Below are 72,089 nucleotides of genomic sequence, written 5' to 3'. Positions count from 1 at the left end.
ATATGAAAACAAACGGTAATTAAATGGGAACTCCACTGGGAACGATTTTCGCTCAGTAGTCAGCTAAGTTTTCGTATTGTATCTCTGCTATCATAAAACTAATCGCTGCGAAAAATTCGCTGGAACCTTTCACGAACTAAAACGAGCGAAACTAAACTACGAGTCGAATCTTCGTTTATATATTTTCATTTGATTCGGTCAAGTAGCCGCTGACGCATTAAAAAGTATGGAAGCTGATTTTTACAAATCTTATCTTCGCTTAGTTTAGTTTCGCTCGCAGTGGCCGCCCGCCTTAAATAATTCTAAATAGAATACAATATGTTTGTGACATATATAATAATATATAAATAAAATTATATAAGAGTTTCTTGCCTTGAACTGCTAATATAGAAATTAATTCCACGCTGTGTTCGTCATAATCGATAGTAATGTGTGTTCGTCATAATAGATAGTTCGTCATAATCGATAGTAAATAAAGGCTTTTTCGGTTAGTCCAAAATAGATAATGGAAAATAAATTTCTTGCAGTTTTTAGGTATATAATAAAATTATATAAGAGTTTCTTGCCTTGAACTGCTAATATAGAAATTAATTCCACGCTGTGTTCGTCATAATGTGGATCAACCTGCTCTCACTACCGGTTTCGGGGCCCTACCCCATCATCAGGTGAGCTTGGGTATTTCCACAAAACGACGAGCACAGCGCAGAGTATATACATACGACTTGTCGTAAAGTAGCGGTAAGATATTAAGTCCCGCATCTCGAGATAGCGATAACCAACCAAAACTAAGTTGACGCACATCATGAATCATGCATACAAGATCAAGACATTGTCGCATTTTTCAATAGTCAATAGTCAGTTGATTTAAACTACCAATGAAAACACACCCAAGCGCCAAATAACTCGCTTCAACCCTGCAATAGAGATGATCTTAAATCGTCGCTTATAATAGGTAGGCAATTCGAACTTTCCAAGCTAGAATAATTATTTCGCCTCTGTCAAGTAGAGTTCTTTTTGGGCTGGGTTTACGCGGCTTATGTTGCACCTGGTCCTGGATGTGATATAATATTTGATAAAATGATTTTTTGTGTTGTAGAATTGTTATAAGGTACACTGGGATTTAATAAAAAGCTAGATAAAAAAATAAATCGTTTCCTTTATTTTAAAGATGGGGCGCGGCCTCAGAGACCTACCCAAACGGGCCGCCACTGATTGAACTAATTACGCCAGCATTAATTTATTTGAAATTTTAATAAATGAGTAAAAATTGTACTCGTCTACAGAGTACAATATAATAGTCGTGTAACATTTAATATAACAATTTATCTTCAGTCTATTTAGTAAATATGTATATCGTGGTGAAATGTGATAAACGGCTAACTCGATCCATTATTCCTAATTTTAGAGAAGAGAAAATAAACGGCACAAAAAAAATATTTACACATGTAGCAAGTATATTCATGCGTTATGATAAACAGATAAGAATAATATTTGTTGAGGAACAATATAAAAATCGTAAAAATGATGTATTAAAAGTTTTAAAAAAGAAGAATGAAGTTATTGGGCAAACCTACAGTAAGATTAGCAATGAAACATGGCTAAAATACGACTACCAGACACTTAGTGTTTCTGCCTTCCGGCTTCATCAATACGGGAGGAATCAGCAACGATGAACTAGCGATCCTGAAAAAAGAAAAAGAGGAAGCAAACGAGGCACTAGGCACCATTTGCAACCTGGTTAAGCAGTAGCTCACCATTCGCAAGCGTTACTACCAAAAAGCCGCTGCGGAGGTACTTCAATATACCTCGCCGCTATCACCTTGGCACAGAGAAAACAATAAACAAAAGATGTTATCGTGGGGACTATAATAAAAAAGAAGAATGAAATTACTGTGCAAACCCACAATAAGTTTAAAAAACCAAACAAAGCCAGGTTGCAAATGGTGCCTAGTGCCTCGTTTACTTCCCCTTTTTCTTTTTTCAGGATCGCTAGTTCATCGTTGCTGATTCCTCCCGTATTGATGAAGCCGGAAGGCAGAAACACTAAGTGTCTACGGGTAGTCGTATTTTAGCCATGTTTCATGGCTAATCTTACTGTAGGTTTGCCCAATAATTTCTCATTCTTCTTTTTCATTATAATCTCCACGATAACATCGTTTGTTTAAAAGTTTTATTTACTTAAAATCAAAAATGGAGTTAGCAGGTTATCACGTTTCATTGATGATATTATAATCATTGACGATGAATAAAAAATCAATTCTTATTTATATACAGTTTGTCCCACAAAGCCACAAATGCTATACAAGGTGAGTTTCCTACGATGTTCTCTATGGGTATCTCGGAAACTACTGGAGATAGAGAGTCGGTTAAATGGGGAAAGAATTGCAGTTTTGTAGGGTCATAAACATGCGCCTTTCAGATTTTTGAAAAAGTTTATGGCTTACCGGATATTTCGAAAAAAACAAATTTTTTTCATCTGTTGACAGTTATTCACCAAAATTTCAGCCATTTTGGATGCGCAGTTGTTATGTAACAGCCGTTTGAGTGAGTTGATGTGAGTGTTTTTGCGAAAATGGACAAAATCGAGTATCGAGCTGTCACTAAATATCTGGTTTTGAAAGGCAATACGCCTACACAAATTAAACATGAGTTGGATTCTGTGTATGGGGTCTCTGCACCATCATTTACCACAGTGAAATTTTAGGCAGCTGAATTTAAACGTGGCCGTAAGAGTTTGGGAGACGATGAACGTTCGGGACGTCCAAAAACTGTAACTACCGACGATAATAACGGCAAAGATCACCAAATGGTGCTAGACGACCGCCGAATTAAAGTGAGAGATTATGAACATATCAAACCCATATAATACAACACAATCCTATAGATATCTTGAGGATATCCACCAAGGATATAGTAAATATCTTAGGGATATCCAAAAACCAGAGGAGGATATTTATGGGATATCCAAGTGGGACAAAAAAAGTCATCTTCAAGACATCCCTAGGCAAGCCTTTTAGGATTATTTGGGATATTTCTAGGATAATACAAGGATGATGTTGGGAGTATTATAGAATATTTTTAGGACATTATATGAGGACTGTTATTAGACAATACTTACTTCATCCTTAGTTTATAGTAAAAACGTTCGCGATTTAGTTTTATTTAGCCACATTTTGACTTTATTCATTGGATATTTTTATTAACAGCTCTAAAATATACCTACATATTATGTCCATGAATTTTTCGTCAAAATTTAGAAGTTTATTTGTATGAGTTAAGAGCTTTTATACTCTACCATCGAAAAAAAACGGCGTTCAATTGGCTTGAAAATTACGATCGATGACATTCCCCATATAATTTTACGTACAAAATAACAGCAATCTTCATTTCCAAGCCACATCTGTCGCCGTTTTTTTCGATCGTATGGTATTATACCAGATTATACTACCCTTTATGGAGTCTAGCAGTTTATCGGTTTACATCAAAGTTAGCAAACAGTTTACATCAAAGTTAGCACACAGGATACAGGTATAATTTGTAACACCACACATTCCAGAAATTCACAATTTAAACCCAAAAATAGGATTTCTGTTTGAATAGATCAAACACGAAAATGGGTTAAGGGATAAAGAACAAGCGATTTTTAACAAATTTTCACCTATAATTTTGTCACAAATTCTTCATTGTGAGACCTGTGGTGAGACACTGAGTTGTTCGTCGTTTTTCAACATTAGTTGAGGTTAGGATAGAATGTCTGTTAGAACAAGGCTAGAACTATGAATATAAGAAAAAACTAAGTCAAACTCAACCAGTTTTGTTAGTTTCAGTCATTTTTAAGCCCATCCAATATCGACAAACGACCGAATTCACCTCGAATTTCACTAACTCAAAGAACTGAATAATACCATATACATATAACTTTATATACTCAGCCTAATCTCTAAAAAGTGAAGCCCAAACAGTGAAAGAGAAATATGGAATTCTGCATAAGTCTATTTCACCCGGATAGTCACTTAATTGCGCATGCCTTACCTGAAGAAGTTTTCATTGGTCCGTGTTTTTAAAGGGAAGTGGTTGACTGACATTTCACCTAACCTTCAATTTTATTTATATTTTTATTATTTATAACACATTATCATGGAGTTGGAAAAATATCAAAAAATAGTTGGAAACAATAAACTAAACAAAATCACTCTTTTACACGCACAAATAAAAAGTAATCCAAACAGAACTAAAACAACAATCAATCGGAGTTTGGCGCAATCGCAGTTCAATCCATATCCGGGTGAAATAGACTTATGCAGCATTAATATGGAGCTGAGATATGTTGTCTTTTTCTTACGGCACGGAAACAGCACACGGGGTTAAATAGGGAACACTGAGTATATATAGTTATATGTATATGAATAATACAGGATGCAAAAACCATCAAAAATAAACAACTGTCGAGATGGATTGTGGGAAATTTTTTGCGCGGGCGTTTTAAATTCTCTATATTACTGGGAGTGGCCAAGCTCATAAATATCCAGATTATCCAGAAGATACCAACAGGATATTTTGTTGCCTTGACGTAATATATATCTATCTGTATGGTTTATTGCATTTTATGTAATATAAAAAGTAGTACATTATTTATTTTTCCTAAATATCTAGACGATATTGTTAGGATATTTTATTATCATGAGCATGTTTGGATATCTCAGCTGGATGTACATTAGATATACGACAGAGATATCCATAGGATATTTTATTCTGAGACATCTACAGGATTTCAGGATGTCTGGAGGATATCCTATAGATGTCTTTATAAGATGATCTTATAATGGGACATTCCGACATTCTATGAATATCCTGCGGATATTGTGTGTTATATGGGAAAGAACGTGTTTGTCATATATTAAATCAAGATTTAGGCATGAGAAAGCTGTCCGCGCGTTGTGTGTCGCGTTTGATCACGTTAGACCAAAAGCGTGTTCGAATGAACATTTCCAACGTTATGTTGGCGCAGTTTAGGCGCAATAAATCCGTGTTTTGGCGTCGATTTATTACTGTAGATGAAACTTGGATACACCACTACTCACCAGAAACAAAAATACAGTCCAAACAGTGGACGGCAAAGGGAGAACCGGCTCAAAAAAAAGCAAAAACTGTTATTTCGGCTGGGAAAGTGATGGCGACTGTTTTTTGAAATAGTCATGGAGTTATTTTAATTGATTATCTTCAAAAAGGAAAAACCATCACAGGAGGATACTACGCATCATTACTTGACAAGCTAAAAGCAGAACTTGCGGAAACGGCCACATTTACAGAAAAAGAAAACCTGTTTCATCAAGATAACGCACCGTCTCACACCTCAGCGGTTGCCATGGCGATAATCCACGAATTACGGTTTGAACTGCTTGACCATCCGCCTTACGCACCAGATCTAGCCCCTAGCGATTTCTTTTTGTTCCCTCATTTAAAAATTGCGCTCGGAGTACAGATATTTTCGTCAAATGAAGAGGCAATCACCTTCGTGAACCACTATTTTGCAGAGAAAAACGCCGAGTACTATTTGGACGGGATACAGAGATGGGAGCGTCGCTGGGAAAAGTGTGTAGAGTTACAAGGGGACTATGTTGAAAAATAAAAAAAAAATATTCAGAAAAAATGTCTTGTATCTTTATTAGGTCGGAAACTTTTCAGATCACCCTCGTAATCTATTTTAGACAAAAAGTTTTCATATAAAAGTTATAGATAATCACATCCTTAATGAGATTGTGTCCTCCTTTTTTATCTCAACCCTGTCATTTTTGCCATATGACACAAACATCTGTTTTTTTAAATGGAAACCATGGTTGGCAATGACTTCATAAAAAGCGCCATTTCTTAACCTTTTTAGCGATATAAGCTATAATATGTTTCTTTCGAAAAATTACTGAGGTATAGCCAATTCCTATAATTTTCAAACAGTTTCACTTAGTTAGCCATGGAAACAAGTTCAATCGTCGTTGCTCTTAGTAATGTGAAACTGTCACATCCAAACTTTGAAAAATTAAACAAAAATTGTAAATATGAATTTTTCAAATGAAGGATTATTGGTTCAACTTTTCTTGGTCATACATTTATGAGGATACGTTGACCAGTGAACGTTACTTACGTTTTTTAGAAAAGTTAAATTTAGATACCGCGCATCAATAGAGTGGTTTCAACATGATTTTCATTATGGCACCCCCCCCCCCCATAATGAAAAAAATGTTAAAAATTATTTATATCATAATTATGCAAACTCAGGAATAGGAAGAAGTGAACCAAATGCATGGGCCTCCTGGATCACCTGACCTATCCATTTTAGATTTTTTTTATGCGGTATGGTTAGCAACAAGGTTTACAAAAGAACTTATGAATTAAGAGAGGCACTCGAAGAGGCGATACGGGAGAAGTTTATTAAAGTTGACCGGCCGTTCTGTGGAAAAAGCTTGTAATTCAGTTTAAAAAAGATGCATTTTATGTACACAAAACAATGGCGGCTTTTTTGAACATTTGCTAAAATAATTTGAAGTGTATGTAGTGATATTAGTTTTTTTTTTAGTTTTAGTTTGCGTACTGTAAATTGTAAAGAATTTTAATAAAATATTCTGTATATATAGGGAACTTAAAATAACTTTCGTTGCACATCATAATACGACCACCAGCGAACTCCATAAGACGAAGCATGGTGTCATTGATGACGTGCAACGAAAGTTGTTCCAATTTCTCTATAAGTTATAATCATAACAGAATAAAAATACCATACCAACTAAGTGAAATTAGTCAAGAAAGATAAGAATTGGCTATAACTTAGTAATTTTTTGAAAAAAACATATTATAGCTTATATCGCTGAAAAGCTTAAAAAATGGCGCTTTTTATGAAGTCATGGCCAACTATGGCCATATATATGTCAAAAATGACAGGCTTTAGAAAAAATCGAAGAACACAAACTCATTAGGGATGTGATTACCTACAACTTTTATCTGAAAACTTTTTGTATAAAATAGATTATAATGGAATTATGGACAATTTTCAAAATAGCCGAAATTTGTTTTTTTCGAAATATCTAGTAAGCCATGAACATTTTCAAATATCTGAAAGGTGCATTTATGACCCCACAAAACTGCAAGTCTTTCCCCATTTAACCGACTCTCTATCTCCAGTAATTTCCGAGATAGGTACCCATAGAGAACATCGTAGGAAACTCTCCCAGAAATAAGTGCAAGTATTTTAAGGGGTGGTAGATCTCGATTAAAGAAACATATTTTCTCTTGGTCGTTTTTCAAATAAGTTCAAAATAACGGAGTTATTATATATTTATAAGTTGTACTTAAGATATGATGTAAAGCAGTACGATGATCTAACAAAGGAATTGGATAAATTCGATATAAAGTATACTCTTCAGGTTCAACTAAAGGTATATTTAGAACAAATACTATTTTAGAATCTAATTGATAAGCTTTCAATTCGATAATATCTAGATACTGAGATATCGATGTGGCAGAAATTGGTAATGGAAGATTATTTCTCTTTAATGACAAGAGATATATGCTTTAGCGAGTCAACCAAGTCATTTGGAGTAATTATAGAACTATGCAATATTTTTAATCTTGCAAAAGTTATTGAGTTTATAATATCATCAATTTGATTTTCTAAAAAGGTATAGCTTTCCATAAGAGATTCACAAATATTTAAAATATCAATTTGTGATTGGAAATAATTTAATTGATCTGAAATGTCCATTATTGATTTTCTTATTTCTTTTATATCATTATTAAAAGTCTCTTCATCGATTTGTAATTTTTGAATTGTAGAATTAAAACTTTTAATTACAGATGTCGTTACAGATATTTGATTTTTTAATAATTTTTCTATTTGATATTCATCTTTAGTTATTTTATTTATACAATCATTATAATATTCACCATCTGAAGCATCTAAATTACCCGTTATCGATTTCCATACTGTCCCAATGCCATTAAATATACCACGCTTTTCTCTATAAATATACTTATTCGTATCGCGTATTATTTCATTATATTTTGTATTAATTGATCTTGATATTTGTAATAAAAGACTTATATGCGTTTTAACTTCTGATTTAAAAGCTATCATTCGTGGTGCATCTTCTTCTAAAGTGTTTAAAATATTATCTAATATTTTATCATTATTTAAAATAGTATTTTTGATTAATTCTAAATCTTTATAAACTAATAGTGTCCATTTATCATTGGATACTTTTATTTGTCCGTCTTCATGTAGGTACACTCCGACTGTATTGTTGATTGGTGTAATAACATACTATCCATACTAAAGTATACTATGGATAGTAGTAATCCAATAAATATGAAAATAAATTATTCGTGATATGGTTTTAATCTATCAAAATTGATTTTAGATGTTTGTTGAGTTTCAGGGTTTAATACAATAGCAGAATTTTGAAAAATTTCTTGAATTTCAAAAGGTCGGTTAAAGATATTTTGATTTTTACTCGTAATTTGTGATTCTTTAACATAGACTTTATCTCCAATATTAAATTCTTGTAACCTTTCAGGTACATTTCTGTCAAAACTGAATTTTTGCTTTCTCTTTATTTAATATAGTTTTTTGTCTAGCTGTTCTATAATAAAACCGCATTCTATTATTTAAGTCTCTAATATATTTAGATATTAATTTCTCTTCATTATATAAAGTTTCAGGTGGTCTTGAAGATGTACGTCCGAAGATTAATTCATATGGAGTAAATCCATGAGTTTTACTTTGAGTATTATTATAACATATAACTGTATAAGGTAAAATATTAAAAGGATGTTCTTGAGGATTCTCTGTTAAATGAGCTCTGATCATTTCACTTAGAGTGGCATGAAATCTTTCTAATGAGCCATTAGATTGAGGATGTCCTACACTTGAAAATGTTAATTTAATGTCATATAATTCACAAAGGTCTTTAATAAGTGTGTTATTAAATTCACGGCCTTGATCACAGTGAATTCTTAAGGGAGTACCATAGTGTTGGAAGAAAACTCGTAAAGTATTTACTATTGTTCTAGCTTGTTTATCACTTATAGGATAAGCTTGTGTAAATTTTGTAAGTTCATCATTAATAGTTAAGGCATAATTTCTAGTGGGATATTCGAATATGTCAATGTTAATACGTTTAAAAGGAGTTTTAGGTGTTTCGGTAATTACTAAAGGTCTGCTTAAATTTTTTCGAGATATTTTAACTTTTTGACAAGTTTCACATTTTTTTAATAAAGTTTTCAACATCTTTAGATAATCCTTGCCAATTATATTTTTGTTTAATACGACGAATAGTTTCATTAATTCCTCGGTGAAAATTACTCTTGCCATTATGACAATGATCTAGTATTTGAGGTTTTTCATCATCTACTGGAATTCTAACAATATTTTGACTAATTGTTAATTTAATTTCTTTATCTGCGAAAATATAAGAAAATATTTCTAATATTGGAAGTTCTATTTGATTTTCAACGTAGTAGGTTTCTGCTAAATTAAATTCATTTTGTTCTTTATATAAAATATAAAATAAAAGAGAAACTACTGTAGTTGGATCAAAATCGAGAGGGATTATATAGTATTTCCTGTTTTTAACAGTTTTACTATTAAAAATATTTATTCTTTTTAAATGAAAGTCTGGATTTTCTTCTAATATGTCGTCAATTATTTTATGATGAAATTCTTGTATTTTATTTTGCCAAAAGAATGTAATTATATTTTTATGTTGTTTATCTAATAATTGATTATTGGTAATATTTATTTTTGAATAATCAATCAATGATTGAGAGTCATATAAAGTGACAAATTTATTATATTCATTTTTAATTCTATCATCGATATCAATATCATTATCAGAATCTTCATTTTCAATTTCTTCATTTTCATTTTCATGTTCACTATCAGGTGTATTTTCGTTTGAGGCAAAAATAGGAAAATTTGTTTTTGAAATAAATTGTGCGCATTTTTTGAAATGATTGATTTTAATTCTAGATAAAGCATCTGCATTTTTATTTGCTTTTCCAGATTTATGAATAATTTTGTAATCATATTCTTCGAGTTTTAAACGCCAACGAGCTAATCTGCTGCCAGGGTCTTTAATAGAAAATAACCATGTTAAAGGGCGATGATCTGTTATTAAAGTAAATTTACGACCAAAAAGATATGGACGAAAATGTTTAACTGCCCATACGATTGCCAAAAGTTCACGCTCTATAGTGGAATATTTTGTTTCAGCGCCGCAAAGGGTTCTAGAAGCAAAAGCAATAGGTAAATCTTTTCCTATGTGTCCTTGTGAAAGAACGGCTCCTATAGCAAAAGCACTAGCATCTGTTGTTAATAGGAAAGGTTCTTCAAAATTTGGATATATCAGAATAGGATTTGAAGTCAAAGAATTCTTTAATTCTTCAAAAGAATCTAGACAATCCTGATTAAAAATAAATGGAACATCTTTTTGCAAAAGTCTTGTTAAAGGCTTTGATAATTTTGCAAAGTTTGAGATAAATCGACGGTAATATCCAGCTAAGCCTAAGAAAGATTTTATTTCTTTCGGATTTTTGGGTTGTGGAAAATTTTGAATACATGAAACTTTTTCTGGATTGGGTTTAACACCTTCTGGAGTTATTAAATGTCCTAAGTATGCAACTTCTTTTTTAAGAAATTCACATTTATCTGGTTGTATTTTAAGATTTGCCTTTTGTAATCTTTGAAAAACTTCTTTAAGTCTGGAAATGTGTTCATGAATAGTTGGAGAATAAATTATTATATCATCCATGTAAACTAAACATCTTTCATTTTGAATTCCTAATAAAATATTGTCCATGACTCGTTGAAAAGTCGAAGGGGCATTTTTAAGTCCGAATGGCATTCTGACAAACTCGTAATGACCATTTTCTACAGAAAAAGCCGTTTTGGAAATATCTGAAGGATTGATTTCAATTTGATGAAATCCTGAAGCAAGGTCAAGTGTTGAGAAATATTCACATTTACCTAACTGATCTAAAATATCGGAAATATTAGGTAAGGGGTACTTATCATCGATTGTAAGTTCATTTAACTTCCTATAATCAATAACAATACGCCATTTCTGTTTTTTAGAAGCATCTAATTTTTTTGGAACAATCCAAACTGGAGAGGACCAAGGAGAAATTGAAGGACGAATAATACGTTGCTTTAACATGTTACTGATTTGTGTTCTAACTTCTTCTTTGTGTATTTGTGGGTATCTGTAAGATTTAGTGTATATTGGTTTAGCATTGTTTGTATCAATTGAGTGTTTAATTTCATTTGTAAAAGTTAAGACATCATTTTCTAAATAGAAAATATCTTGAAATTCGAGACATAAATTAGTTATAAGTTCTTTTTCTTCATCATTTAAATGATCAGTCCTAAGTTGTGATTTTATTGTTTGAATTCTATCAGTTTGATTTGAATTTGGAAAATAATTATTTGTTTGATAATTATTATTTGTTTGATAATTTAAAATTGTTTGTGAAATGTAAGGTTCAATTTGAATATCGGAAAAATTAATTGATTTTGGAATAGCATTACAATTAATTATTGATGTCAAAAATTCTCCATGTTCATTAACATGAACTAACGCATTTGGAATATAAACTTTTTCTTTGTCTTGTTTAGATAAAATTGCATCAGTATTTTGTAAATTACATTTTAATTTAAAAATTTGTTCTGTTCTTCCATTAATATTTATTTCATTTTTAATTTGTTCAGAATTTAAATTTTGTTCTCTCAGTGTATCTTCAATTTTAAATAAAGGCACCGTTTTAAAATTTGTTATCAATTTTCTATTTTTTAAATCAACTGTGCATTGATAATGTTCAAGGAAATCTGATCCTAAGATTCCGTCAAAGTCTATATCTAAGTTGTAAATAAAAACTTTGTGAGGATCATTTGTTTTAAAAGGAATTAAAGTAGACTGAGTTATTAATAATTTCTCGTTAGTAATTCCTTGAATTGAAATATTTTCTGGTATTCTTTGTGGATATTTTTTAACTGTGTTTTCTTTAAAAATTGAAATTCCTGCACCTGTATCAATTAATATTTTGTATGTGTTTGTTATGTCATTAATGTAGTATAAACTTTTAATGTCTACAGTGAAAAAAGGTTTTAAGTAAATTTCTGTTCTTGGGATTGATTCGTATGGTTTAAATTCAAAGTTTGAAAATTCGTTTGAATTTCGTTTGTGTCCGTTTTCTGTGTATCCGGAGGATGGTTTTGGTCGGAACGCAAATGAAAATTTTGCTGTTGAGCATTATCGTAGTTTTGATAGTCATCATATTCTTGCTCAGAGTAATAATTTGAATAATCTTGAGAATTTGGAGAATTATCATAAAAGTAATCATTTGAAAAATTATCAGAATAATTTTCAGAATAATTATTTGAGTAATTATCAGAATAATTGTTTGAATATTCATTTGAATAATCATAAGTTGAATAATCTTGATTTATAAAATGTGCTCTGTGATTATTATTATTAAAATTAGGATTTCTTTGAATTACTGAAGGGCGTTGTTGAATTACTGAAGGGCGTTGTTGATTGTTTGAATTATTTTGTTGAAAATATGGTCTTTGATTAACATTTTGACTTTGTGTAAAATGTTGAGGTTGTCTTTGAAAATTGTTGGTATTTTGTGGGTTAAAATGAGTATAATTATTATTATTCATTTGTCTTGCACGACATAAATCGTCTCTGGATAAATGTCCTAAACGTCCGGAAGATGTACACTTTGGTGGTGGCAAATTTGGTCTTTTAATAGGTCGATTTTGTGGAAATCTAACTGTATTCAATTTATTTTGTTTCTGATTTTCAAAATAAGAAAGTTGTAACTCTCTTCGAATACGAATTTGAGCTTCGATAATGTCTTTTGGATTACTAGCACGAATATGTCCTAAACGTGGGTCTAATCCTGTTAATAATGTATTTAATGCCATAGATTCGAGTAAACAAATTTGTTTACTCGAATCGCTTGTTTTTCATTATTTGTTAAACTGGATTTTTGAATATTTGCATGCATTTTTGCATTAAGAACTTGCACTCTGTTTAAAAATATTAAAGGCGATTCATTTGGTAGTTGTTTAACTCTTTGGAGGTCTTGAATTAATGAAGATAAATCTCTAGTATCACCAAAATGAGAATTTAAAAGTTGTTTAATTTCAAAATACGAAGATGGGTTTCTTGAATTTATTAATTGGGCTGCTCTACCTCTTAGTTTATTTTTAATGTGAATAACTAATAATAGTTTTTGGTTACCGGTTGACATACCAAAAGCACAATCACATGCATTTAGAAATGTTTGTAAAAAGATTTGATCTCCGTCAAACTCTGGTATTATTGAAAATATTTCAGATAGTTTATATGGTTCTATTTCTGGTTCATTATTCATTTCTGATTCAGACATTTTTAATTTTTATTTTTAGTAAATATATATTAATTTTTTTTTTATTTTATTTTATTTTAAATTAAGTAATCGATTAGCAGAATAATCGATTTATTAAAACTTGATTAACTTAGTTAACAGAAAACTAGGTTAAATTAAAATTAAATTAAAATAACCCTTGTTAAATAATCGTATAAGAAAATATCTTATTTTTTTATTTATCGTTTATAAACGTTTAAATAAATTCTTTTTCAAAATAATATTTATTTAATTTTTTTTTAAATAAAAAAAATAACACTAACATAAAACGTAATGATTCGTTGTGTACTTACATTAGTTTTCCAAAAACCATGCTTTTGTCTTGTTCTCACAGGAGTGTTCTACCAGGGGTTTCACTAGGTGTTCCTAATCCGTAGATCTGCCTATGAGTGACGACGCCAGATGTGTTTTTGTCTTCTTTCTTGATTTTTCTTAATTTTCTTGATTTTTCTTAATTTTCTTTCTTGATTTTTCGTAAGTTCTTTCGCTTGAAGGATTGGAATCCACCGTTGGTAGTTAGAATACTCGTGTTCTACCGACGTTTTGTGAATATCCTACCAACTGCGCCAATTGTTAGATTTTATCTTTCACTTTTATTATTTGAAAAAACATTTTTTTTTTACTTAAAAAAACTTTTATTAAGTTTAATAAAGATACAAAATTATTATATGAACTTCGATACGACACGGATACGAGCTGCGTTCGAGAGTTGTTCGAGTTGTGCGTTCGAGTTGTTCGTTGGAGTTGTTCCTCCTGGGAAAGAGATCGGCTTAAATATTCTTAAAGTTGCTGAGTCTTCGCTTCCCATCATGGAACTGCGACTTGTTTACTGAAAAGACCATGGGAACATCGTAGTTGGAAAGATTCTCAGGAAACATAATATGATTGTTTATGAGTTACATTAGAACGAACTTATACGTTTAACTTTGAAATAAACAATGAATAACAATAAATAAGTATAAAGAGTAAATAAGGTCATTTGAAGCAGTTTGAAGGTTAAATATGGATATATAGTCTGTGAAACGAATAACTTTGAATTTGACAGTTCCAGCGGGCTTTTCTAGTGTTAATTTTATTAGGTTAGCAACTTGCGGCCATGCCTTTGAATAAGAAGACTAAGGAAGGAGCATAATGCTATCCATGTACTCATGCATGGTGGGCGGAAAACAGAGATATGGAAGTGGGAGAATGAGCTTCGACGAGTGCGCATCCAAATTTTTGTCGACGGCAAGATGGCAGACATCTTCCAGGTCTCGCTGTCACTTCCCCTCTTTAATTGACATCTGTTTGTTTTTTTTTTCGTTTGTGTTGTTATCTAGTTAAAATTTATTATTATCTCAATTATTCTAAACACTAATTCAAAAAGGCTTGTTGTATATTGTCATAGTTATTCTAAGAAAGCTAATACGCCGGGAAAAATGATTAGTTTTCATGTGTAAGTTTATACAACATAATCGTGTTTACAGATGATCCAAAACTGTTTATTTTTAGTTTTCCTAAAGGCGATTTGTAAAAATCGTGATTGTAATTGGGAATGGTCAAAAATAAGTGTATGATGTGGCCATTAAAGAGGATGTTTTTATTACGTGTGGAGGAAGAAGATACTTGGAATCAATGTTCGTGCTTCTGTAAAACAGTGCACTCTTATAGTGTCCATGAAAGCACAAGTTCAAGTGTACCAGAAATATGTCAAATAAGATTGATCCTTACTTGACAAGAAGATTATTTGGAGGAAAAGAAAACATAAGATAGGGTATTTTGTATAATCGAACAGCGAAAATTTAACATTTTTATTGTAAAGTTTGTTGTAGGTAGTTGTAGTTTTGTGCTAAATATTTCTAACATTAGCTGCAGCAGTGTTCAGAGTGTCAAGAGGAGGAGAATTCAGTTAATTAGATTTATGCACAGTTACAGGTATGAAGGCTTTTTCAAACATAGTATCAAGTTCTATAGTCAACATTTTTAGTATTCCTACAACTGTAAAAACAAAGAACATTGGACTGAAAAAATGGCAAAATTTATATAGGAAGAAAGGGTATATGCCAATAAGAAAATTAAATCTGTAGGCAGAAGTTTCTTATTTAAAAACTGTTATGGGGCATATATTAATTTGTATCTGTGCCACAAATCACTGAGAAAAATCATATAATATTCATAATTGTTAACGAGATGATATTTAAAGAGTGTTAAAAATGAGACTATTAGTCATGAAGCTTACAGTGTTACTTTGTTTCAATATTACACTTTTATTCTTGTAAAATCTATGATGAAGTTCAAAAGCATTTTGCAATGGCCTTAAATTGTGAGTTGTGAGCCAGGATTTATAGTAAAGGTATTTGATGCAATGAAACTTAATCGGTACCTTCCAGTATGTATTTTAGTAAGGGGATTGTCAATCCCATGTTTTTAAATAGATAAAATACAGGCCAAAGTTGACAATATTACAGTTGAGAAGAAACTATTTTATCTTAAAAAAAAATTTCTTAAAATTCTGAGATCATATAATCTAATTTTCTTAATAATAAATTAGGTATATGTACATACAGAATTTTGTTATGGACAAATAAGGATCGACAAGCTTCTTTTGTGCAAAAAATAAATGATTTTTTCTAGTATTACGACAAACCATAATGTGTTTTACAAACTTACCGGTAACAGTTTTTGTTTATAATAAAATATTTAGGAATAATTTGGGTTGTTTATCAATATATTAATGACTTGAATTTTGACAAATCGAATTTGTATCAAAATAATTTTACGAAATATAAAATTGATGTTCTATTACAAGATTGAGTTTTTATTGTCGACAAAAACCAGGATAAATACTAATAATAATACCCTTAATAAAATCAATGATGTTTATGTATTATGAAAATATTTGTTAGAGGACATGTTATGTAACAGTTTTTGAAACATAATTTGAAGGGACGAATAAAAAAAATAAAACAAAAACATATTTTTTCTAGGTTTATATTAAAAATACAAGGTAGGTAATCATCAAAAATAATTATGAACCAAATGTTTTTTATGAATATACAACTTGAACAAAAAGTTGTTTAGAACAATTTTTACCAAATTTGCAAAAATTTTAAATTGAAACGCGTAATTCAGTACAAGTAAACATGAAATATTGTAAATACTTATTTAATATCATTTCGAGTGTTTTACGACGAAAAGGTCATCTGTCCGTAGCGTCTTTTGTCAGAATATTCGTATATTTAGTGTATTATATACCAATATTGTACGCAGTTTTGAAACTGATAATTAAATAAATCATATTAATGTTAACTAACCATAATAAATGATAGAATTTCACTAAATTTAAATTGCCCCCCGTATGGTTGAAAACAGCAAATTGATATTTGATTACTTATAGATTACCACCTATATACAAAATGACACGAAGACCTGGAATATGGCGCCCAACTTGATTAGACCTTCTGCGCATGTTGTGGCGGAAAAGCCACCATAAAAGCTCTCTAGGGTGATCCCCACCCTTGACAGTTCTGTTTGACGATTCATTTGACACATTTGAATTTGATTTGAAATTTTGTAGATTTGTCAGTCTTTACGGAGCTTATTTTATGTTATTTATTATTTATTCTACTACTGATAGTTGTATAAAGGTAGTAAATCTAGATGGAAATTGTGGCAGAACTTAAATTAACAGTGACACTATCGCGATTTATCGAAAAAGACTCTAAAATAGTTGGTTGTGTAGCGTGCGGTAGATCTCGGCAAAAATTGAGTGAAATAATGGAACAACTTTTCGCTAGTAAGTGACTATATAATATACATACGTGTAGTAAACCGATCATTTATGAAATTCACTTAAATTAACTAAATTATATATTTTTCTTGCATTTTAGCTTTTATTTATTACTTGTCAAAGATTAGATGTCAAAGAATTTAGATACGTTAATTTGACTTACCTGCTTCAGTAGCGTATCGGATGTTTGTGTTAATAAATACTTATTATAACTTATCTATTTTTATTAGAATTATATATTTTTATAACAATTTTAATAACTACCAACATTTATTCACAACGTAAAAAAAACAACAAATTATTGAGTCTACCCCACGTCTACCCTACATCATAGTTTTACATTTTTTAAATAAAATTAGAACGACACTGATAAACCGGAATTTAAGTCGGCCATATTTGAGGCCCATCGCGGTGTACCTAAGATTTTTGATATGCTCCTTCCTTAGTCTTCTTATTCAAATGGCCATGATGTCGCAATGCTGTCTCTAATAGAACAGCCTCGTAGAGAGATTTATGACGTCACGCTAGTTAGATACTACGGATTAATAAATATGTATTAATTAATATATGTTACTGTAAATGTCCGAAATGCGGCAAAAAACCTAGGATAAACGCGCTAAACCTAGGATTTACCAAAAGCATTAACTAATTAGGTTAGCCTGGTTATTTGGAGGGTGTTAATGCATTGGTTAGCCTGGTTATTTGGAGGGTCTTAATGCATTGCTTAGCCTGGTTATTTGGGGGGTGTTAATGCATTGGTTAGGTGGTTATTTGGTGGGGTTGGTTGGTTTTTACTACCACTTGCTTTTGGTAAATCTTAGGTTTTACCGCATTTCGGAGATTTACAGTAACATATATATTTAGTATATTTTATATGTAATTTTTTGAATTATATTCGACACTATTTTTTTCATATGACACAACACTGATGAAGGCTATAATGTTAGCCGAAACCAAATGAAAGAAAAATGAAAACCCAAATGAAAACTTAATCAGCGTTTTTCCCGAACCTAAATCCCAAGAAAATCAAAAATTTTAGAATAGTTTTACATATAAAATAACAGCGATCTTTATTTCATAGCCATCGCTGACGTCTTTTTTTCTATGATATTGTATTATTTGCAAATATAATTTTTCGAACATTGATACTTGTAAAATATGCATATAAATTTTGTGAATGTAAATAATAATACATCACTATTAGTAGATATTGAATATTTTTGTTAAATTAGATCGATTTTCAAACCCCCAAATTTAAAATCTATTTTACATTTTACTCATTATCTTATGTACCTATTCATTATTTGTATATTGTAAAACATTTGCTGCATATGTATGGTTCATAGTTTATTTGCCAAAGTATTTAAGGACGCATGGTGTCATTGATGACATGCAACGAAAGTTGTTTTAGTTCCCTTTATATTGTATCTATTAACTGTATATTCTGTATATTTCATGTAAACTATATCGTTTTTAAAATACAAACCAAAAATACGAGAAATAATTGTTTTCCATGTATTCTACAACATATTTATTAATCCGTAGTATCTAAGTAGCGTGACGTCATAAATCTCGCTCCAAGGCTGTTCTATTAGAGACGGCATTGGTCTGATATTTAGAAATGTCAAAAGCTGATAAAGGTGCGTATTCGCATTCATTATCGGAACGAACGAACGAACGAACGAACGAACGAACGAACGAACGAACGAACGAATGAAAGTGCGGTATATTTAGACGGGGACCGAACGCATGCGGCCGTTCGTTCGTTCGTTCGCTCGACCATCCGTTTCGAGTCGGTCAATCAAAGGCGTTCGCCAACAAATGCCTCCGGTCTTCTCGTGCGGTCCTATCGTGCGGTCCCCGTCCATACCACTAGCGAACATTCGTTCGTTCGTTCGTTCGGATAATGAATACGCACCTTAACATTTTACAAGAATTTTACTTTTGACAATTATGTCATTTCGTGTTGATTTTTGCAAGAAGAGGAAGAACTGTCACTTGTTTTACTATTTTCCTTTTCTATTTCACGAAAGTAAAAAGAGTTACCTATCTAATTCGTTCAGGCACTCAATTTAAAGAATATTAGTAACTTTTTTGATAGAGGGGTTTTATATTTGCCATGTTGGTGAAAAATAACGGTCAAAATTCAAAGTTATTCATTTTATAGACTACTTATAGACTATAACATATATTATATAAACTCCACATGATAATTCACAATAAAATTGTTCAAGTCCATACGTCAAAAAACATAAAAGTATATGTAAATAAAACATAATAATGGACTTCGTCTTGGTCACATTCTCTCTTGCATACCAACGATATATTAAATATATTTTGGCTCTGGATCGCTGTCGCTGTCGCATTTATATGTAAAATATTAATTATATAAGGAATGTCACCGATCGTAATTTCCAAACCATTTGGACGCCGTTTTTTTTTTCGATCATACGGTATAATGATTGAACAACATTGAATAATGAAGTATAAAAGTGAAAATATAATTTCAATATGCGATTTTGTTTAACAATATTCGCTGTCGTTCGTAATTTGCTTCTATATATTTTGACCATCAATTTTGACTGGTAACTTTTAGTTTATGTAATTCATGGGAATAAATTAAGTACACAGAACGAGTAATAATAATCCTTTAATAATCATATTCAATACATTTCAATTTTGAATAACTGCCGCGTCATAATCCACCATTTTTTGCATTTATCTTTTTATCGCAACAGGCAACTTAACATTACCTGACATTACTAATCCAGAGTAAACTCTGTTTGGACGTGTATTTACCGTTTCTCTGTTTTAGACCCAAGGTGTATTACGTTTTGCAAGAACATAAAAAACGACATTGCAAATTACAAAACAAAAAATAAGCATGTTTTTTTACACGTAAAAAACTTATTCATAATAAATTAATATGAAATTAATGTTTTTATATGTTCATCCCTGAAAAAAAGTAAGCTGTGGTCGGTTGAGAAGTCGTAAACTATAAGGTGCCGTGCTATACAATCGGCACGCCAACTCTACTCAGATTCCATTGTTTAAAATTTCTATAAAATTTGACCTTGTCGGCGCCATTATGGTTTCCTAGTCAGGGCCGGATTAAAACGTATTAAAAAATTTCTCAGAAAATACGACAGGGTCGTATTAAAAAAATAGGTACTGTAATTGACTGAAACTGAATTTTATTTACAATACTTTTGTCCAAACAAATGAATCGTTAACCGCGCATACTTCTCGAAAAGTAAAAATGAAAAAATCAATTAAATATTTCACTGTAGAGAATAGACAATTAAAATTAAAAAACATGCAACTAACAAAAACATACCAGGAGTTACAAACAAGAATTAAAAAAATACCAATAAAATATTTATTGAACAATATAAAGAGGCTACGTACAAATTATGCCCATCAATGGGCGTAGCAAATTTTATTAATATTCAAATTTCACAAATTAATAAATCCACAATTTTTTTTGAGAAACTTCTATTTTTTTCATGGCAGGAAACAAAGTAGGTACCGCATTGTATTTTATACGGTTACAAAGTGAATTGGTAAACATTTTAAATTCAAAGTGAACAGAACACAACCTGTACTTGTGGGCCTTATTTATATCTTCAATCAAGTCTTCTCCGTTAGCTGCAATTGCCCATGTTCTTGCCCTAAAAATGTATTGTTAACTTATTTTCGATATACTCATTTTATTTATTTTTATAATTATATTTAAATGTCTAGATATAATTATATATTATAATGTCTAGATTCTAGATAAACATTAAATTTTATTTTACTAAATATTTAACATTAAATCTTACTAATATTAAAGTTTGTTAAGATTTTTAATTAGATCTTCCTATTTAGCTGAATGTCCTAATATGTATACTACTGTTGTTTTAACTAAAATATGTTAAAATAATTAATCACATATGTATATACATACCTAATCGGATCTCTAGGAAACAGAAAGAAACTTTTATTGCAGTTTAGTCCTCTACTCGGGCAGTTTTTTGCTGCACAACTTCGCCCAGGCATTTTAAAAACACGTAAAAATTAACGATTTAAAAATGTTCAGAAAAACAAAAATAAATTATATAACACAAGAAACGAAAATAAACTAGAAAAACCAAATATATAACACAATAAACAAAAATAAAACAACTACTATAAAATATAACTCAAGAAATAAACAAAATAAATTAATCCGTACGCTACTGACTCGAATCAGCCGAAAGTGTGCGCAGTCGATGAAAGAAACTACGACCACAGCTACGACACTGGTTACTTTCTGTTGACGGAAACTATGGAGTGTAGAGGTATGAATCAAACCAAATCAAACCAAATCAAACCAAATCAAACCAAACCAAACCAAATCAAACCTCTACACTCCATAACGGAAACCCTAATGGCGGCGTGCGCGACGGTATGCGCGTAGCGTTCCCGCCAAAGAGAGTTAGCCTGCCGTGTGATTTATATGCCGTGCTATAACTATTCTGTGGCTTTATTAAACACCAAACAAGGATGGGCGTGTAAAACAGAGAAATAGAAGGGATAGAGAATGAGCGTCAACATGCGCAGAAGGTCTAATCAAGTTGGGCGCCATATTCCAGGTCTTCCTGTCATTTTGTATATAGGTGGTAATCTATAAGTAATCAAATATCAATTTGCTGTTTTCAACCATACGGGGGGCAATTTAAATTTAGTGAAATTCTATCATTTATTATGGTTAGTTAACATGGTTAACATTAATATGATTTATTTAATTATCAGTTTCAAAACTGCGTACAATATTGGTATATAATACACTAAATATACGAATATTCTGACAAAAGACGCTACGGACAGATGACCTTTTCGTCGTTAAACACTCGAAATGATATTAAATAAGTATTTACAATATTTCATGTTTACTTGTACTGAATTACGCGTTTCAATTTAAAATTTTTGCAAATTTGGTAAAAATTGTTCTAAACACCTTTTGTTCAAGTTGTATATTCATAAAAACATTTGGTTCATAATTATTTTTGATGATTACCTACCTTGTATTTTTAATATAAACCTAGAAAAATATGTTTTGTTTTATTTTTTTTATTCGTCCCTTCAAATTGTGTTTCAAAAACTGTTACATAATATGTCCTCTGACAAATATTTTCATAATACATAAACATCATTGATTTTATTAAGGGTATTATTATTAGTATTTATCCTGGTTTTTGTCGACAATAAAAACTCAATCTTGTAATAGAACATCAATTTTATATTTCGTAAAATTATTTTGATACAAATTCAATTTGTCAAAATTCAAGTCATTAATATATTGATAAACAACACAAATTATTCCTAAATATTTTATTATAAAAAAAACTGTTACCGGTAAGTTTGTAAACACATTATGGTTTGTCATCAATAAAATTAGATTATATGATCTCAGAATTTTAAGAAATTTTTTTTAAGATAAAATAGTTTCTTCTCAACTGTAATATTGTCAACTTTGGCCTGTATTTTATCTATTTAAAAACATGGGATTGACAATCCCCTTACTAAAATACATACTGGAAGGTACCAATTAAGTTTCATTGCATCAAATACCTTTGCTATAAATCCTGGCTCACAATTTAAGGCCATTGCAAAATGCTTTTGAACTTCATCATAGATTTTACAAGAATAAAAGTGTAATATTGAAACAAAGTAACATTGTAAGCTTCATGACTAATAGTCTCATTTTTAACACTCTTTAAATATCATCTCGTTAACAATTATGAATATTATATGATTTTTCTCAGTGATTTGTGGCAGAGATACAAATTAATATATGCCCCATAACAGTTTTTAAATAAGAAACTTCTGCCTACAGATTTAATTTTCTTATTGGCATAATACCCTTTCTTTCTATATAAATCTTGCCATTTTTCCAGTCCAATGTTCCTTGTTTTTACAGTTGTAGGAATACTAAAAATGTTGACTATAGAACTCGATACTATGTTTGAAAAAGCCTTCATACCTGTAACTGTGCATAAATCTAATTAACTGAATTCTCCTCCTCTTGACACTCTGAACACAGCCGCTGCTAATGTTAGAAATATTTAGCACAAAACTACAACTACCTACAACAAACTTTACAATAAAAATGTTAAATTTTCGCTGTTCGATTAAAATACCCTATCTTATGTTTTCTTTTCCTCCAAATAATCTTCTTGTCAAGTAAGGACCAATCTTATTTGATATATTTCTGGTCACTTGAACTTGTGCTTTCATGGACACTATAAGAGTGCACTGTTTTACAGAACCACGAACATTGATTCCAAGTATCTTCTTCCTCCACACGTAATAAAAACATCCTCTTTAAATGGCCACATCATACACTTATTTTTGACCATTCCCAATTACAATCACGATTTTTACAAATCGCCTTTAGGAAAGTTAAAAATAAACAGTTTTGAATCATCTGTAAACACGATTATGTTGTATAAACTTACACATGAAAACTAATCATTTTTCCCGGCGTATTAGCTTTCTTAGAATGACTATGACAATATACAATAAGACTTTTTGAATTAGTGTTTAGAATAATTGAGACTCTGATTGAATAGATAATAATAAATTTTAACTAGATAACAACACGAACGAAAAAAAAAAACAAAACAAACAGATGTCAATTAAAGAGGGGAAGTGACAGCGAGACCTGGAAGATGTCTGCCATAGAATAACTAACTGAAAGAAATGAAAACTCCTATGTTAAAGCCTGGAAACACGCGCTCGACGCGATCCAAGCGGGCTACTGGCAGAACTAAAAGTTCGCGCCATATTTTTAAATGGACCTTTACTGCCAGTTCATAAGTTTTTTACTTATATTTGGTAATTTCAATCTAGATTATGAATTTATTTGTAACAAAACATTTTACAAAATAAAAGTAATGTATTTTGATACAAATAAATTAATAATCTAGGTTGAAATTATCCCTGAAATTAGAATAAAACACGAAAAATCTGTAACTTTATTATTTTATTATAACATTGTTAAAATTACATAATAACACATTCAACACTATACAAGTATATATAAAAGTTATCAGAATTTTACAATCAGTTATAAGTAATTATAAAAAAGGTTATAAATTATAAATAAATAATTCATTATATAAAAGACATATAGTTACCGTGAATATAATTTGGTATAACTTTAATCTCAACTTTAATGACCTATTCAAATAGAAACATCTTACAATTCACATTATATAATACACAAAGCCAAGGGACAAAATTGTTATTAAATCTATTCTCGATGACTCGAAGCATTTTTTTTTCAAATAAAACAGGACATATAGGGCTTATAAATAATACAAGGGTATAGAAAATATATAAATAAGTAAATACAAATATATTTTCAACCTAATGATTAATGATTATACTCGTTTAAATAAATAAATGATCTTTTTAAAATTACTTGTTTGTCTTTGCAAATTTGTATATTTAATATTTATCTAAAAGCGTACACTTACATAAATTACTGCACAACCTTTAAAATTAAGCTTTTAATATGTTATACAAATTCTTGATTCGATATAAATACACTTAAATAAAACTTTAAAATTAATGATCTTCCAAATTTCTGAGACAGCCATTTTGTTGAAAGAATTTGTTTTGATTATGAGAAATTTCATAAAAATTATCACAGGGATTAATTAATCTTATATATTAAACTACTTGGCTTTTAAATTTCACAATCCTATCGTCCAAAATACTCTAAATTCGCAAAAATCCGTAAAATATTCCCATAAAAACAAATCACAATTCACTTCCACTTCACAGAAACTGACAGACATTGCCAAATATGGAATGACGTTTATTTTTCAATTTATTTTACTGATCTAACTGATCCGGGTCACTTAGAAATTAATTTTTATTAAATTATTTAATTATAATTGTTTCTGGCGAAAGCAACTTCATATCAATGTTTATTCATAGGGTAACAAAGCACATCACTGTTAAATTATCAACATTTTATATAAATATTTATATTTTTCAACTACTCCAACTACTCCAATTACTCCACAGAGAATCAAACGAATTGTTAATTAAACTATACTCTGTGGATGACTTGATAAAATCATGATGAAATTAAAGTCCCTAGATGAATATCTAGGGACTTTAGATGAAATTTCTACGCAGCGCCATCTATCCCTCTACTGGCAGAAACTCCGCCGTGTTTCCAAAATTCAAATGGCAGTTTTATGGAGTCTAAAAGGTTTGAAAACACATAATGTATTTAAGAAAACAGAAGAAATATGGCTTTAAATATAATATTTACATCATATTATCTCTATTTCATCTCATACAAGGGAAAATTATTCAGAATATCAATACATAGTTTATTAATGTAGTTTTCATGTAGATAATGAACGGGAAAAGCCGTCGTTTTTGAAGAAAAACTACACGTAGTTAATCAGGTAAATTACGTCTTAATTAACTACTTCCGAACCCTGGTCGAAGCTCATTCTCCCACTTCCATATCTCTGGTGTAAAAATAGTTTTATACGAGAAATTAACATAAATATTAAAGTTTTTGAATAGAGTCACGTAAGGAACCTTAAAACGTTCGATTTTATAAATTTCGTTTAACATCTAAGCTTGAAACGCTGTAAAATGCAAAAAGAACTTTTTGTTCTAAAATACGGTATAAAACTGTAAACTCAAAAACTCATGGCCTCATTCGTAAATATCATTTTTTAAGGTACCCAGAGACGTATTACCCCCAGAGATATAGACATAAGAAGGTACCTAAAAAAACTCATTTTAAAAAAGTTGATGATTTATGTTATGCCATTTTATTTTTTTAATTTTTTACGTTGTTCCCAGAGATATAAGGTTGTTCCATCCCCATTTTTGACATATGCCATATTTGACTGAAAACTCGTTGGAAAACGACAGAAATAATGTCAATTTCGTTCAAATTTTCTAGTTTATGATTTTATTAAATTTCATTGTTTTATGTTATAGTATACTGTATAATCATTATTTTACTAATTTTAAGCTGGCGCTTGTGCTTGTTTACTAGAGTCGAGTAAATTATTGTGTGAAAATAGAAGTATATTAGTTACTTTTAGGTTAAAAAGAATTTTTACCGCTAGCCATAATCATGATAAATTCGAGTTCTGTAGTAAATCCTACTATAGAAACCACCCAAATTCCTATTCAAAAAATGGAAGTAGCTGCTAGACATGTGGATAGGTCACTTGCTATGGATTCTGGTGCCCCTAGACTTATAGATCTTATGAATATCAATCCTCAGAGTGGGTCTACCGCCAGTGGTTTGATAGATCATGATTACCCCTCATTAAATGGGATGCCTTTGGCGTTAAGTAATTTAACTCAAATTAAAACAATAAATAATGTTCCGCTACCGCCAGAAATTGTAGACCATTTTAGTCGTATCCTTTAATAGATTAGAAAATAATGTGTCTTAAAAAATTATAGTTACAGACCTATTTTCTTAACTAATTTTTAAGATGTACAGTGCCATTGTATGATGGGAATATTTCCAGAAATAAATCGTGCTTGGCTAACAGTAGACAGTGATATCTACATTTGGACTTACGAAGAAAATACTGATTTAGCCTATTTTGATGGCATAAATGAAACAATTTTATGTGTTGGGTTAATAAAGCCAAAGCCTGGCGTATTTCATGCTTTTATTAAGTACTTATTGGTTTTAACAACTGCAGTTGATATTGTTGTGCTGGGTGTTACTTTTACTGAAGGTGACATTAAGTATTTGTGAAAGTCATTTTTAAAACTGTTTTTTATTTAACAGGTAGTACTAGTGGCTTGGAAGAGATTCAGTTAATATCTGACCCTGTTTTTACACTCCCAACTGATGGAAATACTATTACTACTATTGCTGCAACTGCAAATGGCAGGCTATTTGTTGGAAGCAAGGAAGGATCGTTATTTGAAATATCTTATCAGGTATTTGAAAACAATTTTCCTGGGGAGTAGGTGTATGTATTACTCAATTTTTTTAGGCTGAAAGTGGTTGGTTTGGAAAACGCTGTAAAATGATTAATCTTTCCACAAGTGCATTATCATTTTTGGTACCTTCATTTTTGAATGCTGCTCTTAGCGAAGAAGACAGTATCGTTCAAATTGCTATTGATGACAGCAGAAATATAATGTATACTTTAACAGAAAAGGGATCAATTGAAGTATGTGATTTAGGAGAGAAATGCAACACTTTCTCAAGGATTAGTAAAATGACACAGAACACTTTAGTTACTCAAGCAATGAATACTGTCAAGTAAGCAGGTTATTTACATTAAAACAAATACCTATAAGAGTATATAAATAGTAGTTAGTTATCTAAAGCTGTTAATGTAATATTTTTAGCTAAAACTTTTTTTTTTGTTATAGGACATTAGATAGTCAAAATTTTAGACCAATCATTAGTATTTCTCCGATTGAGTCTTATGAATCTGCAAACCTAAATCTTGTAGCTGTCACTCAAACAGGTGTTAGATTTTATCTATCAGTTGTAGGATTATCTAATCAACAGCCTAATCAGAGGCCTTATACATTAACTTTAGCTCATGTTAGATTGCCACCAGGTTATTCAGCCAATGTTACTGTTAGGCCAAGAAGTGTTCATATGAGTCACTACAGGTAAGACTAATTAACAGACACTTAATATACCTAAAAATTATTAAAGATATAACAGTAATTACTTTTATTTATATAAAAGTTATTATAATAATTTATGGATCAGAAAAATTGATGATGATGATCTTACGTTTATTTTGACTTACTCTTTAACCTTCTAAAGAATATTTTACGAATGATGAGTTTCTGTTATATCTTGTGTCATTGTTAATATTTTACATGTGAATATGTAGAGTGTATTCATATCTATTTACTCCAAACATATAGTGTTCTACAACAGTGCTATGAATATCTGTAGCTCCTATAATAATGAACTTAGAAATTTTGATTCAGTGCAGACCTAAACTGTGTACTAGAGCAAGTGACTTGCACAGGGTCTCTTAAAAATGTGTGAGTGTGTGGCACTGGATTTATTGTAATGGAACACCTTGTATATTATTGCATTTGTAGGTTGTTTCCATAAATAATCCTAGGATTTTATTACATTTCTTTTCAACGTTTTAGAGAAATATATTATTAATAAATATAAGAAATTGCAGCATTTAAGAACAAAATAATTAAATATAGAAATATATCAAAACATCCTGAAATCAAAACAGCAGCTGTTTACTACAGTTAATCTGAACTTATTTTATTATAAATATTATAACCAGTCAAAAAGTTGAGAAAAAGTTGTAAGTTATCATTTTTTAACGGAACTTCCATATATTTTTAGTTTTTTTAAAGATTTTTTTTTCCAATTTCAAACATACAGTATGTCCCCAGATTGTCTTTACAAGAGGAAAAACTTTTTTATTATTGGCATTTTGAGAAAAATGCATTCTTCACAAAAATTTTTGCTTATTCTAAAATGGTTTTCAAAAAGTTCCAAAATGCTGTTTTAAAATGTTAAAGAAGCATAAAATTATTTAGTTCAATGCTACGGAAAGGGGGATAATAGTTATCGGAAAATGTGATACTTTAACAACACCAAAAAATATGAAATATGTTAATCAAAATTAATAATAACCATCTATGAATGTGATCGAAATTATATTACCATTGAAACGCCTTTTAATTTTTAGGACTTTAGGAAAAAATTACCATATTTTCATGTTTTTTTTAATGTTCCTTAAAACGGTATGGAAATTTGGAAAAGTATAAACGGGATTAGCAAAAATCTGAAGAATGCATTTTTCTAAAAATGTCATAATAAAAAAGGTTTTCCTATTGTAAAGACAATCCGGGGACATACTGTATATGGTCACACTATTTCTGTGGTCTATATTTTAATGCATACAACAAAGATAAATATATACAACCAGTTGATACCGAGATAAAATAAAAAGCGGCATACAGTGTTGCCGGTTCGTACGTGAAATAACATAGTAAACAAAGATAATATATCTAACCTATTTAATAATGCTCATTTCTGTTAGACAGTTGCTTTGTCACTGGGAATAAAATATCTGCAGTCATACTTTATAAATGGCATAGAAATAAATATTCATTAGTTGTTCAGATTAGTTCAGAAACAGTGCTTGTAATTGTATTTTAAGGTGGCTTTATTTAGAGACTCTAAAGCCCCGTTCTCAGAATGACGTTGTGTCGCTGGCGACACAGTTTGACATTTCAAGCAACCAATAGGAGCTGTACTAAATTTAAAATTGACAGCTGTTTGAATTTTGAATTTTGTGCAAAGCTCATTGGTTCTTTTGACGTGTCGCTCGACAATATGAAGTTCTGAGAACGGGGCATAAAGTAGTACAGCTCCCATTGGTTGTTTGAAATGTCAAACTGTGTCGCCCGCGACACGAAGTCGTTCTGAGAACGAGGCTTAAGACTACACAGTATCACGGGCTACACTCTATAGAACCAATAAAATTTGTACAAAATTCAAACAGCCGTTAATTTTGACTTTGGTAACTGAACTATCAACTATCATTGTTTGTTTTTGTAGTTTTGCTAGAGACACAACGTAGTCCTGAGACCGAGACTTAATAAGAGTCTATTACAGTAATGTATTAAATTGTAGTAAACTGACTAATTAATTGTGAAAATTAAAGATCTTACCCTACATAGATGCAACATTTTTCTTAAACGCTTACTTAAGCTTGATTTTCATGCATCTGTTATACGTTGGTCCGACGGTGCTCTGATTGGTCATTGCGTTTTCGCGCCACTTTTTATCCGTAAATATTTTACTTCAGTCCGTCAACGGACCCGTTCATACGATAACGGACGTTTTGACACTTTTTTGACAAATTTAATCTAACCTTAATAAAAATATAAGTAAAATAGCAAAATCGTTATGGAAACGAAAATATAAAATGACACCAACGTATATCCGATAAACGGAGGCATGAAAATGCAATAAATTTAAAAACTGCGTTATTTTCTAACCAATCAAAGTCTTTAAATCCAACCAATAAAATTAATATCTTATCAACGTATCGTCGGACAACGGATGCATGAAAATCAAGCTTTAGGCGGTTGGTTTGAAATTTTTATGCACTGAATAATGCAATAATATACAGGGCGTTCTATTTAAAGAATTATTCTTACTCACTCGCAGTTTTTGATATAGGTACTATGTAGTATGTTTATCTGAAATTCTTCCTAGTGTCTTACAGTAGCGTGTCGTGGATAAAAGGGCGGAGGGGGCGAAGATCTTAAGGGGCGCAATGATCAATAAAGGATCAAAGAAATTACAAACTTTTTTTAAATAATAAGACTGCATGATAGCTTTTTTTTAATTATAAATTTGTTTATTAAAAAAGTTAGTATACAAAACAGTTATTTCAAAGATGCAAACGTCTTGTTTTAACCGATTTAAAAGAATCGATTATTTCGCCTATATTTAGATCCTGGGCTGTGTCTGCTTCAATACTGAAAAGTGATAAATAATTGGTTCTATATTGGTTTAATATTCTTGTCCTCTGGTAATTATTAATTCTTCCTAATCTACTGAAATATCGTTCTGCACCAGCACTGTTTGTGGCTATGGTGTAAAAAATCCTCAGTAATGCACATAAAGATGGATATGAAGACCGTAGGTTATTGGAAATTAAAAATGATAAATATTCGTCAGGTGCAAGTTTGTTGTCATCAGCATTAATTTCTTCTAATAAACTGCAAATATGTTTATATTCCTCAACTAAAGAAGGTTTAACATCCGCTTGGTACAATATCTGTATATCCATAAGACATTTTAAATTGTCATCATTGACGTCCATATCCAATAATCAATTAAATTTTTGGCATATATTAAGGAAGTCTTTAAAACTATCCTCAAGAGTACCAGTTAAAATGTCTAAAGTACCATAAAACACTGATATCTTGAAATTATCTTCAGAATTTTGATGTAGGTAATCATTCTGGATTTCATCATGAATTTTTATTATTCTTCTTTGTCTTTTTGTGGAAAATAATGTTGATGTATTGCATTTATTTGCCAAAATAGTAGCCTGTTTTTTAAAATTTTCAAAATATTTTTCACTTCTTAATGATTTGAGATCTTTAATTACCGCAGTAATCATATGAGCAGCTGTACAGAAGTTGATATTAACCTTTTGCAAGTGATTGGACAATATATTAATTTTATTTGGCACTTCATTATAATCGATTATATTTCGGTCGGTGATTCCCCGAATTTATTTCCATCGCGACTGCTTTCATCTTCTTCTTTGGCGGCGCCGGCGCAAGGTTATGTCTAGCCATTGTATTTTTATTTATAGACAATGGTCTAGCGGTGGCGTAGTTTCAAACCCATATGAAAACTTTCGTACGTATACGCCTACTTCATTAGAGATTTATATTATAATTAAATCTAAGTAAACATTAAAAAACAAAAATAAAATGTGAGAAATATATACGTCATTTTTTTATCTTGAAGAGCTAAGGGCACGGTAGGGCACCGTTTATTTTTGCGTTAAATTTAGTTTTTCTATTTTATTTTCAAAGGGCGCCAGTGGCGCTAAGCCGACAGGGGCGGAGGGGGCGTTCGCCCCACCCCCCCCCCTGGCCCCCTATACGACACGCCACTGGTGTCTTAGTAGTCAAAATTTTTAAATAATTTTTTATAGGAGTACGTCGGTAGTATTTATAGGATATGTTTGATACACTATTGTAGGATCCTGTATATAATAAATTGTAATCTTTTTAGAGACAGAAACTTGATTTTAATATCCAATGTAAAAGATAAGGATGTTTTGTGGTGTTTAAGTTCTGACTTATTTCCCTTCAGTCAGTCTTTAATGGAAGCTTATACTACAGTTAATTTAGATGGCCCAGCTCTAGCTTTAGCAGAGGTAAAACTACAAAATATAGTTTATATTGTAATCGCACAACATTTTTCGATGCACGTCATCAATCATATCGACATTGACACTAAAGTCTATAAACCTGACTAAATTAAATTTTGGCAAAAATGTTTAAATTTGTTGTATAATTTAAGATACCGAGCAGCTCTTCATTTTACTTTATAGAGCAAATTATTGTAACAGGTATTTTATTTAGATTCAAGCTGCAAAAATTAGTTTAAACCGAATTTTATTATAGCTATGTTGGTCACATTGCGCCGTGTCTAGCAATATTGTCCTTCATTATCTGACAATTATCCTAGTGTCAGTCATTATTTTGTATAATATCGTGTTGTTGTTGAATCTTTGTGAGTAATTCTCGTTTTTTGCCTATTTTCATAGTATTTCTTTAAAAATTGCACTTAAGCACAAACAGTTCTTTTAAGAACTAAATTTTCGAGTTTTTGTATTGCATTTCTTGAAATTGTGTGTTGAAAATATGCCGAAGCATTTAAACAGTTGAAGCAAAGAGCTTGTATCTTCCCTGATAAACTATTTTAAATAAGAACGTGACAATAAAGGTCCTTTATTACCCTTGACTGCAATCATGTAAGTTTGATTGATAAGCACATTATACCACTTTCAAAGTTAGTTTTACTTATCCCCTTTGGTATTTCCACTCTTCAATTAGTGTTAATTTTTGGCAAGTTTTATGTCAATTTTTATTAAATGACATCTAGGTATTGACCTCGCCAAAATTATCATCGATTATCATCCCCAGCGGTCTTTGAACCGTTTGTTTTTTCGATTGTGCGGTAGTATTACTATGTTTTTTTTTAAATAGGTGCGACACAATAATTATTTGCAAATAAGCCCAGATCAACAAGAAGCTCCACCTTTAGTAGTAAGACAACATGGGGAAGCTCCTAAAAAATATGTAGTGCTAACGTCACATAGTGTACAAATATTTATAAAACTAAGACCTGTAGATTTGCTTCGACAAATTTTAAGAGATAGTCACGGTAAGTAAATTCGCAATTACTGACAACATTTTTATCTATTATTTGTTTTGTCTTTCATAGGCCAAGACACAGAAGCTCTTAGAGCATTTTTTATGATTCAAAAAGAAAGCCAGGCGTGTGCCACAAGCTTAATTTTGGCTTCCTTGGAAAGTGAAGAGAATGCCGAAATTGCTGAATTGGCCACTAGGGCATTTTTTATGTTTGGAGGTGAACCAAAAATTTCACCCCTTAATCAGACTAATGTTTGTAAGTATTTTCAGTTATCTACTCATCAGTATTTAAAAGCAAAATAAAAAAAAAAACTAAATCACCACAATACACCAAAACACTTTTATTTTTACACTGGACGCGCGTTTTGCTAACCATGGTTAGCGAAACGCGCGTCCAGTGTAAAAATAAAAGTATTTTGATGTATTGTGGTGATTTAGTGTTTTTATTTTGCTGTGTAACACCAAAGGTTCCAACCATAGACTTAAAATAAAATATAGACTGAGCATCTCATTCATAAATAGCTGGAACATGCGGTCAGACACTGTCTTGTTATTGTTGTGTTATTATTTTAGGTTATAACGAGTGCGACACGAGCGATAGATAGGTTGTCTCTGTCATAACGGTCGTTCCTTGACGACTCTGCCGAAAAACACAACACTAGGGGTTTTCGGAATTAATAATCCTAGATTGGATAGATCCCGTCAGCTGATTACAGATTACTTCTTAACTTGTGATCAGCTGTTTGACGTTTACGAACGCTTAGATCCAACTTGGGTCAATCATGAGATAAACCGAGATAAACTTTTAAATTGTGACTTCTAAAAAGTGTTAAAAGCTTTGTCTGGTCTCCGGTCTTGTTTATGCAAGTGGTTTTCTTTGAATTCATATTTTTAGTCCAAAAGGATAAAAATAATAAAATACACGTTATAGAAGAAATTTTATAATCGAAATTAGGTAATTTTTGAAATTAATAATAAATTATTAATTTTAGTCAAACATTTACAACCCCTAATATTAATCAAAACAGGATCTATTCCACAGATATAATAGAATCGGCGACAGGGAGAGAAAAAAATATGATTGTTGTAATTTTTTTTCTGGTTAAGTGATGTCTTATTATGTAAATTAGAGAAAACATAAATCTGTTCCATTAAAGCAAGGAAGGTGATAGGAAGTGGATAAAATAAAAACTACATTTATTTAACTCGGTACTGTCTTTATTATACCGGTGTGCGTCTCAAAGTGGCTCATCCCCATAATTTTTTTATTTTTCAAATAAAAAAAACAAGATTTAGTATGTTAGTATATGAAATAAATTAGGATTGATTGACGCATTCAATTGTTTTTGGTCACTTCCTGTTTCACCGGAAATTACTATAACTTTTAATTTTTAAACGGCACCCTCGGTATATTTCTACTTTATTCGATAGAAAATGACACTCTGAATAGAATGACATATCATATGTCAACTTTTGACATTTTCGCATATGGTTTAATTGTAATTGTAACACGCGGTTCATAACGACAATTTGACTCGAAATACCAAGTGTGTGGTATCAATATATTCATAAAAATGCTTTTTCCAAATATGCTAATGAGTCACCCTTGTTCCATTTGAAAAAATTGACATATGTATGATTAAAAATACGATTTGTACATCTTTTAACCGGCCTAGACAAGACACGAAACCTATTAGACGATCAAAACTATTTTTCCAAGGCTCCTTGATTAAAACTTAGTGGATTGAAAAAAACTGGATTGAAATTTAAAATAGGATATGTTTTTTAGCGACAATGTCAAAAGTTTTTCAAAAGAGTGTCATTTTTTATCGAATAAAGTAGCAATATACCGAGGGTGCCTTTAAAAATCAAAAGATGTAATCATTTCGGTGAAACAGGAAGAGACCAAAAACAATTGAATACGTCAATAAATCCTAATTTATGTCATATACCTACTAACATACAAATCTGTTTTTTTTATCTGAAAAATAAAAAAGTTATAGGGTTGAGCCACTTTTGAGACGACCCGGTATATTAAAAATATTGTTTCATAATGTAATATCATTTTAAAATTCTTTTATGTTATTTTAGATTCTGAAGATAATTTTAGAATAAACCGGAATATATTTTTAATAAAAACATTATTAATTATTAAAAGGGTTATAATTATGATTTTGTTACAATGTAAGTAAGTAAATAATGTAATGTAAAAGAAAAAATTCAGATTTTACATTTTACTAAAATATTATCTAAATAAGCGCCTTTCTACAACAACGCCACTGACTGCCAATGGTTAAATTGAGAGTTGCCTACCGGTCAAAAGTCGTTTCAAGACTTAAATGGATTATTTAAGTCAAATTTCTTGCAAATTTGGCACTGGCGAACCATATTTTATAGTTTTGAACAGAAAAGTCAATAAAATAAACACTTAAGGACTACAAGCTAAGAAAATGCGTTAATACAGCCGGGGAGATAGCGGCAACAAAGCTTTACCGCACACGTGCGACACGTACTACAAGGTAATAAATGAATGAATAGGCTCCCTCGCCTCTAATCGGTGTTGTCATATTGTAAAGAACTTATCCTTATTAAACAGTATCCGACTTATAATTTAGTAGTATAAGGACTATTTAATACATCTATGGAATATTAAAACCTACTTTATTAAACTGTAGTATTAATATCTCAATATATGTGTATAACAAGAAAAAAAATATTGATAATATTAAAGACGTGACAACATAGGCTGGATGAGGAAGGCTCGGTCGACTGTACCAAGAAGTAAACATGTGTACAAAAAAGGTTGTTTGTCCGCGTTGAGATGTAAATAGTGTAGTCTATATTTTATTTTAAGTCTATGGTTCCAACCCTCAACTGTATTATTTAAAAGCTTATGTATAAATTCTGTTTTATATATCTTTAAATTATGATTTTAATATAAAAATGTTATTTTTATTTATCAATATCTACTTGTCTATTTTTTGTTTATTATTTTTTTTTTCATTATCATGGCGCCATTTTTATTAAAAATGCTGTTATGACAAAGCTTGCTGTAATTTTATAAGTAAAATGATTTGTTATATGTTATCGATCATCATTTCGAAGCTAACTTGACGCCTTTTTTTCGATCAAATTGTATAATTTTATATTGATGAATAGACTCAATGCAATAAAAATAAAATATACTTTGATTCACAAAAGATGTAGATTTTATTTACTCAATTGCTGACTGAGTATACCTACAGTTCATACCAAATAAACTTTTAGTCACGTGATTAAGCTTGAGCAGCACAGCGTTGCCCACTTTTATATATTTTCTTTTAATCAAAATATTTTAGGAAACAAAAATAAGTTAATTATAAATATATAAACAGTTACTATTTACACCAACAAAACTCACCTTAACAGCACTTCAGGGACATAAAGGATCATTATGCTTTCTCGTTCAAAATATTCGAGTAAAGTTGCGATGTGTTTTTTACGGCTATTAAGGTATCTCGTACACTTCGCACTAAAAGAGGTTCTAAAAAGAATAATGTTCAACTGCAAGGCCTGCTAGTAAATATTTTCAAGTTTAAAGTATCACAACACTATTTATTTAAACGAAAAACTCGTAATACAAAACTAAAGTGACAAAACGAATGACAATGTCGGAAAATAAATAAATAAATGCTGCAGCTTTACATTTTTTACAGCGGATCTACCACCTGAATCCCCAGTGCCAAATTTAAATTCCAGTTAGTCAGCACGGCGCGGAATATGTCTATGGTTGGCGACACTGAATTTAAAAATCGCGCTCGGGATTAAATAACTAAAAGTTTAATTGATATGAAATATATATTAAAGTAAATATTAATATTAATTTATATTTTAGTCTCAGGTACCACAATGTTTTCACCTAATATAATATCTACTCCCGCACCTCCACAATATCAGCAAAGTGGCTTCTTACCTCAGTCGCCTGGTGGAGCCTATTCTCAATCAGGATATTTACAAGGTAGTTTTTCTCAAAGTATTCCGCAGCAGACATTCGATCCTGCAAACTTGATTAGTTATTCAAATAAACACAATGGTCTGTATTTGTATTTGGGTCGAATATTGAGACCAGTCTGGAATAGGAGATGTGTAGAGAGAATCTGTCCAGATGGGAAAACTGTTCTGGTGAGTATGCATACAGTATAGTAGGAGATAATCAAATCGTTTTAATAGCTGAATTTAATTCTTTTGTGTGACCAAATACAGATCACAAAATATTCCCGTTCAAAACTGCATCTGCCGTGTTAAGAAATTAAATGAAGCGCCACCTGATGAGAGTTTGCACAATAAAAATTTCAATTAATAGAGGGAGAAAGATCGATTAAAACGGTAGTAGCCCGAGTTTGGAGAACAGTGCAGTCGTTATCGGTAAAATATTTGCGTGATTTTCTTAAATTTATTGTTTCTCTTAATTTTTACAAAGATTATGTTTCATTTATGTGGAAAAACGAGAAAAAAAACTGATTTAGTATTTTTGAAATCTTTATATTAGTAAGTAATGTTATTTAAAATATTTATAGCACTCTCATGAATTGCCCGCTACAGAGAATTTCGTTTCCTCCATTACCGATGCCCCTTAGTTACAGGGATAGACGTAGTGTACGCCTGTAGATATCAAATATCTCTGAAACCCCTGTACAAACGTTGCCCAATATATTGCTTAGAAGAAATATTTTGGGTTAAATCTTAGTTTATACGTAAATCTTTAAGAGACAGTATTGCCCAAAAATATTTTGGGAACCTAGGGAGAACTATTTATAGTCATTCCCTCGCGTCAATTGGTATATCCCCTTAATACAAGGGGATATCCCAATTCTGATGTTATATTTAATTTAATGTTTTTATTTTTTGATTAATACACATTATAACTTAAAATGGGCTTTATTGCTATTCTTTACGAACATATCTTATTATCTGACAGATACAGCCCATATACTGAATCCTTCATCAAACAGCTTTTGATACAGTTAATAATTGACGAAAGCTAGTATATCATATTTTATTTGTTTTTATTTTACAATATTTATTAGTATGATATTACTCAATATTTATTAGTATCTCCATTAAGCTACAATATTCTAAAAGACAATTTTATCATGTTTACATTTACATTCTATTATTCATACATAGTCTGCCGAATTAGGTGGTATATGACTGACAGTTGTTTTCTATCATTTTAGCTAGACAACTGCTTAACTTTTTTTTGGGAGACGTTTCTTGAAATATAAAATAATTTTTATGGCTAAAATAATTTGTGTAATTGTGTTTAAGCGAAAATCTACCTGTCCTTAGTACTAATATTTTTTATTATACTCATATGTATTATGTATCTATTCTTTATTTGTGTATACTTTTTATCTAGATGTTTATTTCGGTTTACTATTTTTTATTGCAGAACCAAAGTACTATTACTGTTGAAGATTGTGTCCAGATTCTTAACAATTTGACAGCACTTCACAATTTTCTGTCCTTAAATACACAACTTTCAACAACATATAATGCATCTACTCAATATAATTCAACAATTAAGGCTAACTCTCTAACGACATCTCATATGAATCCTACTCCTCAGGATATACAGGTAGAAGAGAGGCATTCGTTAGATGCTTTAAAAACTTTTGTTTGTCATTGTTGTCAAATAATCGGTCTATGGAGGATACTTTGTGATCATCAATTTCACGAATTAGTTGGTAAGTTACAAAGATATGTATTCTGTGTTTTTTTTATTAAATCATGTGTATCCTGTTTCATTATCACTATAGTTGGTCCAACGAGAGAATACATGTCAGTGACAGTTGTGTCGATCAATTTAATTCACAGATGAATTGTATTTTCTGTAATTTTTTGAAAGTCGTCGAAATCTTCTCTGACTCGTTGGATAGACTTTAGCAACAATAGTATAGTAGGTACATGATGGTTCGTAAGTAGTTCAAAATACTTCAGGATGTGATTCTTTATCTGTTTTTAAGTAAAAGAGTTTATAACAACATTGGGGTCTAAAGCACTTCTTTTCAGATCTACAGGGTGGTAGGTTAGGTTAGGCTAATAAAAATCGATTTTTTCGCAATATTTTGGAAACTATGTACTTTAGATATTTTCTTCAATTTTGGTATGTGGTTTTCAGGTATAAAGGGAGTTCATTTCCATTCTAATGTTTTCCTTCTTGAACCAGTGGCATGCGTATGCACACCCTTCTATTATTTGATTAAAATAAATGGTACGGCATTGCTTTTTTTCGAGAAAACATTTTTTCTTGATTTCCATCCCTTTTTAACAAGTTCGATTTCTTGAGTTCTTGTAGATTAAACGGTTTTCGAGAAAGAAAATGAACTACCTTATATCTAGTTACCTACCTATCTATCTTAAATCGCTAGAAAACGAGCGGTTTTTTTTATTTTTTTTCTCAAAAACCGTTCAATGTACAAAAAAACGCAAGAGATTAATTTTGTTAAAACATATTGAAAATCAAGAAAAAGAAATTATTTTCTTAAAAAAGAACGCAGTGGCGTACCATTTATTTTAAACCAATTAAATTCGACTTTAGACCTCATATAAAGTTTTTTTCTTAAAAACAAAAACGAATCACACCCTAAATTAGTCAATTAAACTAGTCTAGAAACACCCTGTATAGTATGAGTTACTAAGTACTATAGTATGACTACTACCAACATTTACATGTGACAATGTAAAATAAAACAACAAATTATTGATTCTACCCTACATCATATTTTTACACGTTTTGAATAAAAATTAGTAAGTAGTATTTGAACACTCTGTATATGACATTCCCAAAGCGTACAAAATTTTAGTTCCTTCAACACAATAAATTTATTTTTTAGCTTTAACAACTTTTGAGAAAACGATAATATTGTGATTTATTGTGCTGTTCTAATGCTATTACTAGTATGGAATTATATTTTTTCCTTACTAACTACTCTTATTTACAAAAAATATGTCAAAAAATCAGAGTCAAAAATATTTTCTAAATTGACTGTTAGATGTAATAACTCGTTCTACTTAATAACTCGATTTCTAATGTTTCGCGTATCCACACACAAAATTTCAGTTTTCTAGTGAGCAGTTTTTGAAATAAGGCGAGAATATAGTGCTTTTTGATCACCCTATACCAAATGACTTTATAGGAAACATTGCATAGAAAAAAATTATATAGAAGAACCCTTGTTTATATATTAATAGTTAGTCAATGTGCCTGTATAAGTCGATGCTGCCAACTGGTGGCAGAAATTAAAACGTAAAAAGGGGGCGGAGACTATTGAATTTGGCAAAGAAGTAGGGACTATGAATTCTTCGAATTTAATTCTCGGTAAAGAATAAAATATCTTATCTGATTCGAACAGAATTTATACCTCAAAGCGTTATTTACATTTTTTATTTTTGGACATGGATTTATATTTATTTTGATTTTCATGGCCACTTGTTGGATACTAAAGTATTATATTAGGTATATAAATATTTTATTTTTAGATGGATAATTAAAGAATATAATATGAAACTATACCTACCTACGTCTGTAACTTTCTAAAAAGTGTGGCGGATTTAACATAATGTTTTTTTTAAATGTAACATCCTATTTTATTTTAGATTCTGCGTAAAATTCTATTACTTGTTTTACGTATATTTCTTGTATAATGGTGTAAGCTAAAACTAGTTTTATAATATTTCAATTTGTTGATGAAGAAAAAATATTAGATATTTATATGTAGATATTTCAGGTAGATGCTACAGGGTGTTCAATATATATTTTTTAAATTCGACTACGTATTTAAAATAGAAAAATATCTGCAGATTCTTTCAATGATGCAGCCTATACTGAGTGTTTTTTCAAAAGCGGTTCACCTCTATAACTTTTGATTTTTTTTCGTGTAATTCGTATTCCGTTAGTTTCGGTCACTTCCTGTTTCACCGGAAATGTATACGAGTACAACATTTGATTTTTAAATGGTACCCTCGGTATTTTTTATACTTTATTTGATAGAAAATGACATTCTGAATAGAATGACATATATCATATGTCAACTTTTGACATTTTCAATTAAAAAAATAGCATTTTAAAATTCAATCTAGTGTTAGAACATGGCAGTGTTAAAACCATTAATTTTTAATCAAGGAGCTTCGGAAAAATTGATTTGATCGTCTAATATTTTTTGTGTCTTTTCCTTTTTGGTACCTGGTAAATAGGTAATTTGGTACCACACACTTCGTATATCGAGTCAAACTGTCGTTACCTTTACGACCGGTCACATGTTGTTTTTTATCATGGCACTCTAGATTGTAATTTAAAATATAATTTTTTAAGTAAATATGTCAAAAGTTGACATTAAATTATTCTATTCACAATGCCATATTCTGCCAAATAAAGTAAAAAAATACCACGGTACCATTTAAAAACCAAGTTGTAGTCATTTCCGGTGAAACAAGAAATAACCGAAACTAATTTAATACGTCAATCAAGCCACTTTTGAAAAACACCCGGTATATTATAATTTTTTCTGATAGATTTTACAAAATTCTTCAATTTCTATTAATAATGTCATATAACTATATAAATTACTTTAATGCTTAATAATAAATAATTTTTGTTTTGTCATGGCAAAACTTGTTATAGTGTAAATGAAGTAAAAGAAGGATAAAAATTGAAAAATTCAGAACAGATTGCAAGCTGTATAGAGTATAGATGTACTTAATATACTTTCTTAACAAATGTTGAAAGGTTTTGTAAAATCACTAGAAAAAATAATAATATATAGGATCAGCCAAAAAAAACTGTTTGAACACAGTGTAGCATCTAACTCCAAGTATTTTTACATAGCTCTGTAAAACACTCCTACCAAATTTGTGTAGTCCAACTTCGGAAACAATTGACAATTATGTAACATAGGAATAATTTTTTTTTGCAAATACTATTGTAACTGACGTTATTTATAAAAAAAGTTATAGAATTTTAGGCAGAATCGAAAATAAAATAAAAGTTATAAATAAGAGTTTTGCATTAAAAAACATGTTACATTATATCCGCCACATTTTTTGAAGCACCCATTATACTCAAAAATAATATTTGAATTCCCAAAACAAACGGGATAATTAACTTTATTTATTTCCTGATATCTCATTTTATAATATTTCGGAAGAGTCAATCAGGTATCTTATTTTTATAATTATTAGAAATAAATCGGATTTAAAGGATAAGGGATATGTAAGTGTATAACATACGATAAAAAAAACGGCGTCAGAGGTGGCTTGGAACTGAATATCGATGTCATATATTTGTACGTAAACAAATAGACGTCGTTTTTTTCGTTCATACCGTATAAGAAAACAAATTTAATAAAACAAACGCATTTATTAATATATGTATATAGATTTACATAGTATGAAAAATTCGCATTATAATCTCTGAAGGTCCTACCATGGTCCCACCAATGGTTGGTTAAAGTGGCGAGTACCAAAGTGCCAAATTGTCTGCCCACTCAAACGTCTGTCAAAATTATAATGTAGGAAATTCTTAATATGTTTTAATTGGGAATACTTTTAGAAAGTTTCATTTTCACCAAACAAAACTACGTATGTATAATAAATTGCAGTATAATCAACTATAATGCATGATATATACTGGGGGCGTCAAAACTAGATGTTGGGTTTTTCTCGATTATTTCAAACAGAACTCCACATTTTATGACATAAACGTAGTTTTTTCCAACTTTGTTTTGAAAAATAATTTTTAAATCCAAATAATCGATACTTATACAGTAATGTCCTCTTTTGGAATACATAATTATTTTGAGCTGCAGCGATAAAATAAATAATATTTACTGATACGCCAAGTAAAAAAATAATTAGGCAATTATTTTAGACATCTAATTCTTAATTTTTGTCGCTGATAAATATGTAGATACATCACATACTACACCACCCTACAGGACAAACCTACTAATAAAAATTGCGAAAAACAAGTCATGTTTATTCTCAAAGAGACAATTATTGAGAACAATTCAATAACTATTAATTTGGGATATAGATCTTAACAAAACAAAAGTTGGATAAAAGATTTGTTGATTTATGATATAAAATACAGTGTTCCATTTGAAATAGCAAAGAAAAATATAATATATAGTTTTGACTCATCCTGTATATAATACAAAAAAAATAATATAAAGAAAATTTAATCATATAAATAATTTAGGAATTTAGCATATTTTTATATAATTATATGAAGAGAACATTACCTTAAATTAGTTCCAGTAAAAAACTTCCATATTACTTATTTTTAACTTAGAAAGGGCTTTAAATATATATTTTATTATATAAACAAAAAAATTTAATCCAAAAATGGTCAAAATGAACTCTATACGATTACGACATTATAGTATTTTCTGGAATGACAATTTTTTGACAAATTCACCAAGAAAAAATAAAAAATATAGCTTTTCTTTTGACAAACTATACAACTCTAAAGTAAATATGTATTTAAATCTACGAATCATCCTGTATATCTATAAAAATACCTCCCTGTCAAATTTACGCTACTTTTGCATGCAAGCATACCTATTTTACAAAAATATGATTTGAGTGAAAATATAAAATAGGAAATCTGATATGAAGCTTTATCTAAACACAGGGTTGAGTGTAGATAAACAATATTTTACGTTATTAATTAAGAAAAATTATAAAATACACAATATATCTGACAGTTCCAAAAAAGCAAAGTAAGAAATGAAACATAATTTATAGCATAAAATCAGTATTTTTTAAATTTTTAAGTCAACTGGCCATTATCGTTTAATCTATCTATCAATCTATCAAATTTAATGTTTATTATTAAACTTATCTCAGATCTCTATGAGGTAAACTCTAAGATAAAAACTCTAAAAACCAAGAGTGATTTAAAAAACAAATTTATATGAATTTAGAAATAAATATGAACAGTATTTACTCACCTGTAATACAGATGCTTTTTGTTTAATTAAATATGTTTCAAAATATTATCCAGCAGGTACAAAATACACATTACACACCACGTAAACACAACACATAAAACTCATAAAATAATAGTTTGTAATCCAAATATTCAAAAATACTGTTTCGTTTCTTCGCGAGGGACGAAAAAATTGATTTTTTAATTATTTAGATATCCATTAAGGTATATTTCAACTCAAAAGCTTATAAATAATTATTTTTTAAGACATAACCTAAACGAAACGAAATCAGAAGTCGAGAAAGATAAACAAAACTGCCGAATTTAGAAACGAATATGACTTTTTTTCCTTTTTTCTTGTCACAGTTGAAACAAACAAGGATAAAGCTATTTTCGTAAAACATGCGTGAAACGTGCTAATAAGTAGCCCAATAGATGTGACCTCGCGCCCTTCCATTTTTGAACGATGGGCGGGTTTAACGCTTGTTTAACGGATTCCCCTCAGAGAAAATCGTAGGGGAATACAAAAATGCAGAACGGGCAAGGCGCCATCTAGAAGACAGGATTTTACTAAGCCCTCATTGTATATCTATTTATACATAATCAAGGGAAGAACTTTTATTTCAGCAAGCTATAATCTTGAATTTTTTTGCACTTAAATCTAGTGTTGGGAAAAATCGGATGATTTCAATCCTCGAGTATTGATCTTCGAGGATTTCAATAATCAGATGATCATCCGAGGAATCCTCGGTCATAAAATTTTCTCTGTATAATATCTCGATCGAAACCTGAATAATACTCGCTGCTGGGTGTTAGTGATTTTGCTTGCTGTTTTTAACACACTGTTGCCATGTACTTGAATGACTTTAATAATATTGTAATAAAAATAAATAATTATTTTAAACACTTTTTTAATAATTTTTGATATTTTCGTGTATAATTTCATGTGGGAAATTTTCATAGTTTTTGCTTTAAATAGTGCTGATTTTGTTTCTTAAACTCCGACTTTGAGGCTAATCTGGCAGCCTTTTAGCACACTTTCAGACCAAATGAAACCAAGTAATTCGAGTCTCTCTTTGTCGGCGGTTGGTCATTGAGATAAAAAATATATTTTGTTTGACTTTTTAATAGCGTGTTTTCACCGAAAATGAACTGTAGTACCTAATAAATTGTGGTAATGTTTTGTTATTGCGTATATTTTAAATTTTTGTTCAACATAATATCCAGTTTTAAAAAGTTTATTGTTTGGGCACAGCTTAACTAATAATCGAAAAAAAATGTTAATGATGATTGTTTCGGATTTTCAACCTCTTTCTCTTGTGGACCCTCATAATAGAAAAATATTAAGTATTGAAATTTTACTTAAGGCTTACAACGAGTCAGCTGTCGCCTTAAAAAGTGTTTGAAAAAAAAATGAAATAAAATATACAGCAATATTGTTATTATTGTTGTTGGCAAATTCTGCCATTCATTCACTTTACACCTACGTTCCAAAGAAATATTATAATTAATATATCACTTATTATTACTTATAAAAATAAGTAATGTATTTCTGTTCAAAAATGCAGGTTACTACTTTGAAAACCGATTATATTACCGGCGATATTCGAGCAACTGATTAAACGGTTATCCTCTATCCTGTATATAAAAGGTTTCAGCATAAATCGTCAATCGCCTGTATCCTCGCGAACAGAGAGGACGGTAAGCCACACCCGATGTTAGTTGCGTGCCGAATAATCCTCGAGGATCGACAAAAATACTCGGGTCATACCGAGGATATGAATACTCGGGTGACCGAGTATTTTTCACTCGAGTGATTCCATCATTACTTAAATCATTTACACGGTATAATTCTTTTCATTTTTATTATTACACTGTTATTAATTAATATGGAAGTCAACTTTTGTATGATTTTGAATATTATTTTTAGGATCTTTACCTGAAAACCAACAACAGATTCTTCAGAGTATAACTTTTAAAGAATTATTTTTATACAGGCAAGATATTTGTAGTGTTTTGATTACCACCCTTGTGAATAGTTATCTCGGAGATAATGCTTCTGTTGATTCAATAAGTAACAAATTGATGGAAGTATGTCCTCATTTATACAAACCAGAAGATGCTGCATTTTCAAAGGTTTGTTGATATATTTTGTGGAAATTCTTTAATAATATTTTCTATTGTTTAGGCAAGCGAATTATTAAAAACCACTAGGACAATACAAAATACAGATGAGAAGGAAGAAATGCTAGTATCTGCATTACAGTTATGTAAAAATATAGCTCCTAATGTAAATCTACCTGAAGTTTGTAAGCAATTTACAACATTGAAAGCTTACAAGGCTGTTATAGAATTGTGTGCTTTTTGTGCACATAAATTAGATCCAGATAATATTGGTGGAAACTTTTATAATAGTGATGACAACGCTGGAGATCAAGAAGGTTTTAGTTACTATCAGAGAAGGTATAGTTTATTACTTAATGTTTCGTAATAATCTTTATTTATCTTGTATTGTTATTTAGGATGGAAATATATAGAGAAATAGTAGTAATGTTGGAGACACTTTACAATGAACAAGAGCCAATTGTCAAGCAGAATTTTGAACCAGATTATTCAAATAGCAAATCTGTTCTTTTAGAAGGAATGGGAGAAACTAAGTTAGATACTACTGTAAGTAAACATTTATATATATGTAATTTAATAATTATCTTTTCTTGGCTGGAAAATGTTAGCATTGATGATTATTTCAACTAAATTAAAATGATCAAAATTGGTTTTGGCCAATGGAGCAAACTAGTTGTAATTATAAATGGACGTTACCGTTGATTGAAAGAATTTGGAAGATAAGCAACTTAATGGGCGAATTCGTGACAAGGCTGATTTGATTTTCCCTTACGTCTCAAGTGCTGTATGGTGGAGACACCAATCGTTCTGCGGCCAACGCATAAAACACTTATATTCTCTAATTTAGCCAGCGAAGGCATAACGAAAACGGTGTGGAACTGAAAGCGACCGTGTTGCCATACTAAAATGGGTAGTGTTTGTAATACATTTGACGAAAATATTTTTGGATGAAATCCGCGTTTATATATTGAAAATTTATTTGTGTCAAACATGGAATAAACGACAAAAATAAAAACTCTTTTATAGGCACCAGGGTTGGGCAACGACACGTAGAAAATTAATTTTCTACCTGTATGTAGAAAAATGCGTAGAAAATGTGGAATATGTAGAATATTAAGTAGAAAATGTATAAAATCCAAGTACATGTTCAAAATTAATTTTGTATATTTAAAGCTGTTTTTTCCCTTTACAAGTTTCCTCCTGGGTATATTTTCTGTAAATTCTATTTGTGTTAAAACTGTAATACGTGCGTGCGCCGCGCCGTCTCCGTTCTATGACAGTACTAACTACTGAAGATAAGAGGCAGTAATCGATCTGAAGACTAGAATATTTCACTCTGTTTAATCTGAAGACCGCAGAAAAAGGCTGATTTTATAGTACAAGTTTTGGTTCTCTTTTTCAATTTTAATTTTAATGTTATTTATCATTATGTTAGGTGTTATATATTTTTTTCTTGTACCGTTTGAGTTTTACTATTGAGACGTAGTTTTTGTTCAATCTGTTGATATTATTGAATCAGAATAAATTTAATGTCTATTTCAAATAATAGATAAAATCATAGTTAATGTTTTATGACATATTATTATCCATTTCTTAAATAATAATAACGATTAGAGTTCTTGTTATTAATTTATTTTTTGCACTAATCATTGTGTTAAAGTATTTAGAACAAATATAAACGCAAAAAATGGCTTCCATTATACAAAACTAATTTTCTACAAATGGACATGCAGAAAATGTAGACAATTAGTTGGTGTATAAAATTAATATTCTACGTGTATAAAAATACTGTAGAATATATAAAATTTTCTACTTACCCAACTCTGATAGGGACTGAATATTTCGTATTATCAAAAAAAATCTTTTGGTTGGCTTGAAAATGACAATTATTGACATTGACCATAATATTTACATATAAAATAACAGCGATCTTCATTTTTGAGCAACTAAATCTTCAAGTCTGACGCCGTTCTTTGTTTCTTCATATAATATTATATTAAATTGTTTAATGATAAAAAATCCGTATTATTAACGTACTGTATCCAAAATCCGTAAATCTACGGATTAATCAGTAGTTCTGGCAACACTGTCTTTAGCAACCACTCACTCTGTCGACTGAAAGCAGAACTAACAGGACATTACTCTTTATCCGCTGCGCTGTAAACAAATACGTTTAAAATAAAGCATACGGAGGGTACCGCTTAAATTCCTGTCTCGATATTGAAGGATGGCTATAGAATTTCAATGCATTTCTTACATAAGTCTATCCTTGTGTTGTAGGAGGTTTGACTAAACAAGGATGAACCTATGTCTTGAAACCATTCGACTCGATTTTCTGTTCTCCTTCAATACTGGGACGTACATCCTCTCATTGCTCTTATGGGGAGGCCGTCGTATATTTTATTTAAACGTATTTGGCTGTAAACGACTATCAGCGCGCAGCAGCGCAGGGCTAAACTAAATCTCGCAATTCTCAGACAGGCTGACGGTAACGCCAGCTACATCTCGGACAGGTTTTGTGCCGCAAAAATCACCCATAAGGTTGCGCATCTTCTTATTTCTTCAATCAACGATGTTATTAAATTCTAAAAATTGTATATTTTTCTTTTAGTTACATCAAATAATAGATGAAATCTTGTTTTATGATGATGAATTAATGCATATAGCTCTTTATGAGTGGATGGTTAGTAAACAGATGACCAACGATCTGATTAAAATCGGTAAACCTTCATTGGAAAATTACCTCAAACGTACATCTATTCAGACGCCAGATAATATCGCTGTAATGGATCTTTTATGGAAATTTTATGAAAGCAATAATAACCATGCGGCAGCTGCCAAAATATTAAACAATTTAGCCTCGAGAACCGGGTAAATTACTTAAAATATTAACTATTTGCATGGATCATATTTTTCATTTTATTTTTAGACATAGTGTGACCCTAAAAGAACGGATAGTGTATTTAGCGCGAGCCATCATGTGTATGCGTAGTGACAAAGTCGGTTATGCACCATATTTAGGAGTTTTCTTAAGAGATTTAGAGGATAAAATGGAGGTGGCCAAAGTACAAGAACTTATTTTAGACCAAATAACTAATATGCGAGATCAGATTCCTAACTCAAAAGAAGCAATTGCTGCATTAAATAGTGGATTATATGAAATATCTCAGGTATGTCTAAAATATAACTGGATTTTATCTGTTGAAGTACAATTTTTCCATGATTAATTCAATGGTGGATTTTTTTTCGTTTTTCGTTCTCGTCCATCAGAATCGAAAAAAATACTATACTATATAGTTCATATCAAATAAACTTTTAGTCACGTGAATAAGCTTGATCGGCACAACATTGCCCACTTTTACACATTTTCTTTAATCAAAATATATATTTTATGAAATAAAAAAAATAATTATAAATATATTAACAGTTATTACTTACATCAACAAAACTCCCCCTTCTTAACAGCACTTGTTCCTTGAGTGCTGTTAAGAAGGTGAGTTTTATAAAGGGTCATTACTATCGTTTTCCCGTTCAAAATATTCTAATAAAGCTGCAATGAATTTTTTACATCTTATATACTTCGCACTAAAAAAGGTTCTAAAAGAACTATGTTCGACTGCAAGGTCTGCTAGTAAACATTTTTAAGCTTAAAGTATCATAACACTATTTATTTAAACAAAAAACTCGTAATACAAAACTAAAGCAAAGAGTAGATAAGACAAGAGACGACAGATCGCGCGATACCTTTCATGTTTGAGTGGTGGGGAGAGTGACCTCGTCTCGCTTGTCCCTTTAAATTTTCGTAATTTTTTCGCGAGAAATTTAAAACTTGCCTGTATAGCTTATAAATAGTTACTGTATGGGTAAAGAAATAAATAGAAACGAAAAAAAAATGAGTTTTCTAAATTTTATATAAAATAAATTATAATTAGAAGAATATTTTGTATATCGTTGGTAAACAAGATAAAATGACCAAGTCGATTTGTAAGAAATGTCTTATTTACGTGTATTTTTTTACATATGGACTTGAACAAGTGTAATATCACAATGTGGAGTTTATGTACAAAAAAATAGAGTTGCTCAATTTTTTTTGTAAAAATATATTACAAGCTTCTAAGCATGTCTTCGATCTATGGATTACATCTGGTTTAATAACATAATTATATAGTATATTTCTATAAAAATACCGAGAAAACGGAGGGCTTCCGCTTTTTAGGATCCTTTGGAAAAGAGTGAAATATTATGTTTGTCGAAGAATAAGACCTATTTTTGCAGTCTTTATAAGCACATACATTGCCACCATCTCGTCTTTTCCTGCTACTCGTGTCCTGTTCAGTATTCATATTTAACAATAATTACAAATTAGTACGCAACAAAAACGATACTAAAATTAAACCTTAAAAACTCTTAAAATGATAATATATCGAAAAACTCTGAAAACACACTTGAAAGAGGCAAAAATGCAAGAAAACAACTAATCAGATTTGTTTATGTTTAAGCCTGATTAGCACAGCTGATTAGCGTCCTAAAATCATAGGTTAGAATAAATAAAATACGCCGTTGTCAGATTTTATCTGTTTATCTTTGAAATCGATCAACTTAGTCATTCTGTTTCTTTGATATTATTAGTACATTGCGAAAAAAGAACCTAAACCAACCTAAACTAAAAATTTACATTTCCGTATTAACATACGTTACTTATATCCTTATATTATTAATTTATTTTCAGAAAATTTTGTTTATTTTTCAAAGAAATATATTTGGCAACAGACAAAATGGGACTTGATGGGACCTTTAAATTTTGATATATCTGCGTCTCTCTCGCGAAATTCGACTTCTTTCTTCACTGTCGTCTCTTGTCTTATCTACTAAAGTCAAAGAATATACTAAAGTGTTAAAACGAATGACAATATCAGGAAATAAATAAATGTGTCAACTTGACATTTTTTACAGCAGAGCTACCATCTGAATTCCCAGCGGGAAATTTAAATTCCAGTTAATCAGCTCGGCGATGGCCATGGTTGGCAACAATGAACTTAAAAATTGCGCCCTCGATTACGTAACTAAAAGTTTAATTGGTATCAAATATAAATAATAATTGGATATAATAAAAAATAATAATTATTTCTATAGCTTTGTGATAGGTTCATTACAGAAAATATATGCGAATTTTATTTAATTTCTAACATTTTTAATATTTAAAGGTGACATAGCTACATATTTTTATGTAACAAACCCAACACCAAGGTATTGCATCATTTACAGCATAGAGACAAAATACTACAGATGGCTTGTTAATAATCTGTCTGTTATTTTACCAATGCTATTTAGAAACATTTTCTTGCAACAGTTTTTACATTATAAAATAATACCAGTGCACTCACAGAGTTACGATAATATACCGAACTTGTAACAATTGTTCTAAAATGTAATAGTCCAGCAACAGTGAGTGCGCTTGATGATAGCTGCGCGATGCCGTTTGAGCGGCGCCTCAAAATAATTCAAGGTGTGGATTTTAAATGAGAGCGCTCACATTGATGAAGCAACGCGCCGCTCTCATCGTTACATTAATCACAACGATTAGTACCAGAAATAAACTAATAACAGTATCTCTAATTGTTATTTATGTACGTATGTCAAAAAAGCTTAACTATAACTATTAACTTAGGAGGATGCTTGACAGTGACTGCTGCGTCATTATAATTCACAGGCATATCGTATTTTCAGTCATTTTTTGGATGTCGTCTGTCAAAATCTTCCTTGATTTGTTACACACTATAGTCGAAGTTTGCAGATATCTCAGAATTTTTCAATAGTAAGATTAAAGTTTACAGAATAATTCTGTGCAATTCTGTAAACTTTGGTAAGACTCAAACAGAACAACAAAAAAAAATGATAATATCTAACATAATGAAAGTAAAACAATTTCGCCACTGCACTGCAAAAAAATCTACAAAATAAAATAATTATTTTTTGTAAACACTTCTGGCGTTAAACCTAAACGGACGCTGCTTGTCAGAAGTTATGTTTACAGTAATACAAATTTGCCTAACAAAGAAAAATAAAATGCTTAACGTTTCGGAAAGTTATCTCTTTCCGTCGTCGGAAGCAAAAAAAATACAAAGAATAAAGAAAAAAACTATTTAAAATATTTAAATTCAACTATTCGAGAACACTTTACTTTTTTAAAATAGATACGTCTACAAGAAATCGTTGACGTTCTGTTAAAATGACGTTTTTAACTTGATATTTAAACTTCAAAATTAACAATTAGTACCTGATAACAATTACTTAATAAGGTAAAACCAAAAAGCCCCAAACTTTCTGTATGATTATTTTTAAATTTTACATATGTTATGTTTATTTATCTTGTTGTATCTATTGTTCTTTAAAATCAAAGAAAGGATTGCCATACATTACTAACATCTACAGATGCATGAGCAATACATTTATTTTTATTAGATAAAAGCCTCTTTTATTTTTCTTTTAGAGGCCATCGCTTCTTTCATTATAATTTTGGCGTTATTAAAATTTATTCTGTGCCCTGTGTCCCAAGAATGCTGACAAATCTTAGATATGTGAAAATCTCCCTTTCGTAAATAATCTTTATGTTCTTTAATTCTAACATTTAAGGGTCTAGATGTTTCACCAATGTAAAATTTATTGCATTCACAGGGTATTTGGTATATTACATTTTTTGTTTGTTGTTCTGTATTCATTGGGTTGCAGTGCAGTGGCGAAATACCCATAAAGGATTTTTTTGGAAAGATGAATCCGCCACATAGGTATAGACATTTTTTTACAATTCAGATATAGTTTATGAAGCCACAGGCTTTTTATGGTAAAATTAAAAAAAGGAACAACGAAAACTTTCAAGGAAAAAAAATCAGACTATATTCAGATTAAACAAAAAAAAAAATTCTTATCGTCTTCAGATCGATTACTGTCTCTTATCTTCAGGGAGTTAGTACCGTTAAAGAATAGAGATATAGCGCGCGTACATACAGGGTGTCCTAGAAATAAGTGCAAGTATTTTAACTGGCAGTATAGTTCAACCCCAGAAACACGCCTATGAGGTTTTTTTCACGAATAAATTTTTTTTGAAAATTCGAAATTTCTTGAAAAAATGTTTGGAAATTTTTTTAGTTTTTAGTTAAAAAACATAATTTCTTGATAATATGGCAACATAGATATTAGATTAAATCTACAAGAAAGAAAATCCAGTGGTTCTCAAAATTTTAGCTGTAGTGCGACCTGGTTACCCAACAATTGTTTGTTTAATATTTCATTAATTATTGCAACAACAAAAGCATAGCATACCATTTTTTGTAACTAGGTTAGCTAATTCGAATAAATGTATTCAAAGGGTGAACATGTGTTTGATTTTTCCCGTATTGGAATAAGACGACATCACATAGCAAAAAATCATTTGTTTTGGAAATTTTCAAAGTAAAATAACTTCCTTATTTTGGACTTATTTGAAAAACCATAAAGAGAAAATATGTTTCTTTTATCGAGATCTACCACCCCTTAAAATACTTGCACTTATTTCTGGGACACCCTGTGTATTACAGTTTTCACACTTATAGAATTTAAACAACATAGAAACAAAGAAACTTCTAAAATGAAAAAAAAACGGCTTTAAATATATAAAATTAATTTTCTACTTGTTCTCAGATTTTATACATTTTCTACTTAATATGCTATATATTCTACATTTTCTAATTACTATTCTAATTAAAAATTCATTTTATTTTCTACGCGTCGCTACCCAACCCTGCTTAGACGTCATCTGGCTTGGCGCGGTTCTTTGAAGTATTTTTATCATATTTTTATACATAACTGAATGAATGATATTATTGAAACAAAAAAAATTGGAAAGTTCCCCATTCTAACTGTTATTTAGAAATAACTGCCTTGTCCACTTGTACAAAACATTCAGATATTTTTCTGATTAATATAGTTGTAGTGTTCATTTTTTAGCATTAATTGTTTTATTAATTATTATTATTATATATTAATTATTATTATATTATTTATCATTAATTTGATAATTGTACTGCTGTACTAAAATTTTTATGATTTAATTTACAAATATTCTGTAAACATTATTCTATTTAATAATTCAATTGACTTACATAAAAATTCATGACATATTGTGCTCTTTTTAGCTTTATGAGAACTTTGCGGAACCATTCAGTCTTTTAGAATGCCAGTTAGCTATTATTGATTGTGCAGGATATACTGAAAGTGATAATGCTTTAGTAAAATCAATATGGCAACAAATTCTAGCTAATGAACTGAGAAAGTCTTCAGGTAGTGGCACTGATAGGATGAGTCAGGTTCTAAGTAAAGTAAAACATTTAGCAAGACAATACATTAACTCAAATAATTGTTTTCCACTTGGTGAGTATTATTTTATTAATTATATAAGTAGGTGTTTAATGGTACTTTTTTTCTGTAGCTTATATAGTGGGAGAATTAGAAATGGTTAATGCAAAACTTAAAGGAGATAAACATTTGGTATCAACTATGTTAGCATCCGTGAATATTCCATTTGAAAGGTTAATTCAAGTATACAACCAGTAAGTACTCTAATAGTCTAATTGTAAACAGTTTTTTAATTTTTATTTTTTTTTAGTTTAATTACTTTGTCAGTAAATTTGGATTTCTGGCAAAGTGAAGAAAATGAATTTCATTTGTCTGAAGCAACGGCTGCATTAATAACGTGTTTTTTAAATAACCACGATTCATTTAATAGTGTGGAAAAGTAAGTATGAATTTTAGGAAGTAAATGTAGATTATATGACTTTTTTGTTTTAATAAGGCCACTGATAATTTAATGAAATATTATGTTTGTCAGGTGATCTAGATGTGATTTATTAAACATTGACATTTTTTTCAAAAATTTATATCTAATACAAAAAACATAGAAATTTATTTTTTAAATTTATTTTTAATAATTTTTGTGAATCGTGTGAATGATTATCATGTGTGTAATTTTTTCAGTTGTGTAATTAAATACAGTCGAACTCGGTTATAACGAAGGGACAGAAAAAACTATGCGTTATAAGAAATTTTATGTTTATATATTATAAAGAAAAAAAATGTATACCTCTGTGGCGGATTCATCTCTTCAAAAAAGTCCAATGGGTATTTCGCCACTTGTACTGTAAGGAAATCTAAAAAATAAATAATTACTTTTTGTAAACGCTTCTGCGTTAATCCAAAGGAGACTAGCTTGTCAGCAGTTATTGACTAATATACAAATTTGCCTAAAGCGGCGGCTACACGACATCAACTTGCCTGCACGGTATAGTTTGCGCAAACTAGAAGGAATACTGTGCGGTGTCCACACATACATACATACATACAGCCGTTACTCGCTGACGAGTATTCGACACACATAAACAAAATGGTCACGCAAGGCGTTTTCTTTCATGAGCTTTTCTGTGACTGAAAAGCCCGATACGTGATGTTATCTGCCTACCGCACTCCGGACATTCAAAAATCTCATTGCTTTGTTGCCTCTCTACTTTTTGTTGCCGCTGTTAACTGAGTTTACAACCCTTTCTCCATTGAGTTCTATTGTGAGCTGCTTTTTTCCCACTCATTCTGCATGTTAATTCCCTTTAAATTTTCGTGGAAAATGTCCTTGTATCTTTTCAGTTGTCCACCCGGCCTCCTCTTACCGTCCACAAGCTCACCGTAAAGCAGAGATTTTGGTATGCGGTTTTCTTGCATTCTGCATACGTGACCAGCCCATCTTAAGCGGGATTTTGTGACCATGACTTCAATACTCTCGCAGTTAGATTTTTCAAGGACCGATACGTTTGAGACATGATGGAACCACCGGACTCTTAAGAGTTGTCTAAGGTGTCTCTGTTGCAACTTGTTCAATGCGTTCATGTGTCGGCGGTAAGGCACCCAGGTTTCGCTCCCATATATCATGGTGGGGATTATAATTGCTCGGTATACTGTAATCGTGATGCGTGGCGTACTCTTGAATCTGATTCGCTTTTGTGACCACCAGTTATCCTTTACTTGGCGCAGTTCTCTTCGAAGCGTGTTGTTGGCTGCTTTAAAGTTGTCTACCAGCTTGGATTATGTGGATTTGCAGTGACGGCTTGATATGCTCTATGCTTTTGTTCCAACAAAGCCTGTATATGCGGTTGATTTTCGTCAAACCAGTCTGGTTGTTTCTTTTTGTTCGACTTTCCCAGTACTGCTTCGCTGGTTTTATGAATCGCATCCCTTAATTGTGTCCAGCCTTGTTCAGCTTCCAATACTGAGATTGAAGTTATCGGTGGAAGTGATTCTTTGATGGCTTCCCGGAGGGCGTCGGCGGTATTGTTGTTTTCTAGACCCCGTACGTTCAATCTGGTCATGTTGTTTTGCTTTTTACAGCGTGGATGTTTGGGTTTTAACTGGATTTTCATTTTTGAAATTAAAAGTCGGTGGTCAGTGCCGCATTCGGCATCTACTCTAGCTTTTGTGAGCCTAACATCTTTTAGATGCGTCCTTCGAACGATTATGTGGTCCAATTGATGCCAGTGGCCTGATCTAGGATGTTTCCAGGTACCTTTAAACTTGTCCTTCAACATGAACCACGTATTGGTGATGCAAAGATTATACTCTGCGCATGTTGTTAATAAGCGTTCACCATTGCTATTTGCGTTTCCCATTCCATGTTTTCCCAATACGTCAGGCCATATTTCCTGTTGTTTGCCTACACGGGCATTAAAGTCACCTAGCAAGATGATTCGTTCGTGCTTTGGAATTCGTTGAAGGGCATTTTGTAAAGCTTGGTAAAATTTATCCTTATCTTCAATTTTAGCGTCAAGGGTGGGAGCGTAGGCACTAATGATGTTGACGTAAGTTTTGTCTGATATGGGGTACCTTAGGGTCATAAGACGTTCGGAGACACCAATAGGTACTTCTGTTAACTTGGTGGCGATTTCGTTTTTGATCGCAATGCCTACACCATGAATTCTCCTGTGTGTTGCGGGATGACCTTTCCAAAAGAAGGTGTAATGCTCCTCAGTGAGACTACCTTCATCTGCAAAGCGTGTTTCGCTTAGAGCGGTAACATCTATATTTAATCGGTGGAGTTCCTGTGAGACCAGTGCTGTTCTTCTCTCTGGTCGATTTGAATTTATCTTGTCCAGTAGAGTGCGGACGTTCCACGCCGCGAACGTGAAACATTGATGTTTTTTGTTTCTCCGATGATACGCTCGAGTAGGCACCCCCTCCCGGAGATCCGATTGAGGGGTATTTTACCTCCGGACGATAATTTTGTCCCACTCGAATGTTCCATCATTGCTGTGTGTAAGCTGCGTGAAAAGGTTTAACTGTGGCGGTTACGCTGCCGCACAGTTTTGGCTGCAACTGTAGCACGGGATGGCTATGGCACAGTGAGGACTGCGACGATAGTTCCCTTGTGCTACGTTCTCGGCCGGCTAGGTGTATTTTATTACTCCTTTTCCCCAGAAGATGGTAGGTCTGAGGGTTGTATAAGGTTATACCGCCTATACTCGGACGTCAGAGCCTCGTTTGTGTAAACAGGGTGCACCACGTGAAGGTGAGGTTGACTTTTGGGTAAGCTAGGCTATATGTATCGCTTCAATACCCCTTGCACCCCTGGTGTCCACACGATGCAAGCAAGAGCGTACATTCGTCATTATTTTTATTCTGAATTTGTGGTTCCGTGGAAATGTCAAGTGACGAATTATTGTTTTTTCTTGCTTATTATTAAAGAAAAAACAGCAAAATAAACGGTATAGATCGAAGTGGAGTAAAAACTCACTTAAATAGAAAACCATTTTCTTGTACACATCATTTTTTCTGTTTCTATCGGAATAATTTTTCAATTTTATCTTCCATAGACATGGCAACGATCAATATATTTCAATAAAGCTCGTCATAAACTCCTTATTGGAATAAGTACGAATATCAGACATTTTCTAAGAGTTGATAACTAATAACACAAAACCCACAAAAGTCATAAAACTGTACCTTGAACTCGCTGATACCGTCTACACGTATGATATCACCGCACAAACTGGTTTGCGCAAACTAAAATCTTTAGCAGCGCGACGTTTACGCAGGCCGCGCTTGTTGGTTTGTGCGTGCTACCGTTTTACCGTCTACACACAGCGAGTTCCCGATACAAACAGGTTTGCGCAGGTAAGCTCGTAGTAAAGCTTGTACGTGTAGCCGGCCCTTAACGGACAAAAAATGCTTAGCGTTTCGGGACGTATATCTCTTCCTGTCGTTGGAAGCAAAAAACACAAAGAACAAATAAAAAAACAATTTAAAATATCTAAATAGAACTGTTCAAGAACACTTTCTGTTAAAATGTATTTTATTTTGTTGATTTTGTTACAGTACAAGTGGCGAAATACCCATTGGGCTTTTTTTGAAAAGAAGCTTTTAAGGTACGAAAATAAGAAAATGTAGGCATTTTAATAATGCCTGATTGAATAAAAAAACTTTAATTCTGAAATAGGTTGTATGAAATGTTAAAAAAGTATTTCGGACTTTATATACATATATCGGAATGCATTGTTTATGGCTAAAAATAGGAGTACATAGGTACAGGGTGATTCAAACTTCCCGCCCTTGGCTTATAACAGGAAAAGGAAAACTCCAAATACAAATTTCGAAGACAGGATTTGAATGGCAGTGTGTAAGGTATATTCTTTCGTATTTAAACATTTTTCAACTTTTTTCAAAATGGTTGAAATAACGTCAAAAAAAAATTCACAAAGTCATCGTTTTTTTTTCATATTCTGAAAGAACATATTTTTTTAAACAACTTTCATTAAAAAAGTTTTTCTCTATTTTAATTTGACTGAAGGGGTAAGTTGAGATTCTTTTAAAAATGTCATCTTTAGAGTCTCATAGCTTGTAAACAAATAAAGATAGAAAAAAACTTTTTTAATGAAAGTTGTTTAAAAAAATATGTTCTCTCAGAATATAAAAAATGATGACTTTGTGAAAAAAATATTTTTTTGACGTCATTTCCACCATTTTGAAAAAAGTTGAAAAATGTTAAAATACGAAAAAATATACCTTGCACACTGCCATTCAAATCCTGTCTTCGAAATTTGTATTTGCAGTTTTCCTTTTCCTGTTATAAGCCAAGGGCGGGAAGTTTGAATCACCTTGTACATTCAGACAAATAAGCTCATAAGTCCAGCATCACTTGGAAGAAGTGATAAATTGAATTATCATCAACTGTAACATATTCATTTAGATTGATCTTTAGTATAGGGAGATGGGGTTTCGGCGCCAGGGGAGGAGGGCAGGCGTCAGGGCAGTGAGCGCTGGGGTGCGATCGAGGGTGGTGAGATCATAGCGTTGGCTTCTCGAGCCCAAAAACATTATTAGAAATATTGTTGAGTTGTTTGTACTTCGAAATTTGTTTCAAAGACATCGGAGAATGTCCTCTCACATCCAATTCCTGTTCAACAGCTTGATCATTTTGAACTCTGTTGGTATGTTGGCTCCGATGAATTGGGAGAAAGGCAGCTAAGCCCCGTGGCACACTGTGCGTTTTTGCGGTTGCCGCAGAAACGCAGAGATCGCTAGAGCTCGCACTGGTTTGGGTCGTGGCACTTCCAGTAGATTGGATTTGTTCAACTAAAAAATAATATACTTAAAATTTTTGAAAAAATATACAATAAATAAAAACTCACCATTATCTTAAAATGTCTTGCCAAATTGTCTTTTATGATGAACACCGTTCCACATAACCTGTACAAAAACTTTTTTTATTTTTTTTTTGCGCTACAAATCGACTAATTAGGACGAGAAGTGGCTTTAGACTGGTGTGAATTGAAAAATATTGTGAGTTGTTTTGCTGGGAACAATGCTAGACAGGAAACCTGATAATGCCAGTTTTTTACGCAATGTATTTTTCACCAAGTTTGATACTTTTATTTTTCTGTTATTATTTATCGCTAAAAATGATCTGGAATATTCTAGAAAAACAAAAATATGGTCATAACTGTTATACCGAAAAACCGCAGGAATTGAGTAAAACAATTGATAAAACCTTTTTATTTTACATGTGTTAGGGTTTGGTTCGGTTAGATTACTAATTAGATTTATTTTATTTTACTTAAATATTTATCGCTAAAACCGAACGGTGGGAACGTCTATTTTACAGTTTATTTTTTCACACTGTATACAGGGTGCTACAAATTCGAGGTACGAGCATTAGTATCTCAGAAACCGTAATAGATACGAAGATGGTTAAATTGGGGCAAAGTTGCTCTTTGGGATGTTCACCAAGATGCCATCAAAAAAGTTTTAAAAATTTGATGGGTTGCTGAGTTTTTTTGGAAAAAACGTTTTTTTTTGAGAATCAATTTTATTTTTTCCTGTCGTTACTTTTTAGAAAATCAAGAAACTAATTATACAATCTTATAGCCACTTTATTAGGGCTATCTGATAGTATTTTTAGATTTTCAAATTAGCTGATAATTATCTCACAAATTTGTGAGATACAGAGGTCAACTTATTTTTTTAAATACGGACCTGCACTTTTTAATTCAAGTTTTGAAAGAACTCCGTTTACTGAGTATAATGACATGCTACACTTGATACTTTTTTGTTTTGGTTACTTTAACAATAACATAACTATTTAATTATTATTTAAAATGATTTCAAGTCCGACTCTGGTTTTTTAAATTATTTAATCTGATTATATTCATCGCAACAATATTGATCAGTGCTAATTAACATTGAATAAGGAAAATGGAGCCAATTGAAAGATTCAAATAAATAATATCCAGGTCAGCAATTTAAAGATATAATTTTTAACTTTTTTATTGAGAATTTGACATCTCAGTGTACAGGGTGGTCGAAATTGGTCTGTTTTAACAGAGAAAAATTTAGCTAGAAACAGAGCTACTAACAGATAGCTCTAATAAAGTGGCTACGAGAATGTGCAATTAGTTTTTTGATTTTCTTAAAAGCAACGATAGGAAAAATTAAAATTAATTTTCAAAAATATCCGTTATTTTCAAAAACTCAGCAATCCTTGAAATTTTTAAAACTTTTTTGATGGCATCTTGGTGAATATACTAAAGTGCAACTTTGCCGCAATTTAACCATGTTCGTATTTATTACGGTTACCGAGATACCAATGCTCGTACCTCGAGTTTGTAGCACCCTGTATATATTTAAAAAAAGTATTTTTTTATGTTATTATCAATTTTACCATATTATATTTTTGTAAATTATCTAGTAGCATTGCTAATTAATTTTTAAACAATATTTTTAAACCATAGATGACAAATTTTGACAGGTGACAGATGACGTTTGACATTGACTGACTTGACAGTTGAGGTTTGACGCCTAACGTCACTTTCCGGTGCCATAGTGATACTTTTTTTTGTTTTGGTTACTTCAACAATAACATAACTATTTAATTATTATTTAAAATGATTTCAAGTCCGACTCTGGTTTTTTAAATTATTTAATCTGATTATATTCATCGCAACAATATTGATCAGTGCTAATTAACATTGAATAAGGAAAATGGAGCCAATTGAAAGATTCAAATAAATAATATCCAGGTCAGCAATTTAAAGATATAATTTTTAACTTTTTTATTGAGAATTTGACATCTCAGTGTACAGGGTGGTCGAAATTGGTCTGTTTTAACAGAGAGAAAAATTTAGCTAGAAACACAGCTACTAACAGATAGCTCTAATAAAGTGGCTACGAGAATGTGCAATTAGTTTTTGATTTTCTAAAAGCAACGATAGGAAAAATTAAAATTAATTTTCAAAAATATCCGTTATTTTCAAAAACTCAGCAATCCTTGAAATTTTTAAAACTTTTTTGATGGCATCTTGGTGAATATACTAAAGTGCAACTTTGCCGCAATTTAACCATGTTCGTATTTATTACGGTTACCGAGATACCAATGCTCCTACCTCGAGTTTGTAGCACCCTGTATATATTTAAAAAAAGTATTTTTTTATGTTGTTATCAATTTTACCATATTATATTTTTGTAAATTACCCAGTAGCATTGCTAATTAATTTTTAAACAATATTTTTAAACCATAGATGACAAATTTTGACAGGTGACAGATGACGTTTGACATTGACTGACTTGACAGTTGAGGTTTGACGCCTAACGTCACTTTTCGGTGCCATAGTGATACTTTTTTTTGTTTTGGTTACTTCAACAATAACATAACTATTTAATTATTATTTAAAATGATTTCAAGTCCGACTCTGGTTTTTTAAATTATTTAATCTGATTATATTCATCGCAACAATATTGATCAGTGCTAATTAACATTGAATAAGGAAAATGGAGCCAATTGAAAGATTCAAATAAATAATATCCAGGTCAGCAATTTAAAGATATAATTTTTAACTTTTTTTATTGAGAATTTGACATCTCAGTGTACAGGGTGGTCGAAATTGGTCTGTTTTAACAGAGAAAAATTTAGCTAGAAACAGAGCTACTAACAGATAGCTCTAATAAAGTGGCTACGAGAATGTGCAATTAGTTTTTTGATTTTCTTAAAAGCAACGATAGGAAAAATTAAAATTAATTTTCAAAAATATCCGTTATTTTCAAAAACTCAGCAATCCTTGAAATTTTTAAAACTTTTTTGGGGTCTTGTGCAGAACAGGTCCCCACGAAATCGTGTTTTTTTTAATTTTTAATGTGGATCCCATAGTTAATGGAATGGTTTAAAAGAAAAAAATTGTTGGATGAACCACTTTTTCTACGAAAAAAAATAATTGAAAATTCCAAATTTTCACTACATTTCAATGCGAAAACTCCCTATTATAACCTTCATAAAGACGTAAAATACAAGGTTATACACAGTGTTGCCATACTCACCCTGTGTAAAATCGACGAAAACGTTCTACTTTATATTCATTTTTTTACATTTAGTACGCACTTTAAGAACACGAAAAATTAAAAATATAATAAACGAGGCAAAACAAAAACACTATAAAAATAAATTGACAATAAAATCATTACACAGTATTTAGCACAATTGTTTAAAAATATATTTTTCCCGGATTTGTTCAGTAAGATTCCGAAATCGATGTGATCTGCGTACTTCCAAACACTCCCCACCAACCTAACCTAACCAATGCATTAACACCCCCAAATAACCAGGCTAACCAATGCATTAACACCCTCCAAATAACCAGACTAACCAATGCATTACCACCCTCCAAATAACCAGAATATCTAACCTAACCTAACCAATGCATTAACACCCCCAAATAACCAGGCTGACCAATGCATTAACACCCTCCAAATCACCAGGCTAACCAATGCATTAACACCCTCCAAATAATCAGGCTAACCAATGCATTACCACCCTCCAAATAACCAGCCTATCTAACCTAACCTAACCAATGCATTAACACCCCCAAATAACCAGGCTAACCAATGCATTAACACCCTCCAAATAACCATGCTAACCAATGCATTACCACCCTCCAAATAACCAGGCTAACCAATGAATTAACACCCCAAATAACAGGCTAACCAATGCATTAACACCCTCCAAATAACCAGGCTAACCAATGCATTACCACCCTCCAAATAACCAGGCTAACCATTGCATTAACACCCTCCAAATAACCAGGCTAACCAATGCATTACCACCTTCCAAATAACCAGGCTAACCTAATTGAGCCTAATGACAAAACTTCATTGATTACGCGTCGAAAAACAGTATATATTAAAAAATTTATATTTTCGTAGAACCTGAAAAATCCGCAAATTTTATTTCAGAAATTGCTTTAAAATAATCCACACTAACGAATAAGCTACTAGACAGTTCAATTTTTGTTGCACTAAAGTGATAACTTACCGTTTTAAGTCCCTCCGCAACAACTTTATTTCAGAAGAAAATCATATAAAGTAATTTTATTGACAACGTCGCAAATTCTATGCGAAGGCCATAGATGACATACCGATGATCGATTAACTGTCAATCGAAAAAGTCATAAAATTGCTAGCTTGAGCTGATGTAAATAAATATATTTTCTTAATTTTTATGCTTACAAAGAAGATTCGTTACATTTTTGTGCTTAAATTAGATCATTCCACGTCTATATAAGGTAATAAAGTACTATATATGATGATGTTTTACTGAATCCGTGTAGAAAATTTAACATATTTACTGTCCGTCGCCTGTACCTAAAATACGTTTTTTTGCCGCTTTTTAAAGATAAAACACATTCATCCAACAATTTTTATGCTTAAAAATATTCAGTTTAAGATAATCTTGCAAAAAAATCCCAAAAAAGTGTTAAATGCGTTAGGACCTATTGTGCACCAGAGCCACTTTTTTGATGGCATCTTGGTGAATATACTAAAGTGGAACTTTGCCGCAATTTAACCATGTTCGTATTTATTACGGTTACCGAGATACCAATGCTCGTACCTCGAGTTTGTAGCACCCTGTATATATTTAAAAAAAGTATTTTTTTATGTCATTATCAATTTTACCATATTATATTTTTGTAAATTACCCAGTAGCATTGCTTATTAATTTTTAAACAATATTTTTAAACCATAGATGACAAATTTTGACAGGTGACAGATGACGTTTGACATTGACTGACTTGACAGTTGAGGTTTGACGCCTAACGTCACTTTCCGGTGCCACGCCCAACGCTATGATCTCACCACCCTCGACCGCACCCCAGCGCTCACGCCCTGACGATGATGCGACGCCTGACGTCACCCTCCTCCTGGCGCAGAAACCTCCATCTCCCTCTACTATCTTTTTATTTATTTAAAGAGATTGACATTGTTTTCCATCATTATTTTGGTTGATGGGATGGGCTCAAATCCCGCATGACGAAAATAATTTGTGATTGTTTATTGTGTAATATTTATTGTATGCAATATTTTTAATGTATCCAATAGAGTAAATTAAGTCTTCTTTATTTTCAAAAGCTCTTATTAGCTGTGCTAAAATTATTTTGTGACAGTACAATTTTACACCCCACGCGGACCACACCTTGGTCCATCGGTTGTAAAAGAACGTTAGGAGGTAAAAAAATTAGTTTAAAAGAAATTAAGATTTTTTAATCAGGGATGCACTATACAGTTCCACAATAATGCACTATACAGATCCACAATAAGTATAATTTTACTTCTTTTTTTCCGAAGCTCTTTGTCCCATTCCTGAAGTAACTTTAAAGTAACTGTTTACTACAAAGGACTTTGCCAGTCGCGACCATTAGTGGGGTAATAATACTGCAAGTAGCAATATAATACTGCCCGTTGCGTCCATCCGTCTGGAAAGATAATGCATTGTAGTTCGATATTACCGATTGGGCTAATCTATCTGCTAATTTTTACCTTAGAATGTTGAATGAGTGGGAGGGGGGGTTAATCACTGCGACCTTAAAGGTCTATTGTGTTCCCCTTCCTTGAGTTATAACTCATCATACAGTCTATAATCCATTATACAAGGGATAGGGTATTTCCCATTCTCCTGTGACAACATATATTCTTCCTCCGAGGGTATACACACTTCCACGGTTGGGGTTTGGCCGCTTCTCAGTCGAAGAGCTTGCCTCCGGCTGAGGTACCCGTGAGATGGAGGTTGGAGGATCTGTCTCGGTCCCTGTAGTCCAGTAAAGGCTAGTGTTCTATCCAGCCACGCATCCCTTTGACTTGGTCCTGCCATATCGTAGGATTTAGTTTTTTTGGTGAGGTTGTCTCCTTTTGATCCAGGCGGTTAATCCAAGACCCCCCCACAACCTTTACCCGTGAGACATGACCACAGAGAGAGGGTGCTTGGTATGACGGATAGGATAATCCCATATACGTTTTGGTGTAGTTTCCTGACCACGACGCTACAGCAAGGGATAAGATAATGAGATGCTCCTTCGACCCAGCCAAAGTGCCAGAGGGAAACACCAACGACAAGGTTTCGCATCTCCTACAGAAATAATTTTTACCTTAAAAGCGTTCGTTAAAGCCAATCGTTTGCTATAAAGTAGTTTGTTATATCTAACCATGAAAACGACGTGCTTAAATGGAAAGCGATTTGGTACTTGAAATTTTGATCACTAAAACCGAGCGTTTGAGATATCCCCGGTTCGTTATAACCGAGTTCGACTGCATCAATTTCTGAGAAAACATTTTCCTTTGACAGTTTATACTAAAAATGTAATTGTCTTGGATGCGATTTTACAAAAAAAACTTTTTGGTGTGGTTGCAATTTTTTTCGATTGTATCTTTTAAATAGTTTTATATTGCTTTTTATTTACTGCTTATATTTGTTACAGGCGAAAAATTACTGCCATTTGCCAAGATACAGTAGCAGCATTATTATCAAATCTTTACAGTAAAGCGAATAGCGATCACGTTGTTAACCGCATCAGATCAATTCAAGCAAAACTGTCCCGAATTTGATATGGTATAATTAAACTTATGTTGTTTTGAAACAGAGTTTATAAAATAAGGCTGATTTTTTGTTAGCTGATTTGATAATTTTTAAGAAATAATTTAATGCCTACAATGACTGCCAAATCATGTTTTTTTAAACTTTTCTTTCTTATTTATTATATCACTTTTTAAAATGTATTTATGTTTTTTAATTTGTATAAGAATGAAAAAATTTCTTTCTCTTTGTAATGTTATACTCTGCTTTAGAATATGATTAAGTATAATATAATAAAATTATGTAAACTTTTAATATCAATGGTTAAGTAAGCAATATACAAGGTCAGTTTTTTATATTGTAAATTATTTAAATTTATAATTGTATAATACAAGACTCGTTTTACTATTGTTCTGTTTTAAGATTTTTTCTGCATTTTTAGTTTATTAATTTTTTTAAATATGTAATTAATATTTGTAGTGTTGAATGATTTATTTTTATGTGCCCCACAGATTTTTTACATAATTAGTGTACTAATAATATTTTTTAGGATTCAAAATCAGTAAAATAGTTATCGGTATTTATTTATTTATCTAGACTTTGTTCTTCTTAAAAATATTTTGTTCGTGTTTACATAAAGATAGAGATGCCTAGGCTCTAAGGGTGGACGGGATTATTTGGAAAGAATGAGCGCGTTCAGGGATGGTCAGCGGCTGAGTGGCTGAGTAAGTGACTTCCCTGAACGGTCAATTTTTACACACACCAACGGTTAGCCGCTTAGCAAAATTCTCAGCGGTCAGTCAGCGGCTGTGTCCTCTGAATGCGCATAGTTTTAGTGGGACTTCTAGGCGATTCTAGGCCTAGGTTCTTTAAGAATATATAATAATTACATGACTAGTGCTGCAATTTTCAAAAAAGTCGTTTAAAATTTATATAATAATTTTTGTGTCAATTTTAAAGATTTATTATTCAAAAATCTAAACCGCTAAAAAACCGCTAGCCGCTAAATTATTTTTTTCCCGCTAAACCAAAAAAATCCGCTAGATCTAGCGGGAAAACCGCCAAGTTGACAACAGTGCGCATACTATAAGAATACTCGTACTTACCCAATGGTTTTCGGCATTGTTTTAACACAATTTTTTTTTGTGTTACTAAGATGTGATGCTATTTCTGCCAAGGCTGTGTATGACGTGTGCTTTGATGGTGTTCAAAATGTTTTTGAATTTTCCAAATTGAGGTATGACTACTTTATTTGCAGGAATAGAGCAAAGATCGTAATCGATAATTTTGTTATCTACGGGAATAATAAAAGATGTTGCGAATTCTCCCAGCCAGTAAGCTTGTATAGCTTTTATTTTAATATCAGTCATAACTTTGGTGATAGAATAGAGAAATTTGGCGATAACGTATTTTGCCACCCATTCAACTAATTTGATTCATTTTTTTTTATTTGATTTCGTGACTCTTGAACACGTTTTGCAAATGAGCAGAAATACAATTCTAATGCGCACCCCGTGCTTTAGGATTATTTTTCTTTGGAGAGGGGTCGGGGTAGGCTATTCAGGTATGGATAAGAAATGTGTTAAAGATGTGCCGCTGATGCGATTTTTGCTTTTTCGATTTTTACTTTTCCAACTTAGTGATTACTTTCATTTGCAGGTATATTGCAAAGATATAAGAATGGATAATTTTGTTATCTACTGGAATAATAAAATATGTTGTGGATTCTCCCAGCCCGTAAGCTGGTATAGCTTCTATTAAAATATCATTAATATCTTGTAATGGGAGAAATTTTGCGATAACGTATTTTGCCACCCATTCAATTAATTTGATTTAGGTTTTTTATTTGAATTCGTGACACTGGAAGACTTTCTACAAATGAGCAGAAATAAAATGCTAATATACACTGTTCTTTAAAGTGATTGTTCTTTGGGGAGGGGTAGGAGTAGGCAATCGAGGTATGGATAAGAAATATGTAAAAGAAGATGTGCCGCTGATGTATAGGCCTCGGAGTTAGCCTCCTCCTGCCTTCATAGTTTTCTACAAAGTGTCGACAGTCGGCAGCAAAAAGATGTATTGTTTGAAAAGCCTTTCTACGTAACTTCACAAATTGTTTCCAAAACGAACTTTAGGTGCTGCTTAATCTACTTTGTTGTATCTAGTAAAGTATTGTCGATTTTTGCTTTTCCAACTTAGTGATTATACATTTGCAGGTATATTGCAAAGATATAAGAATGGATAATTTTGTTATCTACTGGAATAATAAAAGATGTTGCGGATTCTCCCAGCCAGTAAGCTGGTATAGCTTCTATTGAAATATCATTAATATCTTGTAATGGGGAGAAATTTGGCGATAACGTATTTTGCCACCCATTCAGCTACTTTGATTTAGGGTTTTTATTTCATTTCGTGACTCTTGAACACATTGTAAAAATGAGCAGAAATAAAATGCTAATATACACTGTTCTTTAAGGTGATTGTTCGTTGGGGAGGGGTAGGAGTAGGCAATCGAGGTATGAATAAGAAATGTGTAAAAGATGTGCCGCTGATGCATAGGCCTCGGAGTTAGCCTCCTCCTGCCTTCATAGTTTTCTACAAAGTGTCAACAGTGGGCAGCAAAAAGATGTATTGTTTGAAAAACATTTCTACGTAACTTCACAAATTGTTTCCAAAACGAACTTTAGGTTCTACTTAATCTACTTTGTTCTTTTGCGATAACGTATTTTGCCACCCATTCAACTAATTTGATTTAGCTTTTTAATTTGATTTCGTGACACTTGAACACTTTCTACAAATGAGCAGAAATAAAACGCTAATATACACTGTTCTTTAAAGTGATTGTTCTTTGGGGAGGGGTAGGAGTAGGCAATCGATGTATGGATAAGAAACGTGTAAAAGAAGATGTGCCGCTGATGCATAGGGCTCGGAGTTAGCCTCCTCCTACCTTCATAGTTTTCTACAAAGTGTCGACAGTCTTCAGCAAAAAGATGTATTGTTTGAAAAGCCTTTCTACGTAACTTCACAAATTGTTTCCAAAACGAACTTTAGGTGCTACTTAATCTACTTTATTGTATCTAGTAAACTATTTTCGATCTTTGCTTTTCCAACTTAGTGATTACTTTCATTTGCAGGTATATTGCAAAGATATAAAAATGGATAATTTTGTTATCTAGTGGAATAATAAAAGATGTTGCGGATTCTCTCAGCCAGTAAGCTGGTATAGCTTCTATTGAAATATCATTAATATCTTGTAATGGGAGAAATTTGGCGATAACGTATTTTGCCACCCATTCAGCTACTTTGATTTAGGGTTTTTATTTGATTTCGTGACTCTTGAACACATTGTAAAAATGAGCAGAAATAAAATACTAATATACACTGTTCTTTAAAGTGATTGTTCGTTGAGGAGGGGTAGGGGTAGGCAATCCAGGTATGGATAAGACATGTGTTAAAGAAGATGTGCTGCTGATGCATAGGCCTCGGAATTAGCAGTATAATGCCACTTAAGATAATATTATAATAGCCAGATATAATCAATTACTGTAAAATATAAAACATTTTATAATAGCGTTAACTATAACTTGTTATTAAAAAACTCGTTATTTTTAAAGAAAATTACAATAAATTTTGAAAAAACATTTCTTTAGAAATTATTAAAGAATAATTTAAACAGAAAAACAATTTATTTTATGTTTTAATAAAAGAGGTTTTAACTACTATTATCAATTTTATTATTGTTTAAAGTAAATTATATTATATTTTATTAGACTTTAAATTATCCGTTATTTGAAAATGCAGTAAGATTTAAAACATTTTGTTTTACATTTTAATAAACAGGGTTTTAAATAGTATGATAAATTCTAATTGTTTTAAGGGTAAATTATGTTAAATTTTATAGTCCCCCGCGCCGTGCACGAGTAGCAATTTAGTCAAGGTGTTTAGGATGGTTTTCCTTTTGTTGTAAGTGCACCGTGTTGTTTTAACCCGTCAAAGGCGAAGTTTTTATTTTTAATTTTTTGCAATTTTTAAAATGTAATTTACGTTAATATGATCATAATTAAGACTGTTCTATGCAAAAAAAAACAAAAAACTTACGCCATTTTGAAAAAAACTACTGTTACCATATGGTAACGCCACTCCTTTAAATGTACATTTTATTCAAAATAGAAACTTATACAAAAATATTAAAGTTTTAAATGAAAACATACAATTTTAACAAAAATATTGATATTTTAACTAAAATGCTTGAAAATATTGAAAGAAAACATTTACTTGGTATGAAATATAGAAAAGCATGGGATACAAAGGCCCAAGTTGCATTTGTTGCACATAGTACGAATGCTTGAACAACAGCCTTCACCTGCGCATCTCTTTCTTTTCTTGTTTGGGGTTCAACCACTAAATGGTTCATTCCATCATATCTAACCTCGTTTGAAATTCTATTGAGCGACAGACTGGTTTTTGAAGTTTTGGGTCGACCACCAGGCTTCGGAAGGGTTCCATAACTCTGTAAATAGCACGCTGTAATTTCCCTTCGAAATTCAAGTTGCATCAGCGGTCCACCAGACTTTTTGTGAATCTGCCAGGCGTTAGTTATAGTTACGTCAACAAACCAGGTAAATTGACACATTTTCGTCCATGAGATCTGTACCTTGCATGTGTGCGTTATATTCACCAATTAAAAATGGGCGAGGTATCATAAGAATTCTTTTTTGGGCAGAACTATATCGTTTTACTTGTGATACAGGTAAAATACCGTGACAGGTTGAAGCGACACTAACAACGTTGTTGTCAACCCAACGAACTACCATAATACCTGATTCTTTTTCAATAGTCCCCTCGTATGTCCCTCTTTCTTTTTTTGCGAGAGATTTTTTGTCTGACATCGGACAATTTTTGGGTATGCGGTTTTCTCGAACGGTACCGGTACCCTGATAGCCCCTTTCTTTTAGGTGTTCTAAAAGATTTAAACCAGTAAAGAGGTTATCAAAGTACAGTTCATATGGTCTCTCTTTTTTCCCTTTTAACTGGTCCAACATTGAAACAAATGGTGCAGCAGCTTTTCCAAAATCCTTTTCGTATACTTCTTGTAAACTATTTTTTCCCTGATACAATTCGCAGTTTACTAAATATCCCGATGTTGTATTCAGTGCCCACATTTTGTACCCAAATCTAATGGGTTTACCACGAATGAACTGCTTACATGGATGTCCACCATAGTACTTTATCATACTTTCATCATAACTCATATGCTTTTCTGGCTGATAATGTTGCAAATATTTAGCTTTCAGTTTCTCTCTAAAGGGTCTAAGTTTCCACGCTTTGTCGTCCAAATTTGGTTTGGAGTTATTGGCGCAATGAAGAAAACGCATGATTTGAACAAAACGGCCCCGTCTCATGGCACCACTCATCAT

General features: G+C 31.4%; 3 protein-coding genes across 3 annotated transcripts; 1 reads left to right on the top strand and 2 right to left on the bottom strand.

Moving 5' to 3' along the window:
- Positions 1-12,151: 12,151 nt before the first annotated feature.
- On the bottom strand, positions 12,152-12,976 carry LOC115884517 (GATA zinc finger domain-containing protein 14-like). Its single transcript, XM_030903121.1, has one exon. It carries the CDS (start codon positions 12,974-12,976, stop codon positions 12,152-12,154), a length of 825 nt encoding a protein of 274 aa, XP_030758981.1.
- Positions 12,977-25,795: 12,819 nt separating this feature from the next.
- Positions 25,796-67,031, top strand: LOC115884501 (nuclear pore complex protein Nup154). Its single transcript, XM_030903097.1, has 19 exons — positions 25,796-26,664; positions 26,743-26,994; positions 27,048-27,202; positions 27,259-27,530; positions 27,644-27,892; positions 32,034-32,178; positions 33,014-33,191; positions 33,252-33,437; positions 37,056-37,342; positions 38,613-38,907; positions 46,081-46,286; positions 46,339-46,613; positions 46,673-46,820; positions 48,886-49,145; positions 49,204-49,444; positions 54,446-54,680; positions 54,739-54,859; positions 54,916-55,044; positions 66,581-67,031. The coding sequence occupies exons 1-19, from the start codon at positions 26,373-26,375 to the stop codon at positions 66,705-66,707; spliced, it is 4,053 nt and encodes a 1,350-aa protein (XP_030758957.1). The 5' UTR covers positions 25,796-26,372; the 3' UTR covers positions 66,708-67,031.
- A 4,248-nt stretch (positions 67,032-71,279) lies between these two features.
- Positions 71,280-72,047, bottom strand: LOC115884516 (piggyBac transposable element-derived protein 3-like). Its single transcript, XM_030903120.1, has one exon. The coding sequence runs from the start codon at positions 72,045-72,047 to the stop codon at positions 71,280-71,282; it is 768 nt and encodes a 255-aa protein (XP_030758980.1).
- Positions 72,048-72,089: the final 42 nt, after the last annotated feature.

This window comes from Sitophilus oryzae, unplaced genomic scaffold (assembly GCF_002938485.1).
Source record: "Sitophilus oryzae breed Bouriz unplaced genomic scaffold, Soryzae_2.0 scaffold_296_pilon_pilon, whole genome shotgun sequence".
NCBI lineage: Eukaryota > Metazoa > Arthropoda > Insecta > Coleoptera > Curculionidae > Sitophilus > Sitophilus oryzae.
Note: the sequence above shows the minus strand (reverse complement) of the source record. Positions and strands in the feature narration are given on the sequence as shown.

Bases quoted from the DNA above. Each gene is read 5' to 3' on its own strand.
- LOC115884517 (XM_030903121.1), bottom strand. From the start codon at position 12,976: ATGGCATTAAATACATTATTAACAGGATTAGACCCACGTTTAGGACAT.
- LOC115884501 (XM_030903097.1), top strand. From the start codon at position 26,373: ATGATAAATTCGAGTTCTGTAGTAAATCCTACTATAGAAACCACCCAA. The intron at 27,893-32,033 runs GTAAGACTAATT...TAATCTTTTTAG, and splicing joins GTTCATATGAGTCACTACAG to AGACAGAAACTTGATTTTAA. The intron at 46,614-46,672 runs GTATAGTTTATT...ATTGTTATTTAG, and splicing joins TTTAGTTACTATCAGAGAAG to GATGGAAATATATAGAGAAA.
- LOC115884516 (XM_030903120.1), bottom strand. From the start codon at position 72,047: ATGCGTTTTCTTCATTGCGCCAATAACTCCAAACCAAATTTGGACGAC.